Genomic DNA, 72089 nt, shown 5'->3' with positions numbered 1-72089 from the left:
AACCTGCCATTGAGTTCTACACATGAGGACTACTAGATAAATTATTTTCAGTGAGTCATGGAAAACAAGAACAAGTGATAAATTGAAAACCAAACCCTCAAGAGATGAAGCTTTTTACTAATGCATATAATTAAATATCAAATTTACAATTGTTGAAATTGAGTTTTGGGGTTTGAGGTTCAAACTCTCTCAATATGCACATGAGTGGAGTCAAATGAAACAAACAAAAGGAAGAAACTCCATATAGTTTTCAACAAGAGAAGTGGAATTAGTAAATTTCACCTACTAAATTTCAGAGCAGCTAAAAAAGTTTCAAGGCTTTGATCTCTGCACAAACACAATCTATGAACACACCATAACCTATAGTGATCAAGAAGACAAATATTGTTTGGAGAATATTTAAATTGTCTGTTTTTTTGCAATGTTATTAATGTTGAACCAAACGAAAATATTACTCCCTCCGTTTCAAAATGAGTGTCGTTTTAGATGTTTACACACATATTAAGAAATGCAATGATTAAGAGAAAGAGAATGGTTAATTTACCAAATTATCCTTATTAACTATTGGTTAGTTTTAAAACTAATACTTTGGAAGTAGTGTGCAGAGTATTAATTGGAGGGTACAATTGAAAAGAAAAAGTTATTATTGCATTGGAAACTGAAAGCGACACTCATTTTGAAACAATTTTTTTTGGCTAAAGCGACACTCATTTTGAAACGGAGGGAGTAAGAAAAAGAGGTGTCTAAGTCTAACATGTCCCACATCGAAGTGTTTTAAAGACAGAGAGAAAACTGTACCTATAAAATAAGAGTGTATGCCAGCAAAATTATAACACATTTTGATGGTAATGGTATATATTACTAATCATTGTTCGGTTAGTGATTTTTTCAATTTTAAGCGGATGCATTTTTAATGCTCTAGGTTTTATAGTCGCTTAAAATTGGAAAAGTCTCTGTCTCGAATAATGACATATATATATATATATATATATATATACTCCCTCCGGTCACATTTATAAGCAAAAATGCACTTTTTAGATTCATTGAAAACATAATGTATTTGGTCTATATATTGACCAAATACATTGAGTCTTGAATGAATCTAAAAAGTGTTTTTTTGCTTATAAATGTGACCGGAGGGAGTATATATATATATATATATATATATATATATATATATATATATATATATATATATATATATATTAAAATATATTAAAAATTAGTCATTGCTCATTAAAATTCTGAAAATGCTCTATATAAATAGATCATTGTACTTTTAGCCTTCTAGTTGTTCATTGGATATATTTTTTGGAGAGGATAATAAGCACAAAAAGTTTAATAAAAAATCCTACAAAATTCGGGAGAGAAAAAAAGTATCTTCCATTAAAAAGTAAGAAAACTTGTAGGAGAAAACTTATAGGAAATCAATAAATCCTGGTAACAAAATTTCAATTGTTACAAACTGTTGAGACTCTCAACTTGAGAGTTACAAACTGTTGATTGTTACAAACTGATTATTACTTTTTTTTTTTTAAATTAGTTTAATTGATTTAAAAAGTGGTGTAAAAAGTGGTTTTGTGAGCAATTTAGGTGTTTAAAGAGAAATTTCCAAATAATTCTTAGTTTTGTTTCAAAATAAAAATGATACGTGAACCTCGCTCATGTTCTTTCTCTTCTGCTCATTTCCAAAGTAAATGTCCAAAATGCCCTTACGTGATGTAAGTCACGCTAGTGTATAATTTACGTGGTTAAAATACGCTACGTAAGTTAACTCACGGTAGTGTTAATTCACAAATAATGAAGCGTGAGTTAACTCACGCTACATAATATCCAATTTTTTTCGAATTTAAATAATTATTCAAATGGTAATATAAATAAATAATTATTCAAATGGTAATATAAATAATATCAATGCTAATAATATAAATGGTAATATAAATTCTCAACAATTACATAATAAAACCTCATTTTATTAATACTTTGATACAATTACATAATAAATATTTTGATTTGTTTTATTGGAATAAAGTAAATATGCTTCTTTGAGGTAAAAATAGACCAGCTTAGGGATAACAAAGGATCAAGGTCGGTGGTAAAAGAGACCAATCATCTTGGGGCAAAAAGACATCATCCCTTTGGGGTAAATGTAAATGTGGTTCTTTTTATACCCCAAGAAAGAGTCTTTTTACCCACGGTAAAAAGTTTAGGGGTAAAAAGAAACAGATTTACTTTTAACCCAAGGGTTGATCTCTTTGTGCCCCAAGTCGGTTGGTCTATTCTACCCCCTTCCTTGACCCTTTTTACCATTTTAATATAGCAATAAACCTATCCTAATTAGTTTATGATATAATGATTTAATGCAAGGTAACAATAACGTTTCAAGAGTATATAAACTACAGATTTCTCCATCACTTGCACACAGTGGCGGATCTCTTTAGAGACCCCCAGGTGCCACTGCACCCGCCAACTTCTCTATAAATATCATATTAGTCAAAATATATTACAGTTTAACGGCTGTTGTAGTGGTCAAACACCCCCTTATTCATCTCCTAGCCCCTGGCCGTGTGTTCGAATCTCTCACACCCATTTTTTTGTATTTCATTTGTATTTTTAATGTTTTATATTCAAAAAAACAGTCCTGGCGGGAGTTGAACCAATGTCCACCATGCAACATTCAAAAGCAAACAAACCACCACAACAATTCATAATCTTGGCAATTTTTTGAAACTGTTTAATATATATTGTATCAATATTTGGCACCCCCAACAAAATATCTCAAGATCCGCCACTGCTTGCACAATAAATTGGTTGTTCATTGGCTACCATATATAGGACTTGCATGTAACACAAGCTTTTATTAATCAATGTTTGAATGATGTTTTAAGATATTGATTGGAGCTATACAATATACATTGTCAATTCTAAAGCCACCTGAATGATATAATTATGAGCTAAGATATTGCATTTGTTCCATTTAGCGTAGCATAACATGATATTGATCACCATTCTTCTCATCACATCTCCTCATTTGTGATAATAAATTGAAGATTTGTGCATGTTTTTTTCTTTTCGAATTCTTTCTCATTCCCCTCCTCAACAATACAAAAGTATAGGATATATCTTGAATGCCCACTATGATAGTTTTATATACCCTTTGAAAGGAGGAGCTCTTCAATTGGTCTTTAGAGCATTTCAAGACCAAACAAAAAATTGGTCGATTACAAGTAGCTTTTTGTATCAATAAGAAACTTTGATCATCAATCAAACAATTTTGAGATACATGACTGACTGCAATTATCAAATAAATATTTCAGAGTTGTTAGTGAACAATCTTCATTAAATTGTTAGTTGTAAATTTGGTTTTAAGTTTAAGTGAGACATTCATGTAGACTGGATATAGTTTTGTATCACTTGAACTACACACTGGCCCACAACATAACCGATGAGCAGTACAGAGCCATAGACACTAGACATGACAAGCACATCAACACTGGTAATTTCACCATGTCTGAGTAGTTTTGTTTGAGTCCGAAATGCGAGGACCATTATACCAATATTGTATGTTAAATAATTGAAATGAGAAGTATATTTTGAGTTTGAAAATTCTGTTTTTCAAATTAAAAATTTACTACTAAAAGTAGAAACACAGCGATACCTGTTTCAACTTGGATTAATTTAGAAAATTTGAGAATTAATTTTTAAACACAACAAAATGATTTTTAAATTAATTTAGAAAATACAATTTTCCAAAAAGAGATTTTAAAATTATAATCGTGCACGCGAAAGCTGGCGGTTCTAAGTTTAAAATACGGTAACGGGCACATGAAAGCCAACGATACCTTTAAATTGATTTTCTACAAAAAATTACTTTTTTGCCAATAAGAATTGATTATTTTTTTTAAATAAGACCTCAAAGTTGTAATTCATACCACACAAAAGCGGACAATTACAAGATTCGACTTCTAACATGCGTTAAAGTAAGTGATGTCTTTAACTTAATCTTTTCCCACTAAGAAAATAATATCGTTTTAATTTTCATGCATATACCTTGAGTGTGGTGGTTTGGTGCAGATGCGTCTCAATTGGATTAATAGAATTGTACTTTAGTAGTACTATTTATTTTTGATTCATTTGAAAAAGATATAATTCATTTGAGAAACTACCATCACTCCTATGGATGATCCTGTTGAGGAGCTAAAAGGATAGTGGAAAACTAAAAGAAGCAGCATCAGAGTAAGTTATTTCAAGAAAGGAAAACTTTGAAAGAATGGAATTGTCATCATATATGCATATTTATAAGTCATTTTGAAGAAGGAAAATTGCCTCAAATTATAAATCTTTTTATAATACTTAAGATACATTTAATGTTATTTTTTCTATTATATTCTTAATTATTTATTATTATATATTTTTTGAATTATTTAATTTATCTTTCTCATTTTTTATGTCATGAAATAAAGAAAGTAATTTACAGGTCTTCTCTTACAAAGACTTGGACAACATAGGTGATTTAAACAAAAAAATAAAAAACTGAGGTTGTTTAGGTGATTTGATTTTTGAAAGGTTGAGGCAATGCAAGTTAAGGTTAAATATTAAAAACATTTAACTTCCAAATCCCTAAACCTTGTAAAAATCAATTACCAACAATTATCACTAATGAACCATTACCTCATCGAAATATTGAATCCGAAGGGTTTGTTTTATTGAATGTAAGTATAAAGGGGTCTTTGTTATAGGTAAATCTTTCTCTGGATTGTTTCAACTTTGGATTGTTATAGCCTCATAGGGTTACTTCTTCCTCCTACGACTCAGTTTTTGCATTTCTTCATGTGACTAACTCACAACCTATTACCACATTCCCAACCAAACATTCTCTACTTTCGGTTGCAAATTGCTAAGCTTTTGGAAAGAAATTATGGATCATTCATTGGCTAGAAACTTCTTTTCTTTTGCTTTTGTGTTAATATTATTCAAAAGGTTTGCACTTTTTCATTATCAATTCTCTTTTCTTAGCATTATTATCACAAAGGTGCGTCCTTGATGATTTAACATGTGATTTGGATGAAATTGCTCACTAAATTATTGCACTATTTAATTCATTATTACTATTTAACAAGTAATAGCACCTATTGCAATGCGTTTCAGTTAAATTGTTAGTTGTGAATTTTATGTTTCGGCGTAAGTAAAATGATGGTAAGTGATTGAATAGAAACCACTTTATTCTATCACATTCTATCAATGAGAACCAATTGAATAGGCAATGATGGTAAGTAAAAAGAATTAAGTTAAGGGACCGAATGATCAATTAAGCCTTATTTTGCAAATATTATATTCTATCAATCAGAACCAATTGAATAGGCAATGATGGTAAGTAAAAAGAATTAAGTTAAGGGACCGAATGATCAATTAAGCCTTATTTTGCAAATATTATATACAGTCATTATGTTCACAACATTATAAAAAGTTTTTTTACAAAATTTTTAACTGAATTATGGTAAGAATTAAATATTAGACTAAGGAGCAGTGGCGGAGCCCTTCATGGGCTGAGGTGGGCCACGGCCCACCCCCAAAAATTAAAAAATCAACGATTATAGGTCTATTTTGCGAGATTTTATACAATTTTGTGTCGGTTTTAGGTTTCGGTTGATCCAAATTCCCGCAAAGTGATGTAGTGGCCCACCCGAAAAATTTAAACAATTCAATTATAGGTCTATTTTGCGAGTTTTTATACAATTTTATGTCGATTTTAGGTTTAGGTTGATCCAAATTCCCGCAAAGTGATGTAGTGGCCCACCCGAAAAATTTAAATAATTCAATTATAGGTCTATTTTGCGATGCTTTAAACAATTTTTCAACGGTTAATTTTAATGGCCCACCCTAGCTTTTTTTTCTAGCTCCGCCACTGCTAAGGAGCGTAATATTTCTAAGAATTAAAAAATATATATTTCTGAAAGGAAGGACAATTTTGAAAATAAATTTTTTATCAACACTTAAAGTACAAAAGATATAATTTTAAAAATCTTAAAGTTGGTTTTTGGTGGTGGTCAGGGTTTGAACTCCTGATGGTCGGGGTTTGAACTCCAGATCTTGCATATATTATGCAATATCCATACCAATTATGCAATATCCATACCAACTGATCTAAGCTCACAAGGACAAATCTTAAGTTGTTTTAATTATATACATAAATTTTAAGTTGATTTAATTATATACGAAAATTTGAAGTTAGTTTTAATTATATACAGTCATTGTTGTGAAACAATCAAGGGTTACAATACAACATTTATTTAAAAATGCAATCACTTGTAACCCCCAACAAAATCCACAACAATGACACGTTATAAATAAGTCAAATCTTGGGGACAACAACACAATGAGATTTGGTCCCCAATTTTGAGTTAATAAGTGATATACACTTTTTTATAGGTAAACCTTTATGCTTGTTTGAACACATACTCAATGTGGGACTTGTTGTAGTGTACTACCTAAAGAGAAAAACCAAAGTTTTAAGTCTAAACTCATGCAAAAGGTTACAAGAGAAGAAGAAGCTTCAATATCTAAAGGAAATACTAATCCAATTCCATATCCAACAAGCTTCAGGAAGGTCTATATCTCTGACACATCAGCGTCCTTTAACATTAGTATGATCAATTGTATCTCGTCGCCAAATCCATTTGCTAGATTGATTTCATATATCCCCCTTGACTGATGTGACTTTTCTGTTTGAATCAAATTTGAAGACTTTCCTATAATTCATACATTGGTTGCTGAATCTTTAACAAAATAAATTGGTTGTTCATTGGCTACCATATATAGGACTTGCATTGCATACATATCTATTCAGCAATGAAGCCTGATTAATGTAACCCAAGTTTACAAGAATCATTATTTGGATGATGTTGATAATGAACCCAAGAATGAAGCCTGACAGGTACCATAAGTGACTTTGGTGTAATATTTGTCCTTTTCTCTTTCTTGAATCTTTTACCATGTTTTAGCTACTACCCTTACATTAGTAATAGTGCCTCTTATCTTTAAAATGGTGTCTGTGATATTATTTTAAGATACCAAATACACTGTCAATTCTAAAGCCACCCGAATGATATAATTATGAGCTACAATATTGCATTTCTTCCATTTAGCGTAGCAGAACATGATATTGATTACCATTCTTCTCATTTGTGATAATAGATATTGAAGATTTGTGCATGTTGTTATCTACAAGTATAGGATATATCTGGAAGGTCCACTGCGATAGTGTTATCTACCCTTTGAAAGAAGGAGCTCTTGAATTGGTCTTTAGAGCTTTTCAAAAACAAACAAAAAATTGGTTATTAGTGATGTTTCTTATGTGGAAGGATGTAGCTCCTAGGTAGGACTGCATGGATACATATTTAGCTTCCTGTATGAATAAGAAACTTTCATCATCAATCAAATAATTTTGAGATAAACGACTGACCGCAATTATCAAATGAATACTTCAGAGTTGTTAGTGAACAATCCTCATTAAAATGCTTAGTTGTAAATTTGATTTTTAGTCTAAGTCAGACATTCATGTAGACTGAATATAGTTTTGTATGACATGAACTACACCGGCCAACGGCATAACCTATGAGCTATGACATAGACTGTTGGAACACTAGTTAATTCTAGTGAAGAAAATTGGAAAGAAAAACACTATGAAAAAACTAGTGTGTGGGTGTGACTTAAAAATGTCCCACATTGAAGGGTCACCCCAACTAGTAAGTGTTTATATATGGGAAAAGTGACCTCCAAGGGTGTGCCCTTGGGGTACCCAATTTTGTGAACGGGTGAACGCTTAAAAAAAAAATTTGATATATATTTTTTTTGTCACTTGAAAATGTTAAATTAATTAATTAATTAATTTAATCATTATCCGTAAGCGCTACGCGTAACAAATAAATTTGTTACGATCCGACCCGATCCAAAAGCATATCCAGAAACTTCCGGATATATCCAATTAAGAAACAAAACGCGTTTGCTTAAGGATTAAGCAGACTTAATCCCCAAGTCACTCGTTTTTTGTTACAAACTCTCCCTATAAAAGGAGAGCTCGCCCCATTTGATTCTTTACACCGAAAATTCACAGTCGATGCTTCCTGTGTTTTTTCCTCTCTTCTCCCTCCGACTTGTTTTTAACAAGTTTCTTCTGCTTCTACTCCTTTCTGTCCCTTCGGTATTAAGAGTGTTCTTAAGACCATAGTCCCTTGGTCTTAAGTTCATAGTCCCTTCGATAATATATGATTCTTCGGAATATAGAGTACTATTAAGATCATATTAAAAATGATCTTAACAGTATATATATATATTATTTTAAAGAGAAATGGTGGTATCACCATATTTGAGTGGTCGTATTGCCATATTCATGTTTTGGAGAAGTTAGAATGGTGGTAACACCATATTTGAGTGGTCTCAACACCATAATAGAATGGTAATAATACCATATTAATTTGAACGGTTTCGAATAGAGCAGTTACGTACCGTATCGAGTGGCTTCGATCAAACGATTGAGCCATATTTTGAGGGTGTAATTCTCGAACGATTTTTCTACTGTGCAGTAGTTAATCGAACAGTTGTAGCTGGGCTTGTTTTATCCTGGAGGCGGCGTGGTTGATAGTCTACCTTGCACAAATTTGGGTAGTGCCACGAAACGTCTTAAAGAGAGCGACCTGGTCGTGACTCAACCTAGTAACAACTTCGGTAGATGATAGAATTTGGAAATTTAAATTTAACAGTTTGGAAATCCAAAAACAACAATTTTAAGACGTTTCGATCTGCTATGTCTACCGAAGAAGTTACATATTGAGGTTAAGTTGTCCCTAAATAAAATATGGATAAATCAAGTTATAAGAATTACAGCTTTTGATTGAAACGACGAAGTGTTAGGTGTTTTTTAAACAACAACACTTAAATCCATTAGAGAACAATACTGGTCTTCGAACCATTCAATTGAAGTATGTGACTTCTGTGCTTGCTAAAGAACTTTTTATTTACATCAAAGTATTTGGGTTGATGTGACGTCATTTTAATTGGTGACTATTAAAAAAATGGATTGTTATGTGCTAATAATTGTTTCTGGATGCACTCGGTCGTTACATACTTACATTAGTGAATTGTTCAATACTGGAATGTACTTGGAATGATATGAACATTGAAAGAAAAATAATAATGTCTTTTGATGAACTAGAAATTATCTGAGAAATTTGTTCAAAATGTTTGAAACAAATATTAGAAAGAATCTGAATTTCAGAATTCTATTGAATAAGACTGAGTTGACTCAGACTTAAAGAGAGACTTGTGTATCATGCACTCTTGTGGAAAAAGATTGCACTTTGATGGTATGTTAAAAATTAAATTCTCCTTCTATGTTATTAGTTGTGTGATTTTAATATTTGACATATCAAAATTGATCACGAACAAGTGTTTAAATTTTAAAACTTGAGTAACTTGGACTTAATTCCAAAGTTATATAATTAAACAATTTTATTTATTGCAGTCAAGATATATGAATCAAAAGTTCATATAAATTAGAATTTAGAGGATATGAATCTCTAAACATAATGATATGTGTTAGTTTGATGACACATAAAATAGAAATGATAAAATAATATTTTTATCATATGTATTGATGACTGTGAACTTTGGAAAAATAAAATTGATATGCTTGAATGTTCAATTTTTTATAACGAAAATTGAAATTTATAGAGTACCCAAGTCTAAGAACAAAAATTCTAATTAAGAAATTTTTGAAGAAAAGACAATCCAACTTGTCTTATTTTTCGAACTTGGGATTGTCTGGACTATATTAAGATCATGGACCCCAAGAGAGTTGAACTCACTAGTAGAGCCTATGAATGTGTATTCATCGGGTATGCGATAAATAACGAAACATATAGGTTTTATGACCTAAATGTTAAAGTGATCATAGAATTTAAAAGATGTCGAATTCTATGTAAATATTTACCCCTTTAACTAAAGAATAGTGGGGGCACTAGTGGGGGCTCTAATGGGAGCACGACATTAGTGGGGGCAAAATACATTTCCCTTTAAAAATTAAGAACTAGTGGGGGCACTATATCTAATCACATTCATGTAATTAGAAATAGTTATGAAAACATCATACAAGATGTTATAGAACCTCAAGGAGGTAAGAAAGCTAAAATTGCTAAAGAGTATGAACTTGGTTTATACATTGAAAGAAGATTCATTAAGCCTTAAAGAAGTTATATCCTCATTGGATGCTGAATTATGGCAAAAGCAATAAACGATGAAATGAATTTTCTAGAGTCTAACAAAACATGACACTTGGTTGACTTGTCTCATAGTTGCAAAACCAATTGGTTGTATTTGGATTTTTGAAAGAAAAAAAAAGAACTAAAACCTGATGGTACGGTTGATGAATACAAGGCTTTCCTTGTAGTCAAAGGTTTTAAACAAAGAGAAAAAAAAAATAGATTTCTTCGACATTCATTCACCAGTCACGAAAATCATATCCATAAGAGTACTAGTCCCTTTAGCCGCCATTTATAACTCGATAGTACTCCAAATGGATGTGAAAGTTGCCTTTTTATGGTGAACTAGAAGAACAAGTCTATATGGAACAACCTGAAATTTTTTGCAATTCATGGACAAGAAAACAAGGTCTGTAAGTTAGATAATTATTTGAATGGTCTAAAATAAACTCCTGAGGAATGGCATGAAAAATTTGACATTCTAATGTTATCGAATGAGTATAAAGTGAATGAAAGTGACAAATAATATTTGCACGATCATATGTTTCTATGAAGACGACTTGCTCATATTTGATTTAAAGATTCATGTTATGAATTATGTGAAATCATTGTTTATCAACAACATTGATAAGAAAGACCTAAACAAAAAAAAAATTGAAGTAATTCTTGGTTTCAAGATTACTAGATCAGAAAAGATAACTTTTTTGATGAATCTCACAAAGTTGAGAAGATCTTAAAGAAATGTAATTATTTCACCGTAAACTTGCAATCACATATTATAATCCAAGTGTAAGAACACTTGAGATGGAATTAGAAAAACAGAATATACGAGCATCATTGGCAGCACTTAGGTATGCCACTGAATGTATTAGATCCGACATTGTCGATGTCGTGAAACTCTTGTGCAAGTTTACTAGTAGACGGATGGGAAGCATTGCCATGCTATAGAATGAGTCATGAGGTGTCTTAAGAAGACTATGACTCTAAGATTACTTCACTAGGAGTAACATATTGTACTTAAATGGTACAAGATATAAAATGAACATCTTTCAGATGAATATTTAGCGACTAGTGTTTGCACATTGAGCATCACTAGAGGAGTTGTTTGTTAAAACAAATGATATTGACTCAGTCCACTATGGAATGAATCTGAGATGAGAACACTAGAGAAAACTAGTGAAGAAGCAAGTTGGCTAAGATCCTTGCTAGCTGAAATCCCTTTATGGGATAAACCGTTGCCAGCTGTGTTAATTCATTGCGATAGTACCGCGGCTATTGCAAAGATTAAGAATCGTTATTACAATGGTAAGAGACGACAGATAAGGCGAAAACACAGCACGATTAGAGAGTGTATCTCTAAATGGAGCGGTTAGAGTTGATTTTGTACGTACGAATGAAAACTTAGTTGATCCTTTGACGAAAGGACTTAATAGAGAGAAAGTCCAAGAAACATCCAGTAGGATGGGACTAATGCCTATAGCCCACGAATGATGGTAACCCGACCTATATGACTGGAGATCCCAAGACTTAGGTTCAATGGGTAAAAACAAGTCATGAAGTGGTAGAACATGCTATGAGAGAAAGAATATAGAAAGCATGATCCTGCAGCGAAAGAAGGATGAGGTAATAGTAACTCTTAATGAGATCTATACTCTATGTTGAGTGGGGTACACAGCTACAGGAGTACCCTTGATAGACTCACCTATACGAATGTGGAACTTAGGCCAGTCCTATGGAATTTCGAGGCAGAATTCCTAGAGCATTCGTTAAAACCGGGATACACGTGCATGGCCTTAAAACGCACGGGCTTTTAGAATACACCTATGAAAAGGTTTGTGTGTGGATTCTATGTCTGAGATAGAGTTCAATGCTGTAAGCAACTCTTGTTAAATCAGAATATCTTCCACTATGCTAAGGTTCAAGTTGTTGGCGACACCTTTGTATATTAGCAAATCTTATGGAAACGTTTTACGTTATTTCTCGAAACCATTTTGAAGTCAAGTGGGGGATTGTTGGAACACTAGTTAATTCTAGTGAAGAAAATTGGAAAGAAAAACACTATGAAAAAACTAGTGTGTGGGTGTGACTTAAAAATGTCCCACATTGAAGGGTCACCCCAACTAGTAAGTGTTTATATATGGGAAAAGTGACCTCCAAGGGTGTGCCCTTGGGGTACCCAATTTTGTGAACGGGTGAACGCTTAAAAAAAAAATTTGATATATATTTTTTTTGTCACTTGAAAATGTTAAATTAATTAATTAATTAATTTAATCATTATCCGTAAGCGCTACGCGTAACAAATAAATTTGTTACGATCCGACCCGATCCAAAAGCATATCCAGAAACTTCCGGATATATCCAATTAAGAAACAAAACGCGTTTGCTTAAGGATTAAGCAGACTTAATCCCCAAGTCACTCGTTTTTTGTTACAAACTCTCCCTATAAAAGGAGAGCTCGCCCCATTTGATTCTTTACACCGAAAATTCACAGTCGATGCTTCCTGTGTTTTTTCCTCTCTTCTCCCTCCGACTTGTTTTTAACAAGTTTCTTCTGCTTCTACTCCTTTCTGTCCCTTCGGTATTAAGAGTGTTCTTAAGACCATAGTCCCTTGGTCTTAAGTTCATAGTCCCTTCGATAATATATGATTCTTCGGAATATAGAGTACTATTAAGATCATATTAAAAATGATCTTAACAGTATATATATATATATTATTTTAAAGAGAAATGGTGGTATCACCATATTTGAGTGGTCGTATTGCCATATTCATGTTTTGGAGAAGTTAGAATGGTGGTAACACCATATTTGAGTGGTCTCAACACCATAATAGAATGGTAATAATACCATATTAATTTGAACGGTTTCGGATAGAGCGGTTACGTACCGTATCGAGTGGCTTCGATCAAACGATTGAGCCATATTTTGAGGGTGTAATTCTCGAACGATTTTTCTACTGTGCAGTAGTTAATCGAACAGTTGTAGCTGGGCTTGTTTTATCCTGGAGGCGGCGTGGTTGATAGTCTACCTTGCACAAATTTGGGTAGTGCCACGAAACGTCTTAAAGAGAGCGACCTGGTCGTGACTCAACCTAGTAACAACTTCGGTAGATGATAGAATTTGGAAATTTAAATTTAACAGTTTGGAAATCCAAAAACAACATAGACACTAGACATGACACGCATGTCAAAATCAATTGATGTCGGACACTTGACACACTTTTTATTAGAAGTGTTGGTGTTACGTAGCGCACAAAATCTAGTCTACCAACCATTTTTTTCTCCTACAATTTGTATCAATAATTATTTGGCTGACACACCGATTACAGAAGCCAAAAAGACTCAAATTGCCAATTTTCTGATGTAAGTAGGATTGAACATTTTAGTCATCGACACCTCAAATTGCTAAGCTTTGGAAAGATTCATTGATTCATCGTCACCTCTAGTTCTTGAATCCACTTCGCGTCGATTTGAGACAAAATACGATTTGTTAAAACACATGACGAAAATCAAAGAACAAGCAAAAACTATTAATTATACATCGATGTGACAAACAAACCTTTTAAATTTGAAAAGTTTGAAGTTTGGAACAATAATTTAGCATTTTCACTACCTCCACATTCATGGATGGTTTAAAAAAAGGAAAATGTTATTTCTCTAGAAAAATAACATCAACAATTTTTCAAGACACAATTGACAAGTTTTAATTGCATGATTTATTTGTTCACTTCCTACTTTTCAGTCACACCTCCTCCAATTGAGGCAAATAGTTAGAGCTGTCAAAACGGGCTACCCGGCCCGCGACGAGCCGACCATGACGGGCTCGGGCTTTTCCGGACCGTGCCAAAAAGGTCAGGAAGATAAACGGGCTCACAAATATTTTTCCAAGCCCGGCCCTTTGTGGGCTACGGGCTTTCGGGCCAGCCTGGTTACTTAATATTATTTTTCTTATAATAAGTAATAACAAATTATAAGAATTTTTCTCTAAAAATATTCACACCCAGGAATCACCAACTTCATTGAGTATTGTCATACCCCAATTTTGGACCAGTCATTTCTTTTCCCAGTCATTTTAAAAAAAAAACGTCTCAAACTCTTTTCGCTTTATTTATTTAAAGTCATTTAGTCGTCTTTTAAAATTTTCGAGGCTTTATTTTTACAGTTCAAAGCGAATTTCTTTTTGTCCAACTTTCGTGTAATTATTTCTTTTGCGCGTCAGCTTTTTTTAAAAAATATTTTACGCGCTCTTTTTAAGTGTTTAGCGTCCTATTTTTATTTTAATTTCCTGTAAGAAGCTTTTAATTCAAATTTTCCTCTTTGTCCGTCTTTAAATTGCTTCAAAAGAATTTTGTTCGCGCTTTAAAACGCCGCGTTATTTTAGACGTTTCAGTCAAAACTTCGGCAGAGAGGTATTTTAAAATACCTCATTTGAGATAAAGTCTTTATTTTTTATTATTATTATTATTATTATTATTATTATTATTATTATTATTATTATTTTTATTATAACTTTTATTAATATTTTGTTTTAGTCACGTGAGTTAAAAACTCACCATCCTTTTTATTTTCTTTTTTCCTTTTATTATTATTATTCTTATTTCATTTTAGTCCTTGAGTCCTTTAGTCCTGTCCAAGTGTCAGTCTGTCATTGGTCAATGTGAAACTTGGTCACCAATCCTTTAGTGTTGTGCTGTCCATTTTCTTGCATCAGAGACATAGGGGCATTTTAGTCTTTTTTCTCAGAGTCAGTGTTAACCCTAATTTTCTACTATATATAGTCTACAGTGTCAGAATTTATTCCCCAATCATTGGCAGCCGCAGCTTCCATTCCAGAAACCCTAATTTACTTTCTCTTTTCAATTTCCAGAATCAAACAATAAAAAAAATCATCAAAATTCTCAAGATCATGAAGAACATTCATTTTCTTCTAGAATCATAAAAACGCAGAAACACCAATACCCTTCTCTTTCTTCAAACATTTGGATCAAATACTCAAAAAAAAAACCACCAAAGTTCATCATGAACATCATATGAACATGATGAACCGTTTTTTTAGGAAGTAAATCAAACCACAGAAATCCACAGAAAAGCATTTTTCTAATTCGGACTCAACAACATCAGAATAATTCCGAATCGGTTTCTCAGTTACAAGATTCAGACTGAAACTATCAATCTCTTTCGCGGATTCAACAAAGGAGGCTCGGATTTGGACATTTATTTTGCTGGATCTTGAAGTTTTTTCCCTTCTCAGACTTACCTCCGATATTAAGCAAAGGTAACTTCATTCCCCTTCCTCTCTGCTCTGATATGTGATGTTACTATGTCTATGCGTGTGATGTTCATAAAAAAATGATATGAGACTGTGTTTTCAAAATGATCTTTAGAAATAGAAACCTAGATCTATACTTCGTTTGTGACTTCCTTTAAACAACAGATTTGGATTCATCTTCAATACAAAGAGGATGTTTAAATCCAATTCGTTTTTTTCAAAAAAAAAAAATGAAAAAGGTTTTGAAAATACAAAGTATAGATCTAGTTTGATTAGCTCATTTTTTGTGAAATTTAATACCGGATTTGTGAAGAGAAGAAAGAGGCGGATATTTTGATCAAATTTTTTTTTAAAAAAAAAAAGGGGTTCGAACTTTCCGACGCGGTGGCTCCGCCACCGGAAACCGGCCGGCCGCCGCGTCGGACTTTCCTCCTCCTTCTCCGTTTGGTTCTATCTTTGGCTTAGAGAGATAAAAATTTTGAAGAAAGAAGTTTGTTTGTTTGAAATGATAATGTTGAACCGGCTGGGAGCATATATACCATTGTTGACCGGTTCGGTTCACCTGTGAACCGGTCCAGGCTTGAACCGAACCGGTTTACTTCCTAAGCCCACTGGATCACCTCTTTTTAGGCCCAACTGGTTTCTGTTCGTTTACTTTTTTGCTCCTGCACACCACACATAGTTGATGTTTGCACGCCCCTGTTTCTTGTATTTTGTTCTTTGGTCACATTGCTTTCATATATTTTCACCTGATATTTCGAGTATTATACTCTCTTGCTTTGGTATATAAATCATTATCTGCATTTTTTAAATCGAGTAAATTTCTTCACATCATGTGTTTTGCTTTGTTATGGTAAAATTTGCTTAGTCCCTAGTCGTTGTTTTCATGCATTTCGAACCATATAATCTTTATATCATATAAAATTTTACCATGCATTCTATTAAGGTTATGCTTTCTGGCATCTGAATTCAAAACGTTCTTTCATGTTTTCTTACTTACCTCAATTTTATTCAAAGCTTTAATTCATATCTCATGCATCTTATTTTTGACTATACATCATGCAATTTTTTTAATGTCTTGTGCATTTTTTTACATGTGCATCTTGCTTTAATTCATGCTTTGCTAGAATTCCTTCAACATTAATGCTTTACATTTTAATATTTGATGCTTTTAATTTTCTCTATATTTCATTTAATTACGTTTGCTTTAATTTTTTGGTATCTATTCATTTATTTCCTATTGCAAAGCCCCATAATTATTAGTGTGTATAATTAGGGGAATGATGTAATTTGTTGTGGGCTTTGCATGTAGGAATGGTATGTAATAGCTTAGTAATTGCACACACCGACACAAGCACCGACACTACACCATTTTATCCATGCTTGCTTTACTTTTCGCATCGTTACACCTATTTACCGTTAGTTTAGTAAAACCTTTTTCATTCCAAAAATTAAATAAGCAAAAGTCAAATTATTTTCATAATAAACCTTGGATCCAAATCCAAGTGATTTTTCCCTTTATTTTCTTAATCAAATTCCTAATTGAACTTTAATTAAACTTAGACTCAATTTCTTAAATAAAATGAAACAACCTCACTTCTATTTTTATTTCTAGTGCCTTGAGGCCCCGCAATCTCCTTCTTGAAAACCATTTTTTTCAAAAATAATTAAAATCAACCTAACCCACAAAGGTATTTTTTATAAGAGTGAACTACGGTGGTTTTGATCCCTTTTAAGGGTACGTAGGCAGAGGCTTTATTCCTTTCAAATCGATCAAATAACCAAAACTCCTACTTCTTCTCCCTCCATTCTTTCACTCATACTTTAATCAATAATTTTTTTCAAATAAAATAAAGTTAGAAAGAGGTTCTCACGGAGTACCGTGAACGACGCGGGTGCCTAACACCTTCCCGAATCGTAACCAACCCCCGGATCCAAAAAGGGTTTTTCAATCTCTTTTTCCCTTCCCAAGAATAAAATCGAGCAAGTCCGGTAGATTGAAGGTTCAAGTCCAATTAATGGCTTGACACCCGAAAATCTTGGTCTACAAAAATGGCGACTTCACTGGGGATCCTACGCGGGTTAAGCCCACCTTTCTTCCTTTTAACTTGTGCTTTTTACCTTGTAAATACGTGTTTACTTGTTTATTTTTAACGTGAGTGGTGAGACAAGTCCAAGACCCAGACTTGAGAGGAACATTAGGATAGGACGGTGGTATAATCATAGTGTCCTGCCAAGAGTGAATTTTGGTTGTGGCACATGTGATAACCCCACTCAACTTAGGGATCTTAGAGATATACTATGTTGACATGAGTATTCGTGATCGACATGTTATTTTTAAGTGACCGCTAAAAGTTGAGGACCTTTAGTTACCTTTAACCCCACTTTGCTTTCTTAGGACGTAGTGCGGTGGCTAATCTTGAGTCAATCTTGATTTAGTTGATACGCGATACTACACTCAGACGAGACTTTCTTACGGACGATATTGGAACGAGAGTAATTTCGTAAACCGATAAAATTCGTAAGTGGTTGAAAACTCTGGGAACTTGGTAGAACCTTTGTTACTTGTGCAATTGGAAGCCTTAGTCCTTACCGAATAGCGTTGTTGTCCTTAAGCTCCAACATTGTATCTTACCATGTATTCTCCGTATTTTAGCATAATCATACATGCATGCATTCATTCATAAAACTCTTTTGCCATCACCAAAATTTTAATCAAAGGACTTATTTAATTATTTTTTGTAAGCATCGTAGATGGAAATTACTACAAGGAAAACCAAGTGTTACACTTTTCAGAGACCAGACGTGTCTAAGCTAAGGGATCTAGGATTGAAGGTAGCCAGTCGGGATGATTTTCAAGAACATCATGGGAAATTGCTCGATATCCTTAAGATAGATGCAACGAAAGGGGTCTTGGAAACTTTGGTCCAGTTTTACGACCTTCATTGTCACTGCTTCACTTTTCCAGACTACCAACTTGTCCCTTCTTTGGAAGAATACTCTCACTTGGTTGGTCTGCCTGTTCTTGACATGGTACCTTTTAGTGGCTTGGAACCTATGCCCAAACTCTCAACCATGGCTGAAGCCCTTCGTCTCAAACCCTCCGTTATCAAAGACAACCTCATCGAGAAAAAGGGTATCTCAGGCTTTTCTACTGATTTCCTATATGATCAAGCTTTCATCTTCGAGGAAGCAGGTGCCAACTATGCCTTTTACTCCATCCTAGCCCTGCTTATCTACGGCCTTGTGCTTTTCCCAAACGTTCCGGACTTTGTTGATCGTCGCGCCATTGAAATTTTTCTTACCAAAAACCCCGTCCCTACTCTTTTAGCTAATACCTACCATTCTATCCATGACCGGACTTGTAAGGGTCGTGGAGCCATCCTGTGCTGTGCACCCTTACTCTACAAATGGTTTGTCTCTCATTTACCTCGCTCTTTCATAGCCAATCGTGAAAATATCCCGTGGTCTAGGAAAATCATGGCCCTGACATCATCTGACATAGTTTGGTACCATCCAACCTGGGACAACGGAACAGCCATCATCCGTTGTGGTGATTACCCCAACGTGCCTCTTATTGGTATGGAGGGAGGAATTAGCTACAATCCCATTCTTGCCCGGCGTCAGTTGGGGTACCCAATGAAAACTGCACCAAATAGCCTAGCTTTAACCAATGAGTTCTACTGCAATGAGGAGGGTCATCTGGACCAAAGAAAGAAGTTTGCACAAGCTTGGCGTAGTATTCACAGACTCAAGAGAAATCAGTTGGGGAAAAGGGATGATTTTATGCATGGATCTTACATCCAGTGGGTTATCAGCAAAGCTATCATAAATAAAATGCCTTACAAGGCACCCAGGCTCGTATCTGCAACGATTCCATCATCCTCTTTACCTTTACCCTCCAAAACTCTGGGGGAGCACCAGGAACAGTTGGATGACAAGGATCGGGAGATTGCCACTTGGAAGAGGAGGTATGATGAAGCTATGGTTATGGTGGAAGAAAGGGATGAAGAAATAAGAGGACTGAAGAGTAAGAATCTCAAGCAAGGGCAACAGCTGATTAAGAAGAATTCCCAGATCTTAGCCCAAAGTGCAAGACTTGCACCATACATCAGTAACAAAGAGCGTATGGATTTCTTCGCAGGAGCAGATTCAGATTCCGAGGAATAGGAGCTGGAGAGTGTCTCATTTGTCTTTTATGATATCATTGTAGTTTTTATTTATGTATTTTGGAGTCTATCCCTTGGCTCAGTTTGTTATAAAGGGAATTATCTTGTAGTATTTTATATTTGTAAGTTTATCCCTTGGCTTGGCTGTTAGAAAGGGAATTATCTTGTAGTATTTTATATTTGTAAGTTTATCCCTTGGCTTGGTTGTTAGAAAGGGAATTACCTTGTAGTACTCTTTTATCATTAATGTAATGTTTTAAGTTGTTATGTTTACAAAATTACTTCTATAAGTCCTTCGATAAAATAAAAAAACTGCACGTTTTCGCATCTAGCATATCATGCATCATATGCATTCATAAAAGTGTCAAAATCAAGTCTCACACTTCACTCCTTTTCTGCCGCAGTAATTGAAAGTGGCCCGACGAATTCAACACAAGCCTACTCGCATTCATCACACAAGGGCTTACATTAAGAAGAAGATGGCAAATGCGGAACAGGAAAACGTTCAGCTCAGAGCAGATGTTAGTAATCTCAAGGCAGAATTAGAGAAGATGGCACTTATGATGGAAGTCCTGATGACTGAGAGAGAGCATGCAGCGGTTTCCGAGCCAGCTCCTACTGTGGTCGCTTCTGCTGCACTTAATGGTACTTCGCAGCCGATACCTGCTGTTGTTACATCTGCTGGGCCTACACAGCCTCTCATGGTGGGTTTCTCATCTGATGATGTGAACAACCAGAGTTTCCGTCCTCCTGGTCCTCATGGTGTTGCTTCCCAATACTACATGCCGCCCGGTTATCCATGGGGCATGCCACAAATGATCAATGACGGTGTTCGTCCTGGTGCTACAGAAATGCCGTTTCCTTATGGTCAACAATCACCACCATTTGTTCAGCCTGGCCAGCCAATTCCTCAGGCTACTATGACTCAGGCAGGGCCTATTGTCCATGCGACCCAGCAAGAGGAAGAACAGGTTTATCACTCTGGTAGTGTAATGGGGGATGATCGAGTGGGTAACTTGGAAGAGAAGTTTGATGCAGTACAAAAAGAGTTGAGGAGTATCAAGGGTAAAGAGGTATTCGGTCAAAGTGTGCATGATCTCTGCTTGGTTCCAAATGTGGTAATACCGCCTAAGTTTAAGACGCCGGTGTTTGAGAAGTATACAGGAGAAACTTGCCCGCAAATGCATTTAACCACGTATGTGAGAAAAATGACAGCTCATAGAGATAATGAACCTTTGCTTATTTATTGTTTCGAGGACAGTTTGGCTGGCCCCGCGCATACATGGTATATGAATTTGAAGAGTATTACCACTTTTGGGGAACTGGCCGACGCTTTCCTTCAGCAATATAAGTACAACTCTTATCTGGCACCTAATCGGAAAGAGCTGCAATCTATGACACAAGGAGAAAAGGAGTCATTCAAGGAATATGCTCAGCGGTTCATCCAGAAGTCTGCTCAGATCCGCCCAGCTCTGAATGAAAGAGAGTTATCTGACTTATTCTATGAAACTTTGAGCCCTTTTTACTCAGAGAAGATGGTGGCATGTGCTTCGCAAAAGTTCACTGACATGGTGGATACAGGGGTGCGTATCGAAGAGTGGGCCCGGAAAGGACACGTGTCTAAGGATAATGGTTCATCGAATGGTTCTTCGGGTGGCTCATCAAGTGGATCGTCTAATGGTAAAAAGTTTGGAAATGGGTATCCAAGGAAGAACACTCAAGAGGTCGGCATGGTGGCCCATGGCGGATCTCAGCCTGTATACCCAAACTACCCATATGTCGCCAATGTCGCACCACAAGCGCCAGCCCCACAAAACCCACCTCAACAACAACAACGTCCTCAAGCTCCTCCACCATACTATCCACCATTATACCAACAACCTTACCAACCATACAATCCTCAACCATTCTACCCATACCCATGTTATCCTCCACCACCTTCACCACCTCAACAACAACAACGTCCTCAAGCTCAACAGCAGCCTCGCCCTCCTAGAAATCAATTCCCTCCCATACCTATGCCATACAAGGATTTGTTGCCTTCTCTCCTTGCCAGAAATTTGGTGCAAACTAGGCCTCAGCCTCGCATGCAAAACCCTTTACCAGCCTGGTATCGTGCCGATCGCACCTGTGAATTCCATCAAGGGGCACCAGGGCATGATATTGAACATTGTCGCGCCCTTAAAGAAGAGGTCCAGAAGTTAATCAATGACAAAGAGCTAACCTTCGCGAATCCTGACCCTGTTGTTCCAAACAACCCTCTGCCGCCACATGGGCCTGCTGTCAATATGATTCAAGGAGACAACTATGTTCTCTATGCAAGTGATATCAAGACTCCTCTGGTCCCGATCCATGTAAAAATGTGTGAGGCCACCCTCTTCAGTCATAATCATGAGGCTTGTGTTGTATGTTCAGTGGATTCTCGCGGGTGTAAGCAAGTCCAGGACGATGTGCAGGGGTTACTGGACAGGAAAGAACTTGTTGTCACTAGAAAGGAGAAAGATAAGAATGTTTGTGTTGTTACTCCAGTTTTCAAGACTCGGGAGCCACTTGTGATAATGGTCAATCGTGCCAAACCAGCCAGTACTCCCCTGGTGATCTGCCCGCCAGAACAGTTGCCTTATTCATCTCAAAAAGCTGTGCCGTATAATTACGAATACTCCATTCTGGAAGATGGAAAAAAGGTACCCCTTGATTCGTCAGTCCATGTAGACAACATTGTGGAAAATAGCAAGATCTTGAGGAGTGGACGGGTGTTCCCGGTTGTTAATCAGAAGGAAGTCAGTGCTCCAGCCGAAGAACCAGTGAAAGGGCGAAATCTTGATAAGGGTAAAGCTATCAGACAGCCCAATGAGATTGTTTATGAAGATAGTGATGAGATCTTGAAACTAATCAAGAGGAGCGAGTATAAGGTAGTGGATCAGTTGCTACAAACTCCTGCCAAAATCTCTATAATGTCTCTCCTATCCAGCTCTGATGCCCACAGAGATGCCTTGATGAAGGTGCTAGATCAAGCCTATGTGGAATATGATGTGACTCTGGGACAATTTGAAAGTATTGTGGGGAATGTGACTGCCTGCAACAATTTGAGCTTCAGTGACGAAGACCTCCCAGCGGAAGGAAAGAATCACAATCTGGCATTGCTTATCTCCGTCCTCTGCAAATCAGATTCTCTCTCTAACGTCTTGATAGATACTGGGTCCGCTTTAAATGTGATGCCTAAGTCCACTTTGGACCAGCTTTCATATCCAAAAGCTCTTTTGCAGCCCAGCACAGTGACGGTGAGAGCATTTGACGGAACTAGAAGGTCAGTATTTGGGGAAATAAAGTTGCCTATCTCGGTGGGCCCGCATGAATTTGAAGTTAAATTCCAAGTTATGGAGATTCAGGCCTCTTTCAGTTGCCTCCTTGGCCGGCCTTGGATCCATGATGCTGGGGCAGTGACATCCACTCTCCACCAGAAGCTGAAGTTCATAAGTCATGGGAAGTTGATAACCGTAAGTGGTGAGACGGCCTTGTTGGTCAGTAATCTGTCGGCTTTCTCTTACATTGGGGGTAGTAGCTCAGAGGGGTCGTCATTCCAGGGTCTCTCCGTTGAAGGGAGTGCAAAGAAAGCTGAGACTAGTATGGCTTCTTTGAAGGACGCTCAGAGGGTTATTCAAGAAGGCAAGACTGAAGCGTGGGGTCAGTTGGTGGAGCTGCACGAGAACAAACGCAAGGAGGGAATTGGTTTCCCGAATAGCAAGCCTAGGGCATTCAACCCTGCTGGTTGTACTTTTTACAGTGCTGGTTTTATCAATGATCCACCGGAGACTAATGCGATCATTGAGGATCAATCTGAAGAGGTGGCACCTATCTTCGTAACACCTGGGGGAGTCTGCTGCAATTGGATCGCTGTGGATGTTCCTTCTGTGATACCTCGCTTTAAGTAATATGTTTGTCTTTGTTTTTGTTTTTTCTTTAAGAAAACTCCTTTCGTCCTGCCCCAGACGAAAGTGAAACGTTGTAGGGCCTTATGTTTTGTTTCAAGTACTTTTGGTTATTAATGAAATCGTCGTTTCTATCACGGCCTTTATTTTACTTTACTTTATTTTATTTTAGTGCTTTTTCTGGAAAAAAATGGTAATACATAAAACCAAAGTTGTTTCTCTTTTTCTTTTAAAAATCAAACTCAAAGGTCCTGCATTTACTCATTTAAAATCAATCATAAATCATATGCAGGCTGAACATAAATGAGCCCGTTGAACACAGTAACCCTACGCTTCCTCCCAACTTTGAGGTTCCCGTATATGAGGCTATGGTAGAAGGTGATGAAGAGATTCCTGATGAGATTAGATGGATGTTGGAGCGAGAAGGAAAGGCTATTCAACCTCATCAGGAAGAGATAGAAATTGTCAATCTGGGTACAGAGGAAGACAAGAAAGAAATCAAGATAGGGGCATTGTTGGATGCCACGGTTAAGGAAAGAGTTATTGAGCTTCTCAGAGAGTATGCTGACATTTTCGCATGGTCATACAAGGATATGCCAGGGATAGATGCCGAAGTTGTGGAACATCGTCTGCCTTTGAAACCCGAGTGCCCTCCTGTTAAGCAGAAGTTGAGAAGATCTCATCCCGAGATGGCCCTCAAGATCAAGGAAGAAGTGCGAAAGCAGATTGACGCCGGTTTCCTAATCACATCTGAATACCCTCAATGGTTAGCCAATATAGTACCTGTTCCAAAGAAAGATGGTAAAGTCAGAATGTGTGTGGACTACCGAGATTTGAACAAAGCTAGCCCAAAAGATGATTTCCCTTTACCTCACATCGATGTATTGGTTGATAATACTGCTAAATGCAAAGTGTTCTCCTTCATGGATGGTTTCTCCGGGTATAATCAGATCAAGATGGCTCCTGAAGATAGAGAGAAGACATCTTTCATCACGCCATGGGGCGCTTTTTGCTATAAGGTGATGCCGTTCGGATTGATAAATGCTGGCGCCACTTACCAAAGGGGCATGACTAAGATTTTCCATGATATGATGCACAAAGAGGTCGAGGTTTATGTGGATGATATGATTGTCAAGTCAAGTACTGAAGAAGAGCATGTTGAGTATTTATTGAAGATGTTTCAGCGGTTGAGAAAGTATAAGCTCCGTCTAAATCCCAATAAGTGTACTTTCGGCGTCAGGTCCGGGAAACTTCTTGGTTTTATCGTTAGTCAGAAGGGTATTGAAGTAGATCCCGACAAAGTCAAAGCTATCAGAGAGATGCCTGTTCCAAAAACCGAGAAACAAGTCAGAGGTTTCCTTGGTAGGCTGAACTACATATCCCGATTCATTTCTCAGATGACCGCTACATGTGGGCCGATATTCAAGTTGCTTCGCAAGGATCAAGGGATTGTGTGGACAGATGAATGCCAAAAAGCCTTCGATAGTATCAAGGAGTATTTGTTAGAACCTCCAATCCTTGTCCCTCCAGTAGACGGAAGGCCTTTGATCATGTATTTGACTGTATTAGAAGATTCCATGGGTTGTGTACTTGGTCAGCAAGATGAAACTGGTAAGAAAGAGCATGCAATTTACTACTTAAGCAAGAAGTTCACTGATTGTGAGACTCGATATTCCGCGCTGGAGAAAACTTGTTGTGCCTTAGTCTGGGCTGCCCGGCGTCTCCGCCACTACATGATTAATCACACTACTTGGTTGATCTCCAGAATGGATCCCATCAAATACCTCTTCGAGAAGCCTGTTCTGAACGGAAGAATCTCTCGTTGGCAGATGTTATTGTCCGAGTATGATATTGTGTACCGCACTCAGAAAGCTATCAAAGGAAGTGCCATTGCTGATCATTTGGCCCATCAACCAATTGAAGATTACCAGCCTATCAAGTTTGACTTCCCAGATGAAGAGGTCATGTATTTGAAGATGAAAGATTGTGATGAACCGTTGTTTGGTGAAGGTCCTGATCCTGAATCTGAATGGGGTTTGATATTTGATGGAGCTGTGAATGTCTATGGCAAAGGAATTGGGGCGATTCTCATCAAACCCAATGGCGAGCACATCCCTTTTACTGCAAGGTTACGTTTTGATTGTACGAATAACATTGCAGAGTATGAGGCTTGTATTATGGGTATTGAGGAAGCTATCGATTTGAGAATTAAGAAGATTAAGATATATGGTGATTCAGCTCTGGTGATTAACCAGATTAAGGGAAAGTGGGAAACTCATCATGACGGTTTGATACCTTACAGAGATTACGCCAGACGTCTGTTAACTTTCTTCAACAAAGTGGAATTGAACCACATTCCTAGGGAGGAGAATCAAATGGCAGATGCTTTAGCTACTTTATCCTCCATGATCAAGGTAAATTGCCCCAAAATGGTACCTTTGATCAGTGTCAAATTCCTTGACAGACCAGCTTATGTATTTGCTGCTGAAGCAGTCTTTGATGGCAAACCATGGTTTCATGATATCAAGGTTTTCCTTCAAACTCAAGAGTATCCGCCTGGGGCATCTCGCAAGGATAAAAGGACTCTAAGAAGATTGTCTGGTAACTTTTTCTTGAATGGAGATGTGTTGTACAAAAGGAACTTCGATGAGGTTTTGCTCCGATGTATAGATCGGCGTGAGGCAGATTTGTTAATGCATGAGATACATGAAGGCACGTTCGGGACTCACGCTAATGGCTATGCAATGGCTAAGAAGGCGTTGAGGGCAGGCTATTACTGGATAACGATGCATGCTGACTGTTATCACCATGCCAAGAAGTGTCACAAGTGTCAGATTTATGCGGATAAGATCCATGTCCCGCCAACTTTGCTCAATGTTATCTCCTCCCCGTGGCCTTTCTCTATGTGGGGCATTGATATGATTGGTCGGATTGAACCAAAAGCTTCCAATGGACATCGTTTCATACTAGTGGCTATTGATTACTTCACCAAGTGGGTTGAAGCGGCATCATATGCTAATGTGACCAAGCAAGTGGTGGTCCGATTCATCAAGAACAATATCATCTGCAGATATGGTGTCCCTAACAAGATTATCACAGATAATGGTACCAATCTGAATAACAAGATGATGAAGGAATTGTGCGAGGATTTCAAGATTGAACATCATAACTCCTCTCCTTATAGACCACAGATGAATGGTGCAGTTGAAGCTGCAAATAAGAACATCAAGAAGATTGTGCAAAAGATGGTGGTCACTTACAAGGACTGGCATGAAATGTTACCTTATGCTTTATATGGTTATCGTACCTCAGTGCGTACCTCGACAGGGGCAACCCCTTTCTCTCTGGTATATGGTATGGAGGCTGTACTCCCGGTGGAAGTTGAAATCCCATCTTTAAGAGTTTTGAAGGAAGCTGAATTGTCTGAAGCTGAGTGGTGTCAGGATAGGTATGATCAGTTGAATTTGATTGAAGAGAAGCGTATGACAGCTTTGTGTCGTGGACAGCTATATCAGTCAAGAATGAAACAGGCATTTGACAAGAGGGTGCATCCCCGCAAATTTAAAGAAGGAGACCTGGTGGTCAAGAGTATCAAGTCCTTTCAACCAGACCCAAGGGGAAAATGGACACCTAACTATGAAGGTCCCTATGTTGTCAAGAGAGCTTTCTCCGGTGGTGCTTTAATACTTACAAATATGGATGGAGAAGAGTTACCTCGTCCTGTGAATTCTGATGCAGTCAAGAAATACTATGTCTAGAAAATATATAAAAGAACAGCTCGGTAGGTTGAAAACCCGAAAGGGCGGCCTAAACTAAAAATGAGCGTCTCGATGGATTGAAAACCCGAAAGGGCGGTCCATGCAAAAGTTAGAGACAAAAGAAGAAAAAAATATTTACCCTGATAGATTGAAAACCCGAAAGGGCGATCTATGCAAAAGTTAAGGGTTTATGACAAGTAACTGCATCAGACTAAGCATCACTCACTTGGGGCACCTTAGTTGTCAGAAGTTCTCCTATATCAGAGCATCATAGCAGTGGATTTCAAAGTTGTTAGGGAATATAGCGGTTATTGTGTTCAATGTACCTTCCATATATTAATTACCATTTTCCAAATTTTGTAATCCGTGGTGCCATGCCTTTGGCCGGTTACCATTTCTAATACATTAATTTGAGCCAGTGCTTTTATTTGGAATTCTTGTTTATTCTATGTGCAAAATTTCTTCCGTTTTTAATATTAGTACTTGAAACAAAAACTTTGAAAAATCTTTTTTTTTAAAAAATTTTTTTCATTGTTTTCTTTGAAAAAATAAAAAAAATGACAAACATATTATCTTTACAATTATGTATCATGGAAGCACGTGTCAACATTCGATCTAAAAGCAGGTGGATACCACAATTGGACATAGTCATTGCTGAAAAAAAGAGATAAAAGAAAAAGCTCGCTAAGTTGAAAACCTGAAAGGGCGACTTAGGCAAGAATGAGCGTCCTGGTGGATCGAAAACCCGAAAGGGCGGTCCAGGCAAAAATTAAGGACATAGAAAATGCAAAAAAAGAGAATATATTCCCGATGGATTGAAAACCCGAAAGGGCGATCCAGGCAAAAGTTAGGGATTTCAAAAGATTTGAAAGAAAAATATTCAAAAGAAAGCAATGACTATGTAGAGCATGAATTTGAGAAGGTGCCGCGGTTGAGAAATGTCGACCTCTGCCAATGATTTGTTTGATGAGTTGTACCCCGGCTTTTGTTTTGGTTCATCCCCAGCGATGTTATCCCCAATGAAGATTACTAAGTGTTGGCTATGTGATGTCGGGCCACTTTCTTTGGACCTGCCCATGCTCGTCTCAATAATCTTTCTGTTAAACCGTCATATAAGTCTCATATGCATTCATTCATCCATGCATAGATAGCATGCATACAAATATCATTCATGCATAACTGCATTATTTTCCCATGCTTTACTCCAATACTTAAAAATGTCAATCCCAAGGTGTTAACCAATCAATTTATGCTCAAGTGGCAGGTCACATCAAATGATCATTTTACCAATGTTAATCAGTTTCCCAGTACCCTGCTTAAAGTACTCCGGTATTATTGATAGACAAGCTTTATCTTCCATTCTTTCGTCTTTATCACGGGCAGTTGATAATAGACAAGCTTTAATCAGTATTTTCGTCTTTACCACGGCAGTTGGTAGTAGACAAGCTTTATCTTCCGCATTTTCATCATTTACCACGGGCTTTTGGTAATTGATAAGCTTTACTTTCCACCTCAAGCTTTATTTTTGTCTCAAGCTTTATGTTCAGTCTCAAGCTTTATCTCCCGCCTGAGCTTTATCTTCAATCCAAGCTTTATCTTCTGCATTGTCATCGTTTACCACGGGTTGTTGGTAATTGATAAGCTTTACTTTCCATCTCAAGCTTTACTCTCCGTCATAAGCTTTATTTTCCGTCTTAAGCTTTATTTTCCGTCTTAAGCTTTATTTTCCGTCTCAAGCTTTTCATCCTGTCTTAAGCTTTATTTGCTGTCTGAGCTTTATCTTCCAAGCTTTACCGTTTGTTCAAGCTTTATATTCCGACAAGCTTTATCATCTGTATTTTCGTCTTTACCGCGTCAGTTGGTAATAGACAAGCTTTATCTTCTGTATCTCCGTCTTTACTACGGGCTGTTGGTAATAGACAAGCTTTACTTCCCGTCTCAAGCTTTATTTTCCATCTTAAAACTTTATTTGCCCGTTCCAAGCTTTATCTTCGGTACTTTCGTCTTTATCACGGCAGTTGATAAAAGACAAGCTTTATCCTCCGCATTTTTGCCTTTACCATGGCAGTCACTATTAGACAGGCTTTATCTCCCCAGTGTTATTTATCAGTTTGTTCCCCCAGTCAGTATATGTTTGTCGTAGTTGCATTCATAATAACGTTGTACACATGCATACCATAACACTCATAAGCATTGCACTCTTAGCATCTTGTCTGGTCCAAAAGTGGTGTACTTAAGTATTTAAGTCTCTTCGACCCATCGATTTAAAAGGTCTTCTTTCAAATCTTCGTGACGAAGAAACTTAAATAGGGGCATCTGTCATACCCCAATTTTGGACCAGTCATTTCTTTTCCCAGTCATTTTAAAAAAAAAACGTCTCAAACTCTTTTCGCTTTATTTATTTAAAGTCATTTAGTCGTCTTTTAAAATTTTCGAGGCTTTATTTTTACAGTTCAAAGCGAATTTCTTTTTGTCCAACTTTCGTGTAATTATTTCTTTTGCGCGTCAGCTTTTTTTAAAAAATATTTTACGCGCTCTTTTTAAGTGTTTAGCGTCCTATTTTTATTTTAATTTCCTGTAAGAAGCTTTTAATTCAAATTTTCCTCTTTGTCCGTCTTTAAATTGCTTCAAAAGAATTTTGTTCGCGCTTTAAAACGCCGCGTTATTTTAGACGTTTCAGTCAAAACTTCGGCAGAGAGGTATTTTAAAATACCTCATTTGAGATAAAGTCTTTATTTTTTATTATTATTATTATTATTATTATTATTATTATTATTATTATTATTATTATTATTATTATTATTATTTTTATTATAACTTTTATTAATATTTTGTTTTAGTCACGTGAGTTAAAAACTCACCATCCTTTTTATTTTCTTTTTTCCTTTTATTATTATTATTCTTATTTCATTTTAGTCCTTGAGTCCTTTAGTCCTGTCCAAGTGTCAGTCTGTCATTGGTCAATGTGAAACTTGGTCACCAATCCTTTAGTGTTGTGCTGTCCATTTTCTTGCATCAGAGACATAGGGGCATTTTAGTCTTTTTTCTCAGAGTCAGTGTTAACCCTAATTTTCTACTATATATAGTCTACAGTGTCAGAATTTATTCCCCAATCATTGGCAGCCGCAGCTTCCATTCCAGAAACCCTAATTTACTTTCTCTTTTCAATTTCCAGAATCAAACAATAAAAAAAATCATCAAAATTCTCAAGATCATGAAGAACATTCATTTTCTTCTAGAATCATAAAAACGCAGAAACACCAATACCCTTCTCTTTCTTCAAACATTTGGATCAAATACTCAAAAAAAAAACCACCAAAGTTCATCATGAACATCATATGAACATGATGAACCGTTTTTTTAGGAAGTAAATCAAACCACAGAAATCCACAGAAAAGCATTTTTCTAATTCGGACTCAACAACATCAGAATAATTCCGAATCGGTTTCTCAGTTACAAGATTCAGACTGAAACTATCAATCTCTTTCGCGGATTCAACAAAGGAGGCTCGGATTTGGACATTTATTTTGCTGGATCTTGAAGTTTTTTCCCTTCTCAGACTTACCTCCGATATTAAGCAAAGGTAACTTCATTCCCCTTCCTCTCTGCTCTGATATGTGATGTTACTATGTCTATGCGTGTGATGTTCATAAAAAAATGATATGAGACTGTGTTTTCAAAATGATCTTTAGAAATAGAAACCTAGATCTATACTTCGTTTGTGACTTCCTTTAAACAACAGATTTGGATTCATCTTCAATACAAAGAGGATGTTTAAATCCAATTCGTTTTTTTCAAAAAAAAAAATGAAAAAGGTTTTGAAAATACAAAGTATAGATCTAGTTTGATTAGCTCATTTTTTGTGAAATTTAATACCGGATTTGTGAAGAGAAGAAAGAGGCGGATATTTTGATCAAATTTTTTTTTAAAAAAAAAAAGGGGTTCGAACTTTCCGACGCGGTGGCTCCGCCACCGGAAACCGGCCGGCCGCCGCGTCGGACTTTCCTCCTCCTTCTCCGTTTGGTTCTATCTTTGGCTTAGAGAGATAAAAATTTTGAAGAAAGAAGTTTGTTTGTTTGAAATGATAATGTTGAACCGGCTGGGAGCATATATACCATTGTTGACCGGTTCGGTTCACCTGTGAACCGGTCCAGGCTTGAACCGAACCGGTTTACTTCCTAAGCCCACTGGATCACCTCTTTTTAGGCCCAACTGGTTTCTGTTCGTTTACTTTTTTGCTCCTGCACACCACACATAGTTGATGTTTGCACGCCCCTGTTTCTTGTATTTTGTTCTTTGGTCACATTGCTTTCATATATTTTCACCTGATATTTCGAGTATTATACTCTCTTGCTTTGGTATATAAATCATTATCTGCATTTTTTAAATCGAGTAAATTTCTTCACATCATGTGTTTTGCTTTGTTATGGTAAAATTTGCTTAGTCCCTAGTCGTTGTTTTCATGCATTTCGAACCATATAATCTTTATATCATATAAAATTTTACCATGCATTCTATTAAGGTTATGCTTTCTGGCATCTGAATTCAAAACGTTCTTTCATGTTTTCTTACTTACCTCAATTTTATTCAAAGCTTTAATTCATATCTCATGCATCTTATTTTTGACTATACATCATGCAATTTTTTTAATGTCTTGTGCATTTTTTTACATGTGCATCTTGCTTTAATTCATGCTTTGCTAGAATTCCTTCAACATTAATGCTTTACATTTTAATATTTGATGCTTTTAATTTTCTCTATATTTCATTTAATTACGTTTGCTTTAATTTTTTGGTATCTATTCATTTATTTCCTATTGCAAAGCCCCATAATTATTAGTGTGTATAATTAGGGGAATGATGTAATTTGTTGTGGGCTTTGCATGTAGGAATGGTATGTAATAGCTTAGTAATTGCACACACCGACACAAGCACCGACACTACACCATTTTATCCATGCTTGCTTTACTTTTCGCATCGTTACACCTATTTACCGTTAGTTTAGTAAAACCTTTTTCATTCCAAAAATTAAATAAGCAAAAGTCAAATTATTTTCATAATAAACCTTGGATCCAAATCCAAGTGATTTTTCCCTTTATTTTCTTAATCAAATTCCTAATTGAACTTTAATTAAACTTAGACTCAATTTCTTAAATAAAATGAAACAACCTCACTTCTATTTTTATTTCTAGTGCCTTGAGGCCCCGCAATCTCCTTCTTGAAAACCATTTTTTTCAAAAATAATTAAAATCAACCTAACCCACAAAGGTATTTTTTATAAGAGTGAACTACGGTGGTTTTGATCCCTTTTAAGGGTACGTAGGCAGAGGCTTTATTCCTTTCAAATCGATCAAATAACCAAAACTCCTACTTCTTCTCCCTCCATTCTTTCACTCATACTTTAATCAATAATTTTTTTCAAATAAAATAAAGTTAGAAAGAGGTTCTCACGGAGTACCGTGAACGACGCGGGTGCCTAACACCTTCCCGAATCGTAACCAACCCCCGGATCCAAAAAGGGTTTTTCAATCTCTTTTTCCCTTCCCAAGAATAAAATCGAGCAAGTCCGGTAGATTGAAGGTTCAAGTCCAATTAATGGCTTGACACCCGAAAATCTTGGTCTACAAGTATTTAGTACGTGTTTGATTGCACGTTTCTCCAACTCACGGTGCCAAGCCAAAACGTGATTTGACATTTTTGAATGTGTTAAAATTTGATTCTAGAAATCAATTCTAATGTCCAAACTCAAATCCAAATGAAGCAACAAACAGTAGCTTCTATAGTAGTACCTATTTGTTTAGGTTGGTAAATGTGAATCTAGAAAGGATTAGGTGGTAAATGTATATATGCAGGGCTTGTAATCAGTCCAGTCCCTCTGGAGGAGACAAAAACTTGTAGAACGGAATTAAACTGGTAAGAGCTTCTGTCAATCATGCTTACTTCTTTATAAAGATAATTATAGTGATCTTGGTTACTTGCTGGATATAGTGATTATATGCGGTGTTGTTAGTGATTGGGGTACAAATTTCTTAGCATGTCTTCCTTTCTTAGTTTAGCACGTACCAATATGATAATGAATTATGATACGAAGTACTTGTCACATGCCAGTTTCAGTCGAAATAAGGCTTGAAATTTATACTTTTATTAACAATTTTGTCTCATACTATAACCACCTAAATTTAGTCATTCCTTTTCTTTTCTATTTCCGGCATTGATAGTATGAGACAAAATCTGATTCTTAACACCAAATTCCTTTTCTATTCTTTTGGACTCCAAATGATAAGAGTAGAGAACTAGAAAGCTCCTTTCGATCAAGAGATGCTCCTGATAAAAGTGACGTGAAGTCGTGAGATTTCCGTGGTTTTTAGTCTGCTCATTTCATTGATCAAAGGGTGGACTTTTACAGTTAAATGGTTATGATTCCTTCTCGTATGAAAGCAGATCTTGTCTAACAGTGATCTTCTGCTGACAACCCACTCCATTGGATCAACAACTGATATCGTCTTCCTTGCTTGGAGCACAGTACACGGTTACCTATTACAGTCGGGGTTGGAGATTGATCATCGTCTACTAAAGAAAAGAGTTGAGGAATCTGAGTAGGCGGATATCCATGATACAACTTGAGCTTCGTGATGTGAAATACCGGGAATCCAAGCATCCGACGGTAAGACAAGTTCATAAGCCACGAGGCCAAGCGCGCGCATGACCTGATAAAAAATTGAAGTATGATTGCCTTCTCTTGCTTATGAAAATATCATTAGACTTTATTCCAGCAAGATGATATGCTGTAGATTATGCTCAGTAGAGTATTAATTTTGAGAGCATTAGTTAGCTACTACAATTCTCGATATCATACGATACGATTCAATAAGGTGATATATCATGTATAGGGTTCAACATCTGCCCTTCCTCCAAATGATCCAAATCATGTAAGATAAGATCTACAACTTCCACTCCTTCCAAATCACGTTTAGAAAAGAAAAAAAAAACATTTTTACGATGTTTTCATTTTTAGCTACTAACTAACAATGAAATGATTCAGAGGCAACCATTAGTACGTCATATCTTATAGTTTGTGTAATATTCTTTAAGATAATTTGGTTATCTAAAGCAAACCAACTGATACCATTATGATTTATGAGCCTACTACATTATACACGGTTGTATATTCAAATTGATCTTGTCATGTTCAAATTGAATGTTGTCATGTTCATATTGAATCGTTGAACTAATGAGCAAAAGCTGATTTACATTAGACATCAGAACCCATTCAACTATTGCTCGTGGTTTGACCATTAGATTCTTTGCTTGAATTAAATTTTATGAGGATCGATTATTAATTTGGAATTCATGTTGGCATAATTCAAGATTCATGCTTATTGGTCAAATTTCTTGATGACATGAGGGTAGCGTGATTTAAGTCAGTTTCCAGCAACACATAACCTCCATTCCTCCATTTCTCAACTTTTCAAAAAACGAAATTTTCACCCTCAAATCCGAATTTCACCATTCTTGCGCCATTCAAACCAAATTTCATCCACAATATCAAGTAAGTGATTATTATACTACTTCTTTGCATTATTTTGGTTGAAATTTTCAAATTTTTGTAGAAAATTAACATTTTTAGGTTTTTAAAAAATTGTCTTGCATGTTAAAGATTATGATTGTTAGTGATGATTTAACTTAGGAATTGGTGTTTAGATGTTGTTTAGGGTACAATGTGGTAGTTTAGGGTTTAGAAAATGTTAGATTACATAGTTGTTTGAAAAATGCACACTACGTGTTCGGTGAAATGTCTCAATGATACTTTTTTGTTTTTTTGGATTGTTAATGATGTAATTAGTTAGAGCTATGTTTGTTAATCATGATGATAGTTAATTTGACTGCAATGTGGTAGTTTATGGATTCAAATGACATTGTCGACATTATAGTGTTGTTGTATTATTAAAGATGACACATGTTTTGCTGTTGAAATTATGTGCAAATGTGTTAAAACTTTTTTGGTTTTTGTGCAGATATGTCTGAGCAAGAGAGGAATGACAGTTTTAGGTCTGGGAGGCGTGCCCCTACTGGTAGTGCACGGAGGGAGAAACAAGCGTTACAACCTCTGGCTGGTCGAGGTCGAGGGAGACAGGGGGCCACGAGTCTTGCTACTGTTGATGTTGCGGGGGGATCGATGTCGCAGACGGGTGCATCCCAGATTGTGGACCCGTCACATTACCAGCATGAGTAGCATTATCAGGAGCAGGCTTATCAGGAGCAGCATTATCAGGAGCAGCCTGAATTTCAGCCGGGTTATCAGTATCAGGAGGGGTATGAGTATCACCAGGGGTATCAGCCTCAGTTTCACGAGGGGTATCAGCCTGAGCAGCAATATGTCGAGCCTCCTCATCAGCAGCATCCTGAGCAACATCATGCAGAACATGTTATGGAGGATGAGGATGGGGGCTTTCCAGGAGGCCTTACGAGTTGTCTCTTTTGCCGGACTTAGGTAAACATGTGGCATGCAAGCTTTGGAACGATAAAACAGTAAGTATAATTTGCTTTATTTAATTTAATGATATTTTACTATTATGTGAAGTTTATTTTACGTAGAATATGTTATGTTTATTTAATTTAAGTATAACTACGTAGAATATGTCATGCTTATTTTACATATTTAAGTATAATTGCTTTATTTTTAACGTAGAATATATATAGTTTATTATTATGTCATGTTTATTTTACGTAGAATATTTATAGTTTATTATTATGTCATGTTTATTTTACATATTTAATTATTTTTTTGTATTTCAGTTGCAAGTGGATCGTAAGATGACTGACATCTCCCACGGGAGGAAACTGAAGCTTTCTGTCTTTTCCCTTCCGTTGCTGGTAGATGATAACCCTTGGTTCTGGGAACCGATTTATAGATCGGGTCTAAGGCCCCTCCTTCTGACTGGATGCGACAACATCTCCCACAGGTTAGTGTGTGTCATGGCTGAGAGATGGCATCAGGAGACCAGCAGCTTCCATCTGCCTGTTGGGGAGATGACCATCACACTGGATGATGTTGCTTGTCTCCTAGGCATCCCCGTCGCTGGACGGCTCATTCAGGAGGAGGATTTAGATCATGACCACGTTGTAGATCTGTTGGTGACTCACCTTTTGTTTCCGGTGGAGGATGCGGTTGGGCAGGTGACTGATTTTGGTGCCTCTGTCTCTTACACGGCCCTGAAAGATCGTTATGACCACCTGTTCACCTGTTGAACAGGTGTAACCATTTGCTGGGGGAGGATTTATCAGAGGAGGAGGAGCAGGAGCTGAGTCGTATATTAGGCCCTCCTGTGTCAAGGCGTTCTTGCTGCTCTTGCTTGGCTACACCCTTTTTGCCGGCAAGAACAGCAAAACCATTAGTCTGTTATGGATGCTTGCGGTTCGGGATTTGGCTAACATAGACACGTGGTCATGGGGCGCGATGGGACTTGCTTTCTTGTATGAGCAGCTGAATCTTACCTCAGACTCAAATGTTTACTCAGTTGGTGGTTACATGAGCTTGCTTGTGGTAATATATTTTTTCTTCTTTTTTTAAGTTAAACGTAAATGTATAGTTTCTTGTATGACACTTGTGTGCTGATATAGATTTTTCTCTTTGTTTTGCAGGGATGGGTTATAGCTCACTGCAGACATGTGGTTCCGAGGTTGAGATACCAAGATTACGACCGTGAAAACCCCTATGTGGGTAGATGGAAACCTCAAAGGGGGTTTAAACATGCTGACCATTTCAGAGGCTTGTTGGATTCGATGGAGCATTATCATGTCACCTGGAGGCTGTACGAGCACCGACGAGACGTGACGCCTTTTCAGAACGTGTGCTGGTACTCCGGATGGATCATGGCCAGCAAACAGAGGATGGTGTGTCACTTGACGGAGCGGGTGTTGAGGCAGTACGGACATGTTCTGAGGGTTCCCTGACCTCCTACTATGGTTATGCCTCTTGCCCCAGTAGATGTGGCTGTTGCCTACTTGGAGTTTGCTCTACATGTCGTTTCCCAGCAGCAGAGGGGTCGCCAGGTCCCGGACGACGACCCTTGGAAGCATTCAGATACGTACATTAGGTGGTTCTACCGTGTATCCCATCCTCTCACGTCAACCCTGCTCCAGAGCCTGACAGTGCCATGTCGAGACCTGTCTATCAGGATATTCTTGTTGACCTGGAGTGGGCCAGACATCCTCCCGATCCATTGCAGGCCATCAGCAGCATCAGAGGCAGAGTGGAGCATGCGATGCAGATTCCGGAGGTGGTTTTAAATCCACTCTTCTTTAGCATTTTGGAGGGCCTTCGTACCGATTATAGCGTGTTTGAGCAGCAGCCGGTTCCGAGGAGGAGGTCTAGGAGTCCGCAGGAGCAGCAGTAGGGTCTTTAGTTTATGACTTGTTTTTTATGACTTTTTGGATGTTTGTAGTATTTTCTTGACATTTTGGTTGTACTACTTTTACATTTGCACGGTTGGGCTTATTTATGACATTTACGTTATTTTTCGTTAAAATTGTGTTTCTAAAATTATTCGTTCTCTAAATTATTCGTTATGGTTGAATCAATGAATGGTTGTACCAAAATTTGGGTAAAGAGCAAAATAGTTTGGGTAAAGAGCAGAATTCTTGGTTAAAATTCACATGTAACCCACCAAATTTATATGAGACCCACATAATTTAGTGGGATCCATGTAAATTTTAATCAATCAAAGAATATGTCGGAAAATGTGTGTTGCTAGTATTTCTCTTGTGTACAAACATTGTGTACGTAAAGATAAATCCAACACATCAATAACAATCGACCATAAGTGCACTTTGGGTCTATAAAGGATTTGTTTTCCCTTAAAAAAATATTTATTTCAATAATTTTTAGCAAGTTTTAGTATCATGTTATTATTATTCTGGAATGATTCCCGCGTATTACAAGTTACTATAAAATGAAAGTCATCAGATTGCATCAACTTGTAATTTGCAAGAATCACACCTGGACAATAACCAATGATATATCACTAAATTACAGAAACTCCATTATAGAATTTGAGTGCATGGACAAAATCAAAAGATAGTAGTTTTATAGGCATATCTTTCTGGGTGGCATTTAGCCTGCACAAGCAAAAGAGTTGTGCACATGCATAAGGGAGAAAATTAAGGACAGCTGGCGGTAAAAAAAGCACTTTTTACCTGCTGGAATATTTTAATGAAACATATTATATTATAAACTATTCCATTTATTGTTTCTGCTGCTCACACCCCCTAAAAAACCACCAGTTATCAGCAATTACTTGTAAACCCCCTACTAAAATTGAAACATGGAGAGTAGTAATTCAGATTTTCCTTATCACACGTGAAACAACACCCTAAATCTTATTTTGAGCTTTGTTTCCCTTCTCCTTCATGGTTAACATTTTTCTTCAGATTTCCAGAAATGCATTCACACCAACAACCTACCCATTAACTTAAAGTTCTTCTTCATCAACAAAATTGTTCAATATTATTTCATTTTCCTTTGAAATTTGGAGATTGCAGCTTAGTTAGATTTCTTTTCTTGGTTGATTTCTGAAATCGTTCCATAACCCATTTATTTTTGAGTGAGATTCCTCTTGTGTGGATAATTATTACTCAATTTGATATGGAATCTTGTTTTTAAATGCCGAATCGATACCAATATGAAATTACTGCGAAACACGGTATAATTTCCGTGAAAAATCAAGATTTAAAGGTGTTTGTTTGCAAGAATCTTAAAAAAACAATTATCTGCGGTTAACTTGTGGATTTTCAAAATAAGTGTGTGCATTCTTCTTGCCTTTCAATTCCGTTTAAAACTACGTAAAAATCATTGAATTTCATCAGGTACAAAGGGAGATCCGGTTGGGTCATTTCGCGGGTCAAAACAACCCGTTTCAGACAACACGGGCGAAGAAGATGAAAAAATTTGCTAAAAAAAAATACAATATCTAGCATGGCAAGAGTTGAACTCACGACCTCCTCCCAAAGCCACACGTTCAGCACAAACCACAACAGGAAAACAATTACGTTAATTTAGGATGTTTGTTTTATTTAATTTTTATAACTTGTTGTGAATTGTGAACAATTAATACATGTTTTATATGCATTTCATGATTTTTTTTTTTTTTTTTTAAGTATTGGATAGTGGCATATTAAGCAATAACAGGTCCAATTAATTATTGCATTATATTATTATTAAAAACTTTTTTTAAAGGAAAAAAACAGTCCTAGTCGTGCAATTATGTAATTTAAAATTAATTTTTTAATGTTTTATGTGATTAATCATTTTGGATACTATCAGAATCTTTAAAATAAGGACATTTGTTCGTCGATTAAAATAGACCTAAGCAACTAACGGTATCAAATAAAATTATTCTGATAGTTGAAGCAACCATATATCTTAGGAGATGCAAGCACAAATATTTTTTTTAATTCAACCTCTTATTTTTTTCAATTCAACCATATGAATGGAAAGAAAAAGAAAAAAAAAAAACAAGTTAAGGAAATGGAAGTACATACAACCACAAAACCTGCATATATGTACTTAGATAATTTTTTAAAAGTTATTTTTAGTTTATCTTCGTAAGCTCTTCATGATAGCTTAAAGAATAGCTTATAACTTACATGAAAACAATTGACTTGATTTTCAATTTTGTTAGAAATGACTTATAAAATTGTGCACTATTCAGGATCATAACGCGACCGTGATGTCAAATCTTAAATCTTATGAAAACAAAAGGTTGTTGAAATAAAACTACATAATCAATATGAAATCAAAACATTCAAACTATTTTGACATGAAGATTCAAAGGTTGTTGATCGACTGTCAAAGCATATCACCCATATTCAATTTCTTTCGCTTTGACAAAATGTTGCAGAGTATTGCTCCTTCATATTGGAATATCAATAGTACTTGAGCTTACCCAACTATGAAACTGAATTAGGCATTTAGCTCTTGTAAGATTTTCTAACTATGAAAATAAAATTGAATTGGACAAATGACTTAGCCATCACCACCTATTGATTAACAACAGCAACAAACTCTAGTGTAGTAGTGTCTATTGAAGTAGCATGTGCCATGACCATTAGTTTTTCATTGTTTCAACCAGCTAGTGTTGATATAAACTTAGCTACATTTTGCTCTTTGATCCTTCCACCATTAGAATCAAGTCTTTCTTCATGACTCCTAAATAGAGCATCAGTATAGTGTGCAAGATGAAAATGGGTTTGACATTTCTTTTCCATGGCCTTCTTATCTGTACTTTTCACATCCTCAGCAATAGAGACTGCAGGTTTCAAATACTTCTCCAAAATTGTTCTTGAGCTGCAAGTTAAGATAAAAACATTAGAAGACATGAACTCAAATGAGTCAGGCATCACAAGGGAGCATCCATTATTTAAATATTAAACAAAATTAAGTTTGTCCAATAACTTGCTAGATCTGGTCTCTGCCAGCCACTTCCCAATCAAGCGATATACATCTGAAACCTCTTCATTACTTTGATAATTTTGTGATATGTACATTCCAAGGTTGATAGCCATATCATTTTGACCTTGAGCACGAAAAAGCTTTGCTTCTTCAATCTGCTATCCATTTTGTGATATGTACATTCCAAGGTTGATAGCCATCTCATTTTGACCTTGAGCACAAAAAAGTTTTGCTTCTTCAATCTGCTATCCAGAAGCAGAGCAAACAATTAGTACTGCCAAATCTAAATACTACTGTTGATTTTTTTCAAGCAATGTCTCAACAAGAAGAAGAAGCAAACTAGCACAAGTTAATGCCAATATATAAGAAGTTTTCAAAATAACAAACAATACGTTATTAAAATTTGGTACTTAAATTTGTAGCATTTAACTGTATTATAATGGATAACTATTTCATCCTCACACAACCAATCCAGACTTTTAAAGCACATAGCGCAAGAGTAATGTCCAATAACACAATTCTAACATTTTATACTCAAGTAAAGTTAAGTCAACATGAACAAACATTTTAAAAAAACATTAATTAGATCAAATTCAAACATTAACTAATTAAACCTGTTTTTGTCTAGAAGCAACATCAAGTAATGTCCAAAACCTCAGCGTCAAGAGCTTCACCCATAAAAAACCCTCATCAACATAATCATAATTCTAATATCCTTATTAACAAAAAATAAGTTATGTAGCAGTTTAACACTACAACTCAGTTAGCCTTGTTAAAAAGATAAGCCACATTGTGGCACACACATACTTAAGTATTGGTCAGATATAGACATCATCGCAGAGCAAAAAAATAAGTATCGACATTGTAAAAAGGGAAAATAGGTAGAGAATGTCATAAAAAGGGTTCTTATTATGTATAATAATGTTGCTACTTTTAGTTAAATTGATTTTATTTTTCTGTAATGCCTTTGACCTATTGTTGCAATAAATTGTCAAGAGTATTGCTTACAAAATAACAGTAATAGTTAACATTACATTGAACTTTGAGACTGATTTTCATCTCTAATTTTCGTCTCAAAAAACAGCACAGCCCCCGTGAAAGAAGTTACACGAAAAACAGCATGCCGCAAACAACTCAGCCTCACTCCCTCCGCTCTCAGCCATTCCAACTTACACTGTTAATATAAACTTACATTAGAGCAAAAAGGATGTCAAAAACATAATCTCATAGCAGAAGGGATGCCAACTATAAAGAATCTAATAATATCAAATCGACCAAAACCAGGAGCTACTTGAAAACTCTTATTCACATCCTTACTTAACCCAAAATCATGTCTACATACACACACAATCAATAATGCTTAATTTCACCACACATGACAGACCCTTTCATCGCTTATTTGAATTCACAGCCAATAACTCAAACATTACCCTTACCACTTTCTGCTCCTTGTCACTTATTCTTTGGTTTGTTTTTGCTTCCTATTTTTTCAATCGTTCAAGATTCACCATCGCTGCTTGTTTTTCAGTCCTGCATGATAATAATACAATGTTCTTTTTAAAACGAGATTGATTAAAGTCACACATTGCAGGACCAATTTCACTAGAATCATGTCTTATTATTATGTTCCCTGTTTAATAATCAACAACCAATATAAGAGTGGCTTGTTACCCTTCAAACTTTAATAATAAAAATTAAACTTTAATTTTTTTTTAACACAGCACAAATAAGAAAAAGGGAAAATAAAGAAAGGGAACTAGATCTAGAAGATTTTTTTTTTTGAGGGAACTAGATCTAGAAGATAACCTGTATTACATGATAATGAAGGGTCCTTCTAAAAATCATTTAGCTCCTTCACGATGCGCTTTGAAACCGTTATAATTGAAACTTCAAAATAACAACAAATGGAAAACATAATAAAGATTATCATGCAACACATCGTTGGATCTAGAAAGCAATAAAAAGAAATTGAAAGGAAAAAGGTTTCAATTGGGATATGGAACAAAAGATAAATGAAGGGTTACCACTTACCAATCGATTTCAATCAGCAGGAAAGATAAATTTGGATATGAAATTTTTCTTGTAGTGAGAGAGGTTAATGTTCATTTGTTCTTGTCTGTGGTGGTGGCGGCAGCGCTATGGTTTTTGATTGACGAAAGAGATTGTATTGAGAGCTCAAAAATGTTGAGGTGGTAGGGTTGAGATGAAGAGGGAGAAGGAAACGAAATGAAGAGAGGTAGTGGGTATTGGTTAATTGAGATAGAGTCGCGTCTATTTTGTTACTTTGGTGGGGAGCTTAAAAAATGTGGAGGGAGAATGAATAAAAAAAGCGCTTTGATAATTTTTGGGAGGAGGGAAACCAAAATGTGAAAATTATATTGGGGGGAATGTTGGAGCCATTTGTTAAAGTGTGAAATTAGATTTTGGAGCAAAAAAAAAACGTGAGGAGGATAAATAAGGAGAGAGATGAAAATTGATTATTTTAGGATGCGATGGAAAGTGAAATAATATCGCCAAAAAAAAACATTGTTAAAATGAAATTGAGTTTTTTATTTTTTAGTAAAAACTTAATTCATTTTCATATAATTTTCTTGCATGTCAATTTAGTCTTTGACAAAGAAATTTTTTTAAATTGTTCTATGATATAGAGCCCGTTTTTTATAGTTTTTTTAAGAAAAAAAATCACTTTTTAAAAAATCATTCTCTTAATTATTATTTTTAGTGAGTATTCAATTTATTACCTTTATTTGAAGAAAAAAAATCATTCTCTTAATTATTATTTTTTAAAATCACTATCTTTTTTTATTACTATTTTTGTTCCACGTAATAAATAATATTAAGTCTAACATATTTGCATTTACGTTTTCAATAATATATTCTACGAGTAAAGAAAAGAAATTGCACTACCAAAAAAACAAAGGGAAAGAAATTGTGAAAATCAGAAAAATGATAAATTTGAAAAGGAAGATCAAATAAAGTCCAACCATAGTATAAGGAATGAAATTGTGAAAAATAGAAAAATGATGAATTTAAAAAGGAAGATTAGATAAAATCCAACACTGGTAGAAGGAATGAAATTGTGGAAATTATAAAAATTATAAATTTGAAAAGGAAGATCAAATAAAGCCTGTAACTCTAACCCTAATGACATCTCTCACCCTAATGACAAGATTCTTTGACATAAACAAATACAAATACTTGACAACGACTGATTAAACTTAAAATTCTTACCCTAACTAAAAGAATATTGGAGTTAAAGTACTTGGATGAACGTTCAACCACTAATCAAACTCTTTATCAACTAAATCATACTCTTTATCGACTAATCAAGCTTACAAATCTCATCCTAATGACAATATTCTTCGACCTAAACTACTTCCTGGATGTCATAAAGACTAATCAAACTCACAACTCTTATCCTAACTGAAAGAATCTTATAGTCAAAGTACTTGGATGAATGTTTAAAGACTAGTCAAATCTTTCACCGACCAATCAAGCTTACAACTCTCAACCTAATGACAAGAATATTTGACCTTTTCGACTTAAAATTATGCTTATTGATTAATCAATATGTCTGAAAGACTGATCTAGCTCACATCTCTTACCCTTACATAAATAATCTTGTACGAAAGGTACTTCCATAAATGTTAATTGCTTAATCAATATATTCACTGCTTCGTTTTTATTTAATCAATATTATGATTATTATTATAATTTATTTATATTACATCATAAATGTTTGTTGCTTTCAAGTTATAAAAAAATCAAACTAACAATGATTATCTATTTCAACGACACCGACAATAAAACAATATAACAAAAAAATATAATCTAAATTCTTTTTTTAATGACACAACTTTTACCCTAACTGAAAGAATGTTTGAGTCAAAATTAGATGGAGGGAAATGTTGGAGCCACCTCAAAGTGGTGAAAACTCAATTCATTCCCTTGTAATTTTCTTCCATGCCAATTTAGTCTTTGAAAAGAAAAAAAATATTGAATTATACTCTCATATATTTAGAAAAATGACGAATTTTGTAAGGAAGATCTAATAAAATCCAATCCAAACAGAAGGAATAAAATAGTGAATAGAAAAATGATGAATTTAAAAAGGAAGATCAAATAAAGTCCAACCCTAATATAAGGAATAAAATTGTGAAAAATAAAAAAATGATGAATTTAAAAAGGAAGATTAGATAAAATCCAACCCTGGTAGAAGGAATGAAATTGTGAAAAATAAAAAAATGATGAACGTCAACCTAAACTACTTCCAAGATGTCAGAACGACTGATCAAACTTACAACTCTTACCCTAACTGAAAGAATCTGGGAGTCAAAGTATTTAGATGAACGTTCACTGACTAATCAAATTCATGTTATCGACTAACCAAGCTTACAACTCTAACCCTAATGACAACTATAACTATTGACAACATTCTTCGACCTAAACAGATATAGTGTATTTCATCACGACTGATCAAACTCACAGCTCTTACCCTAACTGAAAGAATGTTGGAGTCAAAGTACTTGGATGAACGTTCGCTGACTAATCAAACTCATGTTATCGACTAATAAAGCTTACAACTCCAACCCTAATGACAACTATGACCTTATCGACTAACCAAGCTCACAACTCTTACCCTAACTGAAAGAATCTTGTAGTCAAAGTAGTTGGATGAATGTTCAACGACTAATCAAGCTTACAACTCTAGCCCTAATGAAAATTCTAACCCCAATGACAAGATTCTTTGACCTAAACTACTACAAAGACTTCTTAACGAATAATCAAACTCAAAATTCTTATCCTAACTGAAAGAATCTTGGAGTCAAATTACTTGGATGAACGTTCAATGACTAATCAAACTGTTTATTGACTAACCAAGCTTACAACTCTAACCCTAATGACAAGATTCTTTGACTCAAACTTTTACAAAGACTTCTTAACGACTAATCAAACTCAAAATTCTTACCCTAACTGAAAGAATCTTAGAGTCAAAATACTTAGATGAATGTTCAATGACTAATCAAACTATTTATCGACTAACCAAGCTCACAACTCTAACCATAATGACATGTTTCTTAGACCTAAACTACTACAAGACTTCAAAACGATTCATCAAACTCACAACTCTTACCCTAACTGAAAGAATCTTGCAGTGAAAGTACTTGGATGAACGTTCGCTGACTAATCAAACTCATGTTATCGACTAATCAACCTTACAACTTTCACCCTAATGACTAGTTTCTTAGACCTAAACTATTACAAAGACTTCAAAATGATTGATCAAACCCACAACTCTTACCCTAACAACAAAAATCTTATACGGAAAGTACTTGGATAAATGTTAATTGATTAATCAAGATATTCATTACGTGATTTGTATTTTATTTATTTTATCGTTATTATTAAAAAAATAATTTATAAATTCAATATAGATAACAAATTACAACTATTTTTTAAACACATTGAAATGAAAATAACATAATACTACATTAATTAAATAAACTCAAGAATAAAAATATAAAAAAATTCTTAAAAATACAAAAACTCAAATTTACTAATGAGTAAATGTTTTGCTTATTTTTATGTCCAATTACCTTGACCCATTCAACAATAATGCACACACTTTGGTCACCAAAATATCCAAAACTTGACATTTTTTTATTTATTCAATAATTAATCTATGTGGTCATAAATATACATCACACACACTATTTATTAAATAAACGTAACATGTTATATTTTGCTTATAATAGTGACTAATATGTCTATTTATTACCAAATTTATTCATATTCTAAATTTTCGAAGAAAATAAAAAAGCCAATTACTAAATTTTTGTCCAATTATCAAAATTTTCGAAAAAAAATTATAATTACAAATTTTTTATCCAATTATTAAATATTCTAAATTTTCCGAAAAAAAATCCAATTCTATAAATTTTCTCAATTTACTCCAACAACTTATACTAAATTTTTATTCTTTTTCGATTTAATGTATCTTTAATTTATAATTATTATTTATTGTATATTTAATTTATAAATATGATTTAGTATATTATAAATATTTTGACGCATGGCGATGAACGTAAATTCAATTCACCTTGATTTTTTTTTATTTTAAAAAGTAAACAATATAGGTTGCAGATTTATCCATCCCATAATTGAACAACACCAAAAATTGAATTGATAAGAAATGGAATAATTGAACAATATCATATGTGATTGTGAAGCACATCACTTGGCTGAATTGATTTCGGTCAATTTTTCCCAAAATTTTTCGTGTTGCTCGAAAATGGAATACACTTACAATTTTGCCATAAATTCACCTACGTTAATTCATTTCACATGTACGTAGGTGAGAATTGATTTCATGTGTATACAAGTAAATTAAGTTCACGTACAACCTTCAAAAATATGAATATGCGAATGTGATGGTTGCAAAACAACAATTTAATAAAACAATGCTTAAACTGCAAAAACAACAAGTAAATTTTTGTTCTTAAAAATATGAAGTAAATTATTCATCTTATAATTTTTCCCAAAAAATTAAAATCCAATTACAACCGTCCAATTTAATAAAACAACTTCTACTAATTATTAATTCTTTTTCAGACTTTTCCATATTAAATTAAATGCAATTTTCGGCCAAAAATAAATAAAATTATGCAATGCTAAAAATATTTCCTTTTTTTCGGGCCAAGAAAATTAAATTTGGAAGCCCATAGACAAAATTTTACTCTACAAATGCCAAGCCCAAGCCCAATACAAAATCTACAAAAAAAATGAAATAAAATATTCTGATTTAATCAAAGGGGTGGGACCCGCGTGGGACCCACATGCCTTCTCTCCCTTTGTGGCAGCAGGTCACCCATTCCCAAATCCAAACAAATCTCAACCGTTGGCATTAAAATAATAATATATGAACGGTCCAGATTTGATTTGGGCCCACCATTTGCACAAGTTTGTGCTGTGCACAACTCTTTTGCTTGTGCATTGTAAATCCCACCATCTTTCTGTCTCTGGTGTACAAACATTCGATGTGGGGCTTTTGGTTTGGCAATCTTAGTATTAGTTTTGCTCTCTTTCCCAATTCCTTTCTGTAGTTTAGCCAATGAAAGTGTTAGCAATTATTCTCTCAATTTTCATTTTCTATCAGTGCCGTATGTGTTCAATAATGAAGTCTGATTAATGAACCAAAAAATGATGCCTGATTACACCCAAAGTTAAGTCATGACTATTGCACATTAGTGATGTTGCTGTATTATTTGTCCTATTCTCTTTTCGTTCTTGAACCTTTTACCATGTTTTCATATTTAGCTACTAATTAACCTACATTGAATCAATTCAGATGCAAACATCAATACCTCTTATGTGATGCCCCGCATGTAAAATTTCAGTATCGGTTATTTTATCTTTGGATTTTTAAGAGAAGAGTTAATTATTTAATGGAGAATATTTAACATACAATGTCAGTTATTTTTCAAAATTTTTTTAGAAAGAAGTTATTTTTTCAAATTGTCCATGAGATTTTTTTAAGAGAAGGGGCAAAATGGTAATCTTACCTCTCAAGATATTTTTTTTTTATAAGTGGTGTTTATATGATCCTAGAATTATCTAGAGGAGAAACATGCTGAATTTTCTCCTTCTTTTCGACTTTGGCCGAACCCAAACCCTTCATTCCTATTCATTTCCTTTCCTTCACTTCTGTTAGCATATGAGAGAAAGGCATGGCATGGGTTTTGAGATGCATGTTGTTGAGTAACAAGAAGTTAAGAGAATTGATTCATGTGAGTTTTGGAATGCTCAAAAGTATTGTGTTGGACTTTAGGGGCTGAAGCTAGAGGATTGACAAGGAATAAGGCTGTGGTTAATCTAGGTAAGGTTAAATGGTTGATCAAAATGAATTATTATTGCTAATAGTGGTTGTGCTTGAGTTTTATGAGATTGGGTTAATATTCGTATGACAGTACTTGTGGTTTTTGAGTCATATATTTTGCAACGAAACCCAGAATGGAATGGTTGTTAAATTTTCAGATTGTACACTCAATTTCCTTCAATTTAGACACAAATTTCGTATGATTCGGATCAGAAACGAATTGGAAAAACGCATTTAAAGTTTGTAAAATTCTGCTGGAATTTGGTTACGGGTTCTGGGACAGGGCTCCACTAAAACAGTAATAACTTTCTCTCTGTAACTCCGAATCAGGTGGTTCTTGTTGCTATGGTTAGCTAACAAAATTGCCGACGTTTTGGCACCGGCTTCACTAATTCCGGTTCAGTATTGAGGTCTGGAGACAATTTTGAAGTATGGGACCTGATGCAGAATTGGTGCAAAATTCAGGTTCTCATTGAGATTTCTTGGAGATATGACGCCGGACGCTTCACATACTTCATCAGGAGTGGTTAGAGGGCAAAGTTAGCTGATTTGATATAACTGTGAGTTGATAACGATCATTATCATATCTTTTCATGATTAATATTATTGATATTTGATAAATTTTCTATGTTAAAGTGTTTTATAAAATGGGGAACACAACCTTCGAATATTTTTCTTGTCTTGATACATGTTTAAAGTCGATGATATTATTGTGGTCTCTATTTAGAGTTTATCTATGATTTGTAGGCAAAGGATTACAAATTGGGATTTGATTGTGTGCTTGGACAAATTTGATATTTTAAGAATTGTGGTTTTAAAGCTATATGTTTTGAGAAAAAAATGATTATTATTGCGACCTAGGTGCACCTAGTATGTGATTTCAATTAGGCGGAGTTACTCCGTTAGATGGAGCCGCCCCAATGGAAAGGCCGCCATTAGGAGGAGAGGGCTATCAATGAGAGGTTAACTCCCTAATTGAAAATGTTTTATACTTTGTTTTGAGTCGAGAGAAAAGAGCTATCCGTTAGATGGAGCCGCCCCTATGGAAAGGCCACCATTAGGAGGAGAGGGCTATCAACGAGATGGAGCTAGTTCTCGATTCACCCATTTTGATTATTTTTACTAAATGGAGTTTTCTATATTTTCTTTAAAGACTTTTATCAAGATTTTCGACAATATATTTTTTAAAGGCTTTTGCTATGATTTTCGGCGATATATTTTCTAAAGGTTTGTAATCATAATTTTCACCCCTTTACGACATTGGGCTCAGAAATATTCTTATTTGATTTTGGATTAATAGAATGTTATACGGTTACTAGTTTGTAAATGAACATTAGATTTTGAGAAACTTAATTACTCGTGCCCATGTGTGTTTCCCTTCTAGTTGGTGATGATTGTTGTCTCCTCACTAAGTCTTTATGACGTACCCCTTTTTCTTATATTTTTACAGATTCAAAGTCAATTGCGTAGAAGCTTCTAGCAGGGTTAAAGATCTATCAGTGTCATTTTTGGTAGGCCCTCTTGGATGGATTCTCTTTCTATATTTATATTTCAGTGTCCATTGATGTATCTGCAGCTATTTGGAAGTCTAGGATGTGTTATTCTGAGTTGTACAAGTATGAGAAAAATGTTAATTGAGATACTGGATGATAAAACAGGTTTTTAAAACAGGATTCATATCTTGAAAAGTTGAATTTACAGGGGAAACTATGTCGAAATTTCAATAAATATTTTTATTGAAGTGAAAACCGAATTGGAATTGTTTTTATTTTATAGTTTGTCAAGATGAATTAATAGGCTTGCCGGGCTAGAATGTTCTAGTTCGTGCGCCGGTCACGATTAGTGTTTTGGGTCGTGACATCTTATCTTTAAGATGGTGTGTGTTGTGATATAATTATGACCTGCAATATTGCATTTGTTCCATTAAGATATGAATAAGCTAAGTAGTAGAAAATTTAAGATGGTTTCTCTATACGCAATTAGCAGGACATGATATATGCCACCACTTTTCTCCCCAGCATCCCCTCGTTTGTGATAATAGATTGAAGATTTTTTCAGTTTTTTTCTGGCCACGTTCTTTTCTCATTGACCTCCTCACTGAATTCAATAAATGTCTCTTTCGTGGTAGGATGTAGCTCTTAGCTCTTAGGGAGTGGATGTGGAAAAATCTTAGCGGTACAAAGAGAGTGAATTTGATATAATGTTTGTGCTTCTAGAGCACAAGAGAAAAGTATTTGTGATTTCTCATAAACAAATATGTTTGTCATGGTTGAAATCTTCTCCATTTCTTAAATAATATGAAAATCCAATTTTTTATTTACTATCAATATTACTTACACATGAATAGAAGTGAATATATGACATAAATGCATACATTTCTAAAATTGAAAACGTTAATTGAATATTTATACACCAAAACATTGGTAATAGCATAAATGTAGATAATTTTAACTAGTCTATCTGTGAGACTCTACTTATCATTTGGAATCAAACCAAAATTAAGAGAGACTCAAATGACAACAAAGGAACACGTTTGTCTGAAACCGGCAAATATTTTAGCCATGGACTTTAGATTTTTCCCTTTTCAAATATATACTCCCTTCATTTTAAAATGAGTGTCGCTTTAGGCTTTGGCACAAATATTAAGGAATGAAATGAAATAATCATTAGACATAACACTTTTACTAAATGTCCTTGCTTTATAAGAAAAATACAAATTTAAAGCTGCATTGAAAATTGTGAGAGAGAAAAGTTGGAGAGGGTAAAGTTGGAAGAAAAAAAATAAAGTTGTATTGGAAATGTAAAGTGACATTCATTTTGAAACAATTTCTTTTTTGCTAAAGTGACACTCATTTTGAAATTGAGGGATTATTTTATTAATGTTATCAATTTGTCTTAAAGCATAAAAATTAACATAAAATATACTCCCTATGTTCCTAATTACAAGCTCCCTTTGAAAAAAAAAATAGTGTTTCTAAATATAAGCTCTTATACAAATTACTTGATACAAATACAAACAAAAGACAAATTAGTAAAATTTACACACATTAACTGCACTACCAACTATTCTTAATAAGTGTAATTAGTCAAATGAGCTTAAAATAAGGGAAGGGGGGGAGTATATAAAACAAATGATTATTTAATAACAATCATACACATTTGAGACAAATCATTCTCAAACTTCAATCTGACCACTTCCCTATCTTATTAACCCTTCTTATGAATGAAGTTTCTGTGCCTCATCAGTTCAAGTTCCTAAAAATGTGGACTCTTCATGAAGATTGCAAAAACATTGTAGCTTCCTCTTGGAGTGAAAATGTTGTTGGCTGTTCTATGTTTGTTTTATCTCAAAAGCTGAAATCCCTCAAGATGAAACTGAAAACTTGGAACAAAGATGTCTTTGGAAATGTGCATGACATGGTTCAAAATGCAGAAACCAACCTTCAACATATCCAAACTCAAATAGACAATCTTGGCAATATAGATAACCTCCTTAACCAACAAAAAGCTGCCCAACTAAACCTTGACTCAGCTCTTGCTATTGAAGAATGTTTTTGGAAAGAAAAAGCTAATGTCAAATGGCATATTGAAGGGGACAGAAACACTAAATTCTTTCACAATATTGCCAAAACCAAAGCCAAAACCAACAAAATCACATCCATTAAAGATGGTGAACATTTGATTACTGAGCCGGAGCAAATAAAACATCACTTTACTAACCATTTTATGAATCTATTTTGCTTTTCATCTGTTTTGCAGGATAGTAGCTTGGTTGAGGATGCAATCTGTCACGACCCGAAAACAATCATCGTGACCGGCGCACGAACTAGATCATTCTAGCCCGGCAAGCCTATTAATCAAACTTGACAACTATAATACATAAAAATTTAAATTTTTAAACTTTCATTTAAAAAAATATTCACTGAAATTTCGACAGAATTTCCTCTGTATTTTCAACATTCCCAAGATGTAAATCCTGTTTTAAAAAACCTGTTATATCAGCCATAATCTCCAAATAACATCTTTATTTTCATACTACGTACACCTCAAAATAAAACATCCTATCAGATAAATACTTCTGATTCAAAATTTCTATCATAAATTTCATATATATAAATTTTGACATTAATCTATAATCATTTCCTATGTCATCAAAATGCGTCAATATTAACGTCAATCAATTCAATAATCTAAACTAATGGCAATATCCACATAATAGAATGGAACCTCATGAATTCCATTAACAATGGCAATGATAAAGTGAGTCCTTCCTCCCCATTTCCTCAGAGGAAGCAATGCTCCGCTCGGCACAAATCCTAAAATTCATTTTATCAACAATAAACAAATCATATAACAAATATAATCATAATCACCACAATCATATCAATCACAATCATATATCCAATATCGTATTCTGATATAACTTATACTTTGACATACTTATCTGAGTATGTCTCTGATCCTTTTTCGATAATAACTAATTTCGGCTAAGCCGGAGTTCCATAACTAAAATTCCTCATTTCCAACTATTGATAAAATACCCATGAAACATTTCTCCGTAGCTAATTCATTCTAAACATAACTTTTATGTTGATATATGTATGCTATGTTAGTATTCATATTGGAGGGTCCTTGGAATTTTCCTTGGTTCCATAATTTTATTTTTTTGTTCTCTTTCAAGTATTATTCGAATAATTTTTGACTTAAAATTTCATATCATTAATTATACATTTCATTCGTTACTATGAGCCGTACCTCATAGGCTACATTATCTCTCGTTGTAGCAAACGGAGTTTTCATATTCGTTACTATGACCCGTACGTCATAGGCTACATTATCTCTTCGTTGTAGCAAACGGAATATACCACATTATCTCTTCGTTGTGGCGAACGGAATATACCACATTATCTCTTCGTTGTGGCGAACGGAAATATAAATTTTAAAATACTATGAGCACTTAACTCATAGGCTGCATTATCTCTTCGTTGCAGCAAACGGATATCAACTTTAAAATACTATGAACAATTTGTTCATAGGCTGCATTATCTCTTCGTTGCAGCAAACGGAGTTTTTCTTAATATTCTCATTCTTTCTTTCTTTCTTTCCTTTTTCTATGAGCATGTTACTCATTTCAATTTTTCTCCTCATTTCCATTTTTCTGTGATTTTCTATAATTCACTGTGAGCATATTACTCATAGGTTGCATTTCAAATTTTCTTTCAAATCATTTCTATAAGTATATATGCATCAATTGCGTTGTTAATTTCCCTCCAATATTTATACTAACATCAACATACTTATTAACATAAAAGAGATTTTAGGATACACTAATAAGGATACCTAATTCAGAAATAATCATTCTACTATCTCACATTTATTTTGTTTCAAATGTACCATTCATATGGCATAATAGTCATGCTATAATTATGCCAACTTATTCTCATAATTCATAGACATTCCATCAATCATCATCTTAATCCAATTCCAAACAAGTTCTTAAATTATCTATACACATATCGTATAACTTTATATGTTCTTTTATTTACTAATCATCCATATACTTCTTTAAATCCACGGACTAATAATCAATACACAAGTAACGATATCATTACTAATAAACTCTAATAAATCATCTAATATACCCACTAATACTCGCATAGGATATTATACCCATTTCGGCTACAAATTCGATAAAATGAGTATTAAAATTCTTAACCAAGCTAAAGCCATTTATTTCCATAAAAGCTTCATTTACACTATCAAAGAATTGTGTCAAAGCTATAAAAATCTAACAAATTTACTTTCCAGAGCACTAGCCGAAATTGTGCAGACATACACTAAAACTTATTAAATTATCTTTACTCCAATTTCAACACTACCATAAACATATTTAACCTCGTAAGAGCTATTTTTTTAGAGTATACTAACAAGGGGAATTAACTTAACGTTATATCATCACTAATTATGTCCTAATGCATCAAAATCATATATTATCATTCTAAAGGCATAATTAAAGTACCCAAAGGGAAGTTTTACTAACTAAAGGAACTCACAATCTTGTGGAGAGTCCTCTAGAACACTTTGTGGCAAAATCTCCAACTCCAAGCCACTCGCTAAATTCCTTCTTCCTCCAATTACTCCAATGCTTTAAAACATCATGGGTAACTCAAGAACCTTACTTCCAAATGATTTCAATGAAGTTAGAGTAAAAATTGATGATTTGGAAATTTAGAAAGGAAGGGGCGGTTGGCTTCTAAAATGGAGGGAGAATGAGTTTTTTTTTATGCTTAACACTTACAATAATACTACTAAAAACAGTTGGGCATGGCTATTGTAGTGACTCTTGAGGATTTGAATGGTTTGGAGAAGATGAAGAAATTGAGGGAGGGAGCCGATATGGTGTTGTTGTGAAAGGAAAAGAAATTGTGTTGGATATTAGAGAGAAAAAAGACATAGAATTGTGTAGAAAGTGGTAGTGTTTTTTTTTTTACACTCAAAAATCTCTAAATGGTGAGATTACCATTTTAACCTTGATTAAAAAAATCTCATGGGATATTACACAATCCCTAAATTTGGTGACTGACTCCATCAACAATATGCTTACGTTACTGCCTTCAATGGAGGAGATTAAAGAAGCTGTTTTCAATTTGAACAAAGATGGGGCTCCAGGTCCTGACGGATTTGGTGCAGTCTTTTTCCAAACATTTTGGGACATTGTCAAGCTAGATGTGAAGAATGATGTCTTAGAATTTTTTGTCAACAGTTGGATGATGCCTAACTACAATGCCAACACTCTCATTCTCATCCCAAAAACTCCAAATGCAGATACGGTATCCCAATACAGACCAATTGCCCTGGCCAACTTCAAATACAAAATCATTTCAAAAATCTTAGCTGATAGAGTTGCATCCATCATGCCAAATATTATTTCTCCTCAGCAGAAAGGATTTATCCAAGGTAGACAAATCAGGGATTGCATCTGTCTTGCCTCTGAAGCCATAAACCAACTGGACAAAAAAGCTTATGGAGGTAATCTTGCTTTCAAAGTAGATATAGCCAAAGCTTTTGATACAATTGAATGGCCTTTTCTGATCAAAGTGTTGCAAACTTTTGGTTTTAATGATGTTTTTTGTGGGTGGATAAAGGTTATTTTAGAATCTGCATCTTTGTCAATTTCCATCAATGGCTCCCAAAATGGTTACTTCAAGTGTAAAAGAGGGGTTAGGCAGGGTGATCCCCTATCCCCTCTTTTGTTTTGTATAGCAGAGGAAGTGCTTAGCAGATCAATCACTAGACTAGTGGAACAAGGCAGAATTAATTTGATAACCAGCTCTAGACATCATTGCATTCCCTCACATGTCCTATATGCGGATGATGTGATGATCTTCTGTAGAGGCAATATTTCTAATGTTGATGCTTTGAAGGAACTCTTTTTGGAGTATGCTTCTTGTTCTGGCCAGCACATTAATCCATCCAAGTCCACCATTTATGCTGGATCCATGTCATCAGGTAGACTGAATTTCTTAGTTAACTATCTTGGTTTTCAATCTGGTACTCTTCCCTTCAACTATTTAGGAGTCCCCATTTTCAAGGGGAAACCTAAAAAGTTTCATCTTCAACCAATTGCTGACAAGATCAAAGTTAAATTATCTGCATGGAAAACTTCTCTTTTATCAATGGCAGGTAGGACTCTTCTTGTTAAATCAGTCATTCAGGCTATGTTAGTGCACAGCTTCTCAGTGTACTCTTGGCCTACTGCTTTATTGAAAGACATTGAAAAATGGTGTAGAAACTTCATTTGCAGTGGTAATGTAGACAAAAGGAAAATGGTGACTGTTTCTTGGCACAAACTTTGCAAACCTGTGATAGAGGGTGGCTTGGGAATGAGATCCTTAACAGCTCTTAATGATGCTTCTAATTTAAAATTGGGTTGGGATCTTATCAACTCCTCGGAACCTTGGGCAGTTTCTCTAAAAGGTAGAGCTTTTAGAAATTACAAACCTGTTTCATACCACATACTCTCCTCCATATGGAGTAGTGTGAAGAATGGACTCCCCATGATCACTGACAACTCTTGTTGATTGCTTGGAAATGGCGAGAACATCAATTTCTGGTCAGACAATTGGTGTGGAACCCCTATTGGTGAAACTCTAAATCTACCTGATAACACTAGCCAATTTCTATCTGCCAAAGTTACAGATTTCATATATAATTTTGAATGGAAGGTTCCTCCTGATGTGCAGCTTAGATTTCCTCATTTACAAAGCATTTTAAACAAGATAACAATTCCCAAAGTTCAATTGGATGATAGGTTGGTCTGGAAGCACACTAGCAATGGTTGTTTGTCGCTGAAAGAAGCTTTCTTGCATAAATCTGATGCTGGCCAGAACCTGCACTGGGCAAAAAACATATGGAGCAAGGATATTCCGCCCTCCAAATCTATGCTGGTTTGGCGCCTAATGCACGATAGATTACCAACAGATGATAGGTTGATGGAAAGAGGCAGTAACATGGCTTCTATGTGTAGTAACTGTCTATCTACTACAGAAACGGCCATCCACTTGTTCATGAATTGCCCTTTTGCTGTCAAACTGTGGAGCTGGTTTTCATCCATTTTACAGATGCCTCTGAATGTCAATGACTTCACTGATCTGTGGAAATTGTGTGATAGACGGTGGACTCCCCAGTGCAAGCTGGTTATCACGGCATGTATGGTCAACATCCTTAACACTATTTGGTACTCAAGGAATCAAGCCAGATTTCAACACAAGAAAGTGTATTGGAAAGCGGCCATTAATATGATTATCTCAAGCACTTCTCTTTCTGGCAACAACACTAATAAAACATCAGCTGCAGACATTACTGAGTTTGTCATTTTAAAGGCTCTTAAAATCAACATTCGTCCTCCAAGAGCTCCTACCATTAAAGAAGTTATTTGGCATCCACCTATTACAAGCTGGCTAAAGGTGAATACAGATGGAGCTGTTACTAAAAATCCTCCACAAGCTGCTTGTGGTGGCATTTTTAGATCTTCAGAAGGCTTCTCAAGAGGTAGTTTCGCTCAAAAACTCACTACTGATTCTGCTTTCATTGCTGAAATTTATGGTGCAATGCTGGCTATTGAAATAGCTCACAGCAATGGCTGGAACAATCTTTGGCTTGAAACTGATTCTATGCTGCTCCTTTTAGCTTTCAAAAATCAACTCATGATTCCTTGGACACTTAGGAATAGGTGGCTTAATTGTATTGAGATCACAAAAAGAATGAACTTCATAGTTTCTCATATTTATAGAGAAGGAAATTTTTGTGCTGACAGGATAACTAACTTAGGCTTAGCTTCGGATGGCTTTTTGTGGTGGCAGGATGCACCAAATATTATAAGACAAGAATTGATAAACAATATGTTGGGAATGCCCAACTATAGATTCTCTACCTTTTGAAAAGGTTTGGGGTATATCCCACTTTTCCTCTTTGTATGTTTTCCTTTGTTTTAATGAAATTGGGTAGCCTCTTTGTATTGCTCGTTGTTTAAAAAAAAAAAAATTGAGACAAATCATTTAACTCCTTTCGTCCCTATTTGTAACATCATTTACAAAAAATAAATATCATATCTAGATATAAGATCACCTACAAATTTTTACTCCTTTTATAAGTATACCCATTATTAATATTATCGATATATCTTGTAATATGAAATGTTGACAAAAAAGTTAACAAGACTTCCTAAAAAAACAGTTAACAAGAAAATTTAATAATTGTAAATTTTTGTAAAATGATACTATAAAAAGAGAGTGCAGAAGAGTACTTTATAGTTAAGGAAAAGAGTACTTTTAAGTTAAGGATTTGTTTTTAATAATTGGAAGTTATGTTTTACTCCTCTGTCTCGTAATAAACGAGTCTTATGTAAAAAAATATTGTCCTAAAATAAATAATCAATTTTACTTCTCAATAGAATATCAATTACTTTTTTCCAATTATACCCCTTGCTTTTAATAATTTTAAGTTATGTTTTAATATATTGCCATTATTCAGCCGTCGAGGTCGAAAGAGGAAAGAGATTACAAGAAATGAAAAGCATTGAAAATGCATCAATTATTTAACTTATAATCTCCAACAACAACAACGCCGAACAGACTAGTGATATATCACTAAAATTATGGAAACGGTGTTGTAACTTATTGGTGGACTATTGTTTTATATCTATATCTTCCTATATGTCGTGTACGAACACTCGATGTGGGACTTTTATTTTGACAATGTTCGTATTATTTTTGGTCTCTTTCGCAATTCCTTTCTTCAGTTCAGCCAATGTAAGTGTTACAAAAGCTTAAGTGAACTACTGTAAAATTTATCACTCAATAAATTAATATTAATCAAAGGATTATTTGTACATATGCAAATACTAGCACAACATGATATTGAATGCCCACTATGATTGTGTTTCTACTATTTCTTTTTGCTTGTGAAGTGAAATATTTCCGGAAAGTGACCATGTAATAAGTTTATTGAGTAGGTTTCACATGTTTTGTATATTCCCTTTTATTTTTTCGATATTGTTTTGAACCCTTCATTATGTTCTGACAATTTATCAAAATGGCACGTCCCTTTGATACAACCAAAGACATAAATCACACAAAGGAGTTGTGGATCTTTGGCCAAATTCTGCTCAATTTAAATACATTGGTTCCCCTTTGATTTGGCCATACTACTTCTAAATATGCAAAAGGCATACCTGATACAGTCATACCATTACAAGCTAGTTCAAACCTTTAATATGACACATAACAAATCCAATTATAGTTTCGACACCAAAAGCATATCGAAGTCAGACAAAAAAAATGGGCTTATGCGCGTGCCAGATATAAACAACAATTAAATGAACTCCAATAACATTCCATCTCCTTTAATCAATAGTACATATAAAAGAACTAAATGTTGATTGCAAGTTAAAATATCCAAACACAAATCCTTTGTCTGAAAAAGATGAAATTGATAGCAGACCAAACAAACTAGACTCTGCTAATCCACTCCCAAACCTCTCCCTTCTTTTGATAATAGTATATGATGGAAGAAACTTGGAATACCCACCATTCTCGTACATTACATTTCGTCAAAGAATAACAATATTAAGGCTTCAAACAAATTCGTAAAAGGTAAAAATAAGGATTCTGAAATGATTTCAGAACAAGACTTTGTAACTGAAATAACTCATATATTGATTGAAAATGAAAAATTACAGAGAATTTGTTCTTAACTATAGTTACTAGAGAGGTCACCCACAAACTGAATAACCAACTTAAAATAGAATTGACAAACCTAACAACTAACTAACAGAAAAACAGAAAGGAGAAGTAAAAGAGATAAACTAATAAAGGATGAAAAAATATCAACTTACAAAATGCACTAAACATCGGCCCCAACACGTTTTAAATCAGAGGACTTCATCAGGAGTTACTGGTTGCTACTTACTACATGCTTTCTTTTCTTCTTCTTTTTTTATCATAAATTTCTTATGATGTTGTCCCTTTTTATTTCTGTTTAATATCTACTGAATCACACCCTACATAGTTATCAAGTCCACCCTAGAGTCGGTGGACAGTTGATTTGTATAAGGAGACCAAGGCTATCCCTCCCCACGTCGTGCATGCATTTTTCATTGCACACGTATTTCCCTATGTATACATCTAAACATGAGTTACTTCACCAGAAGAGTAATCTTGGAACTCAACTCTTAACTACATGAACATTTCATAATCTTTTAGATATACAGAATACAAATTCGATATCTAGAATATTTAAGTGTCATAACGTTACCAATCATTCATCATATTGACCAAATCGTTGCTGAATAAAATATCCAAATACAAAATCCTTTTTCTATCTTCCTCTTTGAAAAAGTAAAACCTACAAACCAATTTTTCTATCTCTCGCTTGTGCCATCTAATTGTTCTAGGACAACAAGCTAGTTAGAAATCCTTTATTTTTTGGACCAATCACTCTTTTGATTTTGGAATTATTTTTTTTATCAATATACTCGTTCAAACCATCAAATCTAAGGCCATACATCTAGACACGAGAAAAATTCAGAAATTGACAACCTACAAATGGGAGGGATCATTGAATAGGAGGATAAATCTTCTAAAAATTGGAAGCTCTATGTTAGTTTTGGGTCAAAAGTATGGCAAATGGTCATAAACTGCTGAAGTCCTACGTGCTGCAAAATATATGATGTGAATCAGAAATTTGCTTTGAAAGCTTCATAGTCTACAATTTTACTCGTTAGATTTGATGAAATGCATTCAGGAACATCATAAGGGTATTTCCAATCCTCCATAGATATTGACGTAATTGCCTTTCAATCCGAGATAAAATAAGATTTGTAAAAATACATGAAAAGAAGGACAGGTAAAAACTAGTAACTATATATCGATTTGACAAACAAACCTTTTTAATTATAAGACTTTCAAGTTTAGTTGAAGTTCATTTAAGTTTTCAAACATGATAAAGATTTTGTAATATGAATTCAACTCATCATTGAGAATAGTTACTCCAAACTGCACATCACAATCTAATAAGATACATGCGTATTATGAACACAAACAAAATCAAACAACATACATAACATTATATTGATGATAAAAGAGATTGCATCATATCATATGTCATACCTTGAATACAGTAAATTAAACCCTAGCACTCTATATATGGACTCAATTAGTTGTAACTTGTAAGTTTTCAATCCTCCAATTCAGGACACCTAGAGAGAAGTTTCATGAAATCTTCCTCAACTTCGAAATAAATATCATACAACCGTAGGGTTTTTAGCAAAGGAAGTTCAACAGAACAGTGAAACAAAGCTAGTACATGTATATTCATCAGTCTCGAAACCAAAAGTGTTTTGCAGTCAAAAATGGTTTTAGGCGGCAAATGGACATCAACCTAGGATAGATAAAGATCCTCAATGTGACATCGTTTTGCTGCTTCAACCCATTTATAAAAATTGACACGGCCAACCTCATTGTTACAGAGTCTGGAAAAAAACTCGAGCCAAAAAGATTTGAGGGTTAGTTGATCAGAGTGTGGGTTGAACATAATTGTGTCCATGAATCGACGAAACTGAACCAAGTTCTTTGTGTTTCTGGGATGCAAGCTTCAATCCTCAATGCAGATAATGGAGAGTGAGTGGCATAATGGGACCCACCTCGTTGAAAGAACACAAATTCTAAAAGCTTCTTTGATTGGGAGAAAAGACAAAATGTGGGCTACTATCTCGTCTAGGATGTCGTTGATGATGCAAGCTTTTTTGTACTCATAAAATGACTGTAACTTGCAAAACACGTCGCCAATTTTTTATCGAAGTTTTCGTTCCAGTTTGTTTGAAGCTTGGTGCAGGAGAATTGTTGAGAGTAACTAATGTCGATGACTGTGTTGGTGGCGTTAGGAAGTGGAAGAAGAATGATAGAGCTTTGCGAAATTCCTCCTTCATTTTTCTGAAGTGGAGGAAAGCGAATAAGAACAGCTAGTTTCTTCTACTACTTGGAAAGCCTTTTGAAATTCTGCGTGATTGGGTTAAAAGTGAATGGTTAAATTATTAAACTAATTGTTAGGTTACTACTACTATCACTAAGCTATCTAAGAAAATGAAAACAATACTGAAATTTTTCTTATGTTTTATTGATGATTCAAGTCCCTTTTATAGGGGATACAGGGAGCACATATAGGCCAGCAACGGCACTCCCAGTACAAAGGTAAAACCAAGGTGAAAATAAGACAGCAAAATAATATTTGGAGTTATCTGCCAGCTGCCAGTGACACAGACAGCAGTTTATTTTGGGCAAGTCAATCCTCCAAGTTACCAAGGACGTTGTCCTCTAGTGCCATAAAAGGGTCCCTCATTTGGGCTGATAGTCTCTTAGGTATTTGGGCTGGTGAATAGTCCTCTTAGGGCGGCCCATGTTAACATTACCTTATGGTGGGAAAACCACCTTGTCCTCAAGGTGAAACTCAGTTTGAAGTGACTCCCAATCCTCCCAGCTGGCATCTTCAGGGGCAAGTCCTAACCATTGAACCAGAACAAGACGGCGTGGCGGATCAGTAGAGGTATCCAGCTTAAAGTCAAGAACGGCAAGGGGGGTGATGAGAGGGTGGTTGTTAAACGCGTTTTCTGGTAGAGGTTCGGTGATGGAGGTAAAGGCTCCGTGGTGGGGTTTTAAGAGGGAAGAGTGAAAAACGGGGTGGATTTTGGAGGAGTTAGGCAAGTCTAATTTGAAGGCTACGGGGCCGCATTGATCAATGATGGCGAAAGGTCCATAAAAACGGGGAGAAAGTTTGTGATAGGAGGACCCGGTCAGTGATAATTGTCTATATGGGCGAAGTTTGACATACACGAGGTCACCTATTTTAAAGGGACAGGGGCGACGCTTCTGGTCAGCATAGTGTTTCATTTGTGATTGGGCCTTGATGAGCTTGTTGCAGACCTTAGCAAGAATTTCTCGGCGGGATAGAAGGAGGGTGTCTACCGCCTCAATGTTGGACTCATTTGCTAAGTATTGTGGGAGTGATGGTGGAGGTTTGCCATAAGTGATTTAGTAGGGCGATAGGCCGGTGGATGAGTGTACCGAGGTGTTATAGGACCACTATGCAAGGGACAGAAAAGAGTTCCATTGAGATGGTTTTGAGTGAGTGAAGGAGCGAAGGTAATGTTCCAAAACACGATTTAAAACTTCGGTTTGTCCGTCGGTTTCGGGGTGGTAGGCGGTGCTCATACAGAGTTGTGTGCCACAGAGTTTGAAGAGTTCTTGCCAAAAGTGGCTGATGAAAATAGGGTCACGATCAGACACCAAACTACGTGGCATACCATGGTGTTTACAAATGATATCCAGGAAGAGTGCAGCCACTTTGTAAGCTGTGAAAGCAGTTGGTAAGGCCCCGAAATGAGCTCCCTTCGAGAAGCGATCCACAACAACGAGTATAGTAGTGTAGCCATTGGAGGGCGGAAGACCGGTGGTAAAATCCAGGGAAAGATCTTCCCATATAGCTGTAGGGATAGGCAGCGGCTGTAGTAAACCGGAGGGGCGCTTGGTCTCGTACTTGATGATTTCGCAAACTAGACATTTGGCTACAAAATCCTGAACGTCTTTGCGTATTCCAGACCAATAAAAATTGTCTTGGAGGCGGTTGAAAGTCTTCAAGGCTCCCATGTGACCAGCAATTGGAGAGTTGTGATATTCCTGAAGCAATCTGATCTTGAACTCGCTGGCAGGGTCAATCCAAATTTTCCCTTTGTGAAATATCAGACCCTGAGAAATTCGATAGTTTGTATGTGATGATGGGTGAGTCTGGATGTTCTGGAGCAAGGCAGCAAAGGCTGGAGAAGAGCGGAGGTTGTCGCGTAAATCATCCAAGAAGACAAAGTGTGGCATAGACAACGTATAACACGCAGCAGAGTCCTCAATGCGAGATAATGCATCTGCTACTACATTCTTCTTACCTGTCTTATATTGGATAGTAAAGTCATAACCAAGCAATTTAGAGAGATATACCTGCTGCTCCAGTGTTTGAATGACTTGTGAGATCAATTCCTTGAGACTTTTGTGATCGGTGTGGATTGTGAATGAATGGCCTAACAAGTATTGTCTCCATTTCTTGACAGCAGTCGTGATAGCGTGTAGTTCCCTAACATAGGTGGATGAGCGAAGCAACCTTGGGCAAAATTTTTGACTAAAGAAAGCGATGGGGTGGTTTTGTTGCATAAGGACGGTGCCCATGGCTGTTCCTGAAGCATCGGTGTCTATGTCGAAAGGGAGGGTAAAATTTGGGGAAGAAAGTATAGGTGCGGAGGTCATGGCGTGTTTGAGGGAAGTGAATGCTTCTTGGGCTTCTGGGTTCCATTGGAATGAATCTTTTTTGAGTAGGTGGGTTAGTGGTGAAGCAATAGCTGCGTAGTTGCGAATGAATTTCCGGTAAAATCCTGTGAGACCAAGGAATCCTCTAAGTGATGTAACAGAGGATGGGATGGGCCAATCAACCATGGCTTGAATTTTGGCAGGGTCAACTTGTATACCGTCGGCTGAGATGATGTGACCGAGATATTCGAGTTGGCGCTGTGCAAATAGGCATTTGGAGCGTTTGAGGTAGAATTGATGATGTAAGAGGGTTTGGAATATTTGTTCCAGGTGGGTGAGGTGGTCTTTGAGGGAAGAGCTATATATGAGTATGTCGTCAAAGAATACAACAGCTGATTTACGGAGGAAAGGTTGTAGGAGTTTGTTCATGGTGGCTTGGAATGTGGATGGGGCATTAGAAAGGCCAAAAGGCATAACACGGTATTCGTAGTGACCTTGGTGGGTTCGAAAGGCTGTTTTCTGTCTATGCCATGACTTTTTCTAATTTCCATTATTGCTACAGATTTTGTTTTTCTTTGATTTTGTTTTCCCAGTTTGCAATTCTTATTGATATTTTAAAAGGTTTAAAGTTCCTAATTGATATTACTAATCCTTACAAACTTGTCCAGTAATTATTAATCACTTAAGTTTTTGTTCCGGAGCTCATAATCTCACTGAGGTGGAAGTGATTAGCTTAAAACTTGTCCAGTAATTATTAATCACTTAAGTTTTTGTTCCGGAGCTCATAATCCCACTGAGGTGGAAGTGATTAGCTTAATCATAATCATAAAAGTCACCCAAAGCTCGCTTCATGTCATTCATTAACCATGGCATCTTCAGCTTCATCAATTTCTTTACCACCATAATTACCTTCAAATCATGTATAGGTTTATCGTCGTGGTCGGGGTCTATATTATAATTTCTCCAAACCATAATTTATTTTAAATAACAATAACAGTCGAGATCACGGCCACGTTAAGGATTTTGAAATTCTGGCTGTTGCAGGTGTTACGTTGATAGTTTGTGGTCGTTGCACAAATCTTATTAAAATTATTTAATAAGCAAAGTTGTTGTTGTACGTTGATCCACTCTACCAACTAGTCAAATAATTAATTTTTGCAACTACTACAATTGGGAATGTTTCAAATAAGATTTTACTGCAGGAATAGCCTCCCTAACACTCTTCAATTGTTCATCTATAGCAGCGACTAAAGAATCACTTGATCTTCATCAGAGGAAAAACAATCTACAACTATAGACTCGTTCAAATTTGTTGAATCTAATCATGTTAAGTACCATGCTGTTATGTTGGTTTTCATATTTTGTAACTATCTGAAACATTATGTGAACAAGGTGTTGAAGTTGAAGGGTTCCATGAAGAAGAGAGAACGACATGATGCTTAGGTTTCACACAAATGTTTTCAACACTAGCGTGTGACGTGAAAAGAGATACTGTCAAGTGTTGTTATCTTTAAGAAGTAATGTTTTCAACTAAAGTACCACACAAGCTTTAAGAAACTTGACCAAACCTTAATGTCACATAATCCAACTTTGTCGCAGCTCGGCTTCTCTGTATACTTGTTTCACTTTTCAATTCCTTCGCAAATACAATTATTAAGAAAATGAGTAAAAAAACCGTTAGGAAGAGACAAATCAAATTCATTCACGACATTATGTTAAATTGGAGTGTGTGAACAAACCAGTGAAATATACAAATTAGTGTTTAGTTTGAGAAAATTAAATGAATCAAATTCACTCAGGAGGACATAGTTTTGCAAAATTGAAATTTTTGTCTTCAGGGTTTTTTGTATCTATGGGAAGTGATGAAGAGAAGAAGATGAAGATGGCAGTGTAGTTAGATAAGAGATTAAGACGAAGATGCTGGTGTATTGAAGATGCTGGTGTATTGATTTAGTGCTTTGGTATTTGGATTGTTTTGTTTGGATTTTTTTATTCTTGAAGGTTGATGAAGATAATGAAGAAATGGAAGGTAGAAGATGAAGAAAATGGAAAAAAAATTATGTATTAGTGTTTTATTGTTAGATTTAATGGTTTTTAAAACGATCAAAGTTTAAAATTAAATAAATTTACGAGACCACCTACAATTTTGTTACAAAATAAGACTAAATTGATCAAAGAAAACATACATAAGAGACCAAAACAAAACTATTATTGATTAAAAACCAAAATAAAATTCATAAATAATTTATGGGAACAAATATTTTTTTTTTTTGGTCAAGAAGGGAACAAATATTTAATTTAGCCAAAAAAATTAGAACCTCTAGAGTAATTTCTTCTCAACAATGAAGGTTTGAAATTTTAAATTGGTTTAAATATATATAGTTATTATTGGGGCTAATGTCACGCATAACAATACAAGCATTTACAAAATGCAATCACTTGTAATCCGTAACAACAACCCCAACAACGACCGTAATATAACAACCGTATGAGATTGGGTCCCCAACTATGAGTTAGTAAGTGATATACACTCTTATTTTATAGGTAAACTTCCATGCCTGTTTTAACATATACTCGATGTGGGACTTGTTATGCCTGAAGAGAAAAACCAAAGTCTCATCTCATGTGAAGGTTACAAGAGAAGAGAAGCTTCAATATCTAAAGGAATTCCAAATCAAACAAGCTGCAGAAAGGATTATCTCTCTCACACACATTTATTTCATACACTTTGACCATTTGGGTGATGGAGTGAGTTGTGTGGGCAATTCGTTAAGTGATTAACAATGCCATCACACTAAAAACTAGATACTCATATATTCTACTATCAACTATGAGCAGGGGCGGATGCATGTAGGAGCAATGTGGGACTATAGCTCCACATGCTTTTCCCCTTTTTTTTTTTTTTTTTTTTAAATATACCCTCCGGTCATTATTATAAGCAAAAGTTTACACTTTAGCTTCATTCAACAATTAATGATATATATGGTCTTTGTTGTAGGTCACATACATCATTCAATGAATGAATCTAAAATGCAAACATTTGCTTATAATAGTGATCGGATGATATATTAAACAAAAGACAGATGTGTGTCTCACTCTCTCTCTTTCATTTTCTATTCCAATTTCCTTCCTGTACCGTAACTAAACACGCCCCTTTCTCTCTTAAATTGCAATCTCTCTCAAAGGTAATAAGTGGAAATGGTAATAAGTGGCTGGGTCAGAAAAGCAATTTTCTTTGAGCATAATGATATTTTTTGGAGATATATACAGTCCATTCTGGCTTATTCTCCACTACTCCTGTCTCATACTGGGTTACTGAAATATCTTTCGATGAACATAGGCTATAACCTGAGATAATCACCAAAAAAAATTATGACAGTTTTGAATAATAATTTACAAAAATTGTGGAAGAAAATACTACCTTGTGAAATGAACATAAGGTAGAAAACTATACTAAGAATTGTAATGGTTGAACTAGCCGTCTTTTATTGAACAATTGATAATGCTGCTATATCAAATGTGACAAAGAGTTCTATGAAGCTGTTATAATGTATCCCGATATATATGTATTTTGTATTTGTTTATGATTTAATGACTAGTGATATTCTTGTTACTTACTTGTAACAATGATTGTGTGTTTTACTTTTATAGGATGAAGAAATTTTTTCCCGTGCTTTCTAGAGACAAAGCTAGTTCTTCAGCTAGTCAAGAACCATCAAATACTCGACATCCAAGTGAACCACAAAATGAAGTTATACCTAACTCGGCCAATGAGGGTATTCAAGTTGTTGATTACAATTTGTTGGAAACGGATCCAGGACTTAGGTCTCCAATTTCAAGCTATCATCCTAACATCCAAGATGAGGTACGTAAAGCTTACCTTAAAAAAGGTCGTTATAAACCTAGCAATTTCGTTTACCCTTGGTCTGATCATGGTAGACAAAGACGTAGATTTTGTAAGAATTGGTTTAATTTGTATGATTGGATTGTATGATTGAATTGTAGTGAATCTAAGGACCTAGAAATTTTAGCTCCACGTATAATGAAAGTCTGGATCCGCCCCTGACTATGAGTCCCCGATGCAAATTGAAAGCAATTCATATGAATTGTCAAAATATTCATATATAAATCAGAAAATTTTGGTTCAAATAGTTAAGTGTGTCTCGGTCCTCTGTTGTAGGCCTTTGTTGGTAGAAATTCATATCTTTTGCGGTAATTCTAAGAGTAGAAGTGTGTACCAATCCATAAATTTTAGAGTGTGGAGAGGACAGATGAAGCTGTAGAAGTATTGAGTTTAATTAAATGTATGTGTGTGACAATTGGATACGGATAAAATATGTACTAATAATTCAATGGAATTTCAGAGAAAGAGAGGATTATTTGAGCATGTTTGCATGAGTTTAAATTTTGAACTTAATTTACATATACAAAATGTTTTTAATGTGAAGATGAAGACCTGTAATATATCTTCTGATGTTATCTACATATCTCTGCTGCAAGCTTCGTTTGGTGTGGCTTTAAGAGAAGAGCAACATTTTTCTTCTAGAAACTTTTCCTTTACATACACCTTGCATGTGATGATTCATGTCAGACTTTGTTTATGGTCTTTGTCTCAGCTCTTTGCTTATAATTCATGTCAGTAATATTTATTTTGAAAGCAAAACGAGAGTATTTTCTTAATTCATTCTGCATTCACAGTGATCTTGCTGAGATTTCATCTGCTTCTCCATTGTTGGTAACATGATTCATGTTTACCCATGCCTGTTCGTGCTGATTGAGCTTTTGATTTTTCCAAGGTATCGTTTCACTGAGGTATATTAATATCTCAGCAATGTGAATCACTATTGTATTGCTTTTTCGCAGTAAGGATCTAAACTGAAGGCTTATAATACAATAAAAATGTTGCATAAACTGCAAATAAAATTTGAAGACATGTTAGGGCCTCATAAACCTTAAAAGAACAAAAACGACCAGTCAGGCTTACTTAAAGGTTGGTCCATGATATGAAGCATTTTTCGAAATTTTAGCCTATGTCGATATAGATAATGAATGGTTAAATATTTTTCATTCTTTTTATTTTATTGAAATTTTTGTTTGGATTTTTAAAGTTAATGGATAGTTAAACAATTTCAATTAGACTTTTTTTCATGAATTAGAGAGTCAAAACGATTAACCGGATAACATCATTGAAATTGAATTTTTACTTCTGTTTTTGTCTTGCTGCGCCCGTATTGAATTTTGGCATCTGATTCAGAAGCTTGCCAAGTGTTTCTATGGTCTCTATAAGCCGGACAGACGGATAGGTGAAGTATCATTTGAAACCATATCACGGTGACCCAGATACAACAGCCCTGCACCTGCCAAATTCTGCAGAAGTTAATTCACTTCTGATTTAGCCTTTAGAAGGATATCTCTAATGGAATCCCACCCAAATCCCCATTCAATAATTCCTTTTCCTTCCGTTATTTGTGTTTCTGTTTTACCAGCCTCAGTCTTAGATTCCTTCTATCCTGAGCACACAACCTTGGTGCTATATATGTACTAGATCAATGAATGTATGAGGCATGAAAAGTATGTTCAAGTAAGTATTTAGTTTGCGGTAGATTTGTTAGCTTTCATTCATAGTATTAGTGGTTCTAGCATAATCATAAATCGTATTCCCAGGAATACTATACTCCTTTATAGAACCTGTGTCAGTTTGGTGTTTTTTCTTCTCTATATATGACATAGATTCTAAGCACTATCTCCCATTGTTAAAATTGTAGATAAGCAGATGAAGGCATGAAAAGCCGGAGCTTCAAATGATCAAATTATGTATGAGCTTCAAATTCGCTCTTCTTCCAAATCACAATGAAATTATTTTGATGCAAGGATAAATATCTCTTATCTTTAAGATGGTTTGTGTGATATTATGAGCTACATCATAATATGTAGCTCAATTATGTAGTTATGACTTTTGATATACACAGGCAGCAGGAATATTACTCAATTATTAGTTTTAATTGCATGAATATTTGTCGTATGCAATAGACTTATCAGTTATAATTCACGTTAGATACTAACACTCAGGGTCGGCCTTGAGGGGGTGCAAACAGCTCAACCGAGCTGGGCCTCCCTCAAGGATGGGCCTCAAAAAAAAAATTATACCCAGAAGTATACTATCCAGTAGTATACTATCCTGCAATAAAGGGGGTGCAAACAGCGCATGACTTTTGATTGTTTTGTGCAGGTTTAATTTTCCTCTTGCTTTTGGTGTTAGGTGGGGATTCCTCATGTATACGGTAGTTATTTTCACCTATGGGTGTACCGCATATATACGGCACGTTGTATTTATCTTTTAAAAAATATAAATAGAGCATTGCTCTTTTAAAAAAAATACGTTTTGATTTTATCACTGGCCTCTTTTCATTCCCAGAGCCGAGCCTCCGAATTCTCAGGTACGGCCCTGAGTGACACTACCATTTCTTTAACTAATGCAAATGGCATAGAATGATAGTTCTTATAGCAATTGCATGTAAATTTGTCCAAGTCCACCATTTCAATATTTTCATGGAAGCATTCAATCGACAAGAACCAAACAACTTCTCCAATTTGAGTGACAAAAGCTTTTCAATTACAATCTCTAACTTCTCAAATAATTTTTGCAACTACTGCACTAGGGTATGTTTCAAATCAGATATTTCTGAACTAATAGTCTCCCTCACCCTCTTCAATTGTTTATCAGTGGCAGGCTGATTTTGCTGAACTAATAATCTCCCTCACCCTCTTCAATTGTTTATCAGTGTATATCTAGTGACTTTTAAATTCAAATTCAAATATTTGTAAAAATAAAAAATAAAAAATTCAAATCTAATTAAGTGTCCTAAAACTTTTAAATAATATTTTTGCAAACATTATATACAGTCATTATATGATCACAACATTATAAAAAGTTTTGTACAAAATTTTTAACAGAATTATTTTTAACAGAATTATGGCAAGAATTACAGTCATTATATGATCACAACATAATAAAAAGTTTTGTACAAAATTTTTAACAGAATTATGGCTAGAATTAATAGACTAAGGAGTGTAATATGAATTAAAAAATATATATTTCTGATAGGAAGGACATTTTGAAAATAAATTTTTTATCAACACTTAAAGTACAAAATATACTATTTTGAAAATTTTAAGTTGTTTTAATTGTATACAAAAAATTTAAGTTAGTTTTAATTATATACGGTCATTATTGTGAGACCTAGTTAGGGATTACAATACAAGACATTTGTTTAAAAATGCAATCACTTGTAATCCCCAACATCATCTACAACAATGACATGTTATAATGTTATAAATCAGTCAAATCTCAGGGACAACAACACAATGAAATTGAGTCCCCAATTTTGATTTAATAAGTGATATACACTCTTTATTTATAGGTAAACCTTCATGCCTGTTTTAACACATATCCGATGTGGGACTTGTTGTGTTATACTACATGCCTGAAGAGAAAAACCAAACCAAAGAAGGTTACAAGAGGAAAAGAAGCTCCAACATTT

At 35.1% G+C, this 72089-nt stretch overlaps 5 protein-coding genes and 2 long non-coding RNA genes across 8 annotated transcripts; 4 read left to right on the top strand and 3 right to left on the bottom strand.

Moving 5' to 3' along the window:
- The first annotated feature begins 15066 nt into the window (after positions 1-15066).
- LOC146918195 (uncharacterized) lies at positions 15067-27378 on the top strand. The gene is made up of 4 exons (XM_085722016.1): positions 15067-15528; positions 18277-23619; positions 23913-26530; positions 26933-27378. The coding sequence occupies exons 2-4, from the start codon at positions 20171-20173 to the stop codon at positions 27376-27378; spliced, it is 6513 nt and encodes a 2170-aa protein (XP_085578142.1). The 5' UTR covers positions 15067-15528; positions 18277-20170.
- On the top strand, positions 18277-19692 carry LOC146918196 (uncharacterized). Its single transcript, XM_085722017.1, has one exon. It carries the CDS (start codon positions 18277-18279, stop codon positions 19690-19692), a length of 1416 nt encoding a protein of 471 aa, XP_085578143.1.
- A 12728-nt stretch (positions 27379-40106) lies between the features above and the next one.
- Positions 40107-41487, bottom strand: LOC146918194 (serine/threonine-protein kinase ATM-like). The gene is made up of 3 exons (XM_085719823.1): positions 41442-41487; positions 40831-40982; positions 40107-40722 (listed from the first exon to the last, which is right to left on the bottom strand). Exons 2-3 carry the CDS (start codon positions 40938-40940, stop codon positions 40500-40502), a joined length of 333 nt encoding a protein of 110 aa, XP_085575949.1. The 5' UTR covers positions 40941-40982; positions 41442-41487; the 3' UTR covers positions 40107-40499.
- A 6952-nt stretch (positions 41488-48439) lies between these two features.
- Positions 48440-50471, top strand: LOC146918193 (uncharacterized). 2 transcript variants are annotated; one of them, XR_015016051.1, is made up of 3 exons: positions 48440-48703; positions 49034-49263; positions 50154-50471. It is a non-coding gene; the product is annotated as an uncharacterized LOC146918193 (long non-coding RNA). The 2 variants fall into 2 exon arrangements; XR_015016050.1 differs by having other exon boundaries at positions 48440-49263.
- A 1493-nt stretch (positions 50472-51964) lies between these two features.
- Positions 51965-52467, top strand: LOC146918192 (uncharacterized). The gene is made up of 2 exons (XM_085722015.1): positions 51965-52373; positions 52463-52467. The coding sequence occupies exons 1-2, from the start codon at positions 51965-51967 to the stop codon at positions 52465-52467; spliced, it is 414 nt and encodes a 137-aa protein (XP_085578141.1).
- A 186-nt stretch (positions 52468-52653) lies between these two features.
- On the bottom strand, positions 52654-55257 carry LOC146918191 (uncharacterized). The gene is made up of 2 exons (XR_015016034.1): positions 54757-55257; positions 52654-53019 (listed from the first exon to the last, which is right to left on the bottom strand). It is a non-coding gene; the product is annotated as an uncharacterized LOC146918191 (long non-coding RNA).
- A 7413-nt stretch (positions 55258-62670) lies between these two features.
- LOC146918190 (uncharacterized) lies at positions 62671-63147 on the bottom strand. Its single transcript, XM_085722014.1, has one exon. It carries the CDS (start codon positions 63145-63147, stop codon positions 62671-62673), a length of 477 nt encoding a protein of 158 aa, XP_085578140.1.
- Positions 63148-72089: the final 8942 nt, after the last annotated feature.

This window comes from Medicago sativa, chromosome 6 (assembly GCF_051527215.1).
Source record: "Medicago sativa cultivar Bolivia chromosome 6, Bolivia_mono, whole genome shotgun sequence".
Lineage (NCBI taxonomy): Eukaryota > Viridiplantae > Streptophyta > Magnoliopsida > Fabales > Fabaceae > Medicago > Medicago sativa.
This window is presented reverse-complemented; position numbering and strand designations above follow the sequence as displayed.

Bases quoted from the DNA above. Each gene is read 5' to 3' on its own strand.
- LOC146918196 (XM_085722017.1), top strand. From the start codon at position 18,277: ATGGAAATTACTACAAGGAAAACCAAGTGTTACACTTTTCAGAGACCA.
- LOC146918195 (XM_085722016.1), top strand. From the start codon at position 20,171: ATGGCAAATGCGGAACAGGAAAACGTTCAGCTCAGAGCAGATGTTAGT. The intron at 23,620-23,912 runs GTAATATGTTTG...AATCATATGCAG, and splicing joins TCTGTGATACCTCGCTTTAA to GCTGAACATAAATGAGCCCG. The intron at 26,531-26,932 runs GCATTGATATGA...ATCGTACCTCAG, and splicing joins GTGGCCTTTCTCTATGTGGG to TGCGTACCTCGACAGGGGCA.
- LOC146918194 (XM_085719823.1), bottom strand. From the start codon at position 40,940: ATGGCTATCAACCTTGGAATGTACATATCACAAAATTATCAAAGTAAT. The intron at 40,723-40,830 runs GTTATTGGACAA...CTTAACTTGCAG, and splicing joins GCAGAGACCAGATCTAGCAA to CTCAAGAACAATTTTGGAGA.
- LOC146918192 (XM_085722015.1), top strand. From the start codon at position 51,965: ATGTGGACTCTTCATGAAGATTGCAAAAACATTGTAGCTTCCTCTTGG.
- LOC146918190 (XM_085722014.1), bottom strand. From the start codon at position 63,147: ATGAAACACTATGCTGACCAGAAGCGTCGCCCCTGTCCCTTTAAAATA.